This window comes from Dipteris shenzhenensis, chromosome 11 (genome assembly GCF_047967505.1).
Source record: "Dipteris shenzhenensis isolate YYH24624 ecotype China chromosome 11, Dip_SZ_1.0, whole genome shotgun sequence".
In the NCBI taxonomy this organism is placed as follows: domain Eukaryota; kingdom Viridiplantae; phylum Streptophyta; class Polypodiopsida; order Gleicheniales; family Dipteridaceae; genus Dipteris; species Dipteris shenzhenensis.
In genome coordinates this window covers 53,520,126-53,592,214 of record NC_141606.1, presented here as the reverse complement: position 1 = coordinate 53,592,214, position 72,089 = coordinate 53,520,126, and the positions used below count along the sequence as shown (strand labels likewise).

Below are 72,089 nucleotides of genomic sequence, written 5' to 3'. Positions count from 1 at the left end.
TTGGGGATTGAAGTTTGGCAAGAGCCGAAACAAATCTTCATTTCACAACTGAAGTATGTTGGAGAGATACTGAAGGCATTTGGCATGCTGAGTGCAAGACAGTTGGTACCCCTATGGAGGTTGATGTGAAGCTCTCAAACGAGGATTCATCACCACTGGTGGACGAAGCGAAGTATAGAAGGCTTGTGGGCAGTTTGATTTACTTGTGCAACACACGGCCGGGCATCAGCTTTGCGACTGGTGTACTAAGCAGGTTTTCCAATAAGCCCCGGGAGAACCATTGGAGGGCAGGGATGCGAGTGCTGAAATACATCAAGGGCACACTTGATTATGGCATCACATATACCAAGGGCAACATCTTGATCGGATTCTGTGACTCGAATTGGGCAGGAGACGTGGACAGCAAGAGATCAGTGACAGGTTACTATTTCTCACTTGGATCTGGAGCTGTGTCATGGGTCAATAAGAAGCAACCCACAATTGCTCTTTCTTCTACCAAGGCTGAGTACAAATCAGCATGCTTTGCTTCTTGCGAGGCAATGTGGTTGAGGAGGATTCTGGGGGACATGGGTGTAGTGCAGAACAAGCCTACGCAGTTATCATGTGACAATCAGAGTTGCATGGCGATTGCAAAGAACCCTGTGTTCCATGCTCACACAAAACACATTGAGATTCAATATCACTTTGTACGCGAGCTCATCATAGATGGAGAGGTCGACTTGGTGTACTGTCCGACTACAGAGAATGCTGTGGACATCTTCACAAAGGCTCTTGGAAGAGACTTGCTGGAGAGGCATCTTCATCGAGTTGGCATTGGACCGAAAAAGTAAGTTCACTTGCGGCGGGTGGACATTGAGGGGGGGTGTTAGATATCAATGCTCCACTCTCATGTAACTATGCGGGAACTAGCTAACTCTACTTGTAAGCCCCCCATATGAGGAGAAGGCATTTGAGTAGCTCGATTATCTGGTAGGTCCTGGTTTGGACCCCAGATGGGGGTCATGTGTGGCCTGATGGCTGGACGGAGCTGGCACACTGCCAACTAGGCTACATGCAAGTGCGGGAAGGCATCCCATGACTGACTGCATTGAGGGTAGACAGAGCATTTCTCGGGTCAGCCCACTCTCGGGTTGCAGGGCTCGTTTGGAGTCCTAGATGATCTCGGATGGCTGTGGGCCAAACGGAGACCATAGGTTAGTTGCTCTATTTTGCACACCGGTTCTATCGTGTGGTCGGTGGCCTATTTCGAGGCCGACCCCCAGTCGACCGTTTTGGGCGGACTGGGTTGGTCACCCAATTGAGCCCAACCAACTAGACTGGTGGGTATATAAGAGCAAGCCCGTGAAGCCCATTTTATCACTGGCTATAGCAACCCTGATTCCTTAGCATCCAGCCTTCATCCTCTACTGTTTCCAGCTCACCATCAAAGCTTCTTTCACAGGAGTGCACGGTTTGGAGGCAGCGCCATCTATTGTATCAGTTCTATAGTAATCAAATTTTTGATTCTCCATACTATCTGTTTTCTCTCTTGTGTACGAGATCCTGTTATCTGTTGAGCACAGACGTTGTATTGTTTTCTTACACCTTCATCATAAAAAATCCCACAAATATATGTGCATTTTGATGGTGGTGTCGTTATTTGAGTAGTACACAACTATTATGATCGGATTTTGTGGAATACCACCCACCTAATTGACCAATGGAATTAAGGGTGCCGCGAGGGAGTCTTCAAACTTGGGTCACCATAAAGCGACTAGAATTTAAGGGGATGTTGAGATCCATGAACACCAAATGATGCAAAGGGATTTTTTGGGTCAAAAGGCTCACCAAACGGGTTTTTCTGATTGGCGGACTTTTGCCTCTTACTTCTAGCATTGGACCCTTCTGGTGGTAGGTTCATCAGACTCTATTGGAATGGATCACTTCATCGTTGTGCATTGTGGTGCAACAATTCTACAATGGCGGTTAGTTCGGTTTCCTTCGGTTGCCTACTTTGGTGTTGATTGTGGGTACTATACTACTACTATAGACCTTGTCTTCCTCGGAATCATTTGCCGGATCCTTCGCAAAATGGTCTCCAACCCATTTGCCACTTGTGTATGTTTATCCTCCTCTCCCTTAGGTTTCGTGACTGGACTCGTGTCCAAGTCCTTTGACGTGAAGTGATTCATACCATAGTCTGCGGGTAGTGATGGTTGGTTTGCCACTGGCCGCAATTTTGATCAGGGCCACAAATTTCAAATCTCTCCATAGCAGTTCATTGGGGGGAACCGTTTTGTCATTGTTGAGGCATCCACCTCATGGGGTGAGTCGGAAGACAACCTACTATTTATTGTTGAGGAGAAGTCCGGTTGGACATCTGGGCACTGTTGGTGTAGATTATGTCATGATTGTGTATGAGATGCAACGGTGCTTGTGTGAGCAAAGCCTGACATACAGTTGAGGATCAATTGGTGTCCGTTCCCTTTGTATGCCCAATTCAACATGCACTGTTGCCTCGTCCTATTTCGAGCATGCATGGAAGCATCTCCCTACTAGAACATCGACCGATGCATGTAATTGCCTGGAAGAGTCACATGTACTCACATTCCAAGTATCAGTAACTTCATGACAATGTATTACGCAACAAAACGAATATTAATCTATGCACCATTACAATAGCAAGAATATGCAAGCAACATTTTATGATTCCCCTTCATTTTTGGGTTTGCAGTGAAAGGAATCATGGCCTCCAAGTTGAGAGGGAATTCATCCAGCAGAATGTCAATGTTTCAGAGCTCATATCGTAACCTCCAAAATATATTACAATCGCATAATGCTTGCTCTCTCATATCAGAAATACAGATAACAATACATATGAATTCTTGGGGGGGTCACTATGTACAAACCCTGTATATCACGTGCGTTCACTATGTACAAATTCACTATATGCAAATTGAGTATGAATTGAGTATTGGAACAAGATACATTGTATGTCAGGAAGATTACAAAACATATGGAACTGCAGATAGAGATAAATTTCCTTCATGATCTGAAAAGTATATAATACGTGATCTATAAGCAGTTTGAGACTTGAATAGGTACACTCGATAGTTGGTGTTCTTTCATATCTGAAAACAAGTAAGTTTATTTTACTAATGACTCTTAAGGATTATCAGATAGATTAACACTAGATTCTATGCTAAATTTTTATCTAATTATTATAAGTAAATTACCAATCACCGGGCTTGCATTCTTAATAGACTACTAGAGTGCATGGTAATGAGTGATTAGAGGTGATTGGGCTTCATGATTTACTTTTGTGGTAATTACTAACCGATGGTGGTGGCTCTCATCAGCCATGTCTATGTGGTGGCTAAGATTCCACTAGGCTAGCAGTTAATTACTTGCCACTACAGTGGCCCACAATTACTTACCTGCCAGTTACCATCACAAGGCTTGCATGCCCAGTAGAGTATTAGAGTGCATGGTAATGAGTGATTAGAGGTGATTAGTGTTCATGATTTACTTTTATGGTGATTACTACCCAGTGGTGGCTCTCATCGACCATGTTGATCGTGGCTAAGATTCCACTAAGTTGGTAGTTAAATACCATCCACTGTAGTGATGTGCAATCACTCACTTGTTTGTTACCACCACTGGGAGTCTGCTTCATGATTGCCAGTCATGTTGTCATTAATTGCCATTTCCCATCTGCGGTGGTGCCTAAGATTCCACCTCGGTAGCCTGCAATTAATATGGATGGAACATCGGGCCTTCGGGCCTCCAGCCACCACGGTGGCTCAAAATTTATAATCTATAAGATCCATGGCATTTGGAATTTTACTACGTTGCTCTCATCCGCCCCTACTCTACTACTTTGCTTCACACACTCTACTACTTTGCTCCACACACCCTCCTCTAGCTCTCTTCCACTCCTGCTCTACCTTTGCTCTACTTTGCTCCCTCCTCCCTCCTCTAGCTCTCTTCCACCTCTACTCTACTTTGCTCCATACTCCCTCCTCCAACTCTCATCACTCATCTGCTCCCCTCCTTATCCGCTCCATTTCTCACCCACTCATCTTCACCATGCCTATTATTGTAACTACTACCACCCCTCGATGCCACGTGATCCCATGTGTTGCACTCACTTGGACTAGAAATGCTAGCTCTAGTGGACAACCTTCATTCCCACGGTCGATTCCCCCCATATCTGCATGTCACCACCTTGGATGACATGGTCACAGAGGGCATCTATATCACTGTGCTGTATGGGTTTCCCCTAGACATCGACGAAGGCCTCAAGATTTTCATAGTAGAGTACTCTTGTCTTGTTGGGGGGGCATCATCTGAGTCCTGGCAATGTGCATGGTCTTCGGCCTCTCCATTGGCTCCCTAAAAAGTTTTAATGCAACAAGCTAAGCTGGTGGCAATATTGAGTTGTATAGATTTCCTCTTGCTCAACAAGGCTCATAACCACTCATCAATGGTTGGATGTAATATTTTAGCCTCTAAGGCTATAAGCGATCTTTTGGCTTGTTGGATGTAATTTTTGGTCTCTAAGGCTCTCAGCAATTGCTGAGTTTTTACATTTACATAATCTCTTTTGTTCAATTTGAGGCTCCCAATATGCACTATTGTTTACTTTTATATTTGGGTGGTTATAGTTGCTAGATGTAATCTTTTGGCCTCTAAGGCTCTCATCAATTGCTGAGTTTTTATAAATGTAAGATCTTCCATTCAATTTTTGTTTAGTATAAGTTGTTAATTTTTATATAACCTATTATTGGATGTAGATGTAATCTCTTTTGCTTAATTTTCACTTGATGAATTGTAGTTGATTATTTGGATGGCACCACCGAGCCTCCAATCACCGCGGTCACTCAGAATACTTTTGCTCTCATTTAGGATTTACTGCAACAAGGACTAAAGTACCAGTAAAGTAGGACTACAATTTTCTTAGTTTAGGACCAAAATAGCACTAAAATAGCTCCAATAACCCACTGCTGTGGTTGCATGGAGATACATCTTGAAAAATAGAGTTAAACTTTTAAAAATGCAATTGATGATATGGCCCTTGAGGGATCCCATATAGGGGCAAGGGCCATATCAACATGCATTATACAATATCTAGGATTCCACTGGACAGATATGGCATGTTGATATGGCCCTTGCCCCTAAAGGGAACCCCTCAAGTGCCAGCATTTTCCTTGGTTGCACAAGGAAATACATTTTTCTTGGTACACAAATATATAACTCCAACAACCCATGCGGTGGTTGTGATAGATCTCCTTCTATTTGCTAGCATGGTGCTCATCACATAGATCTCCTCCTATAATACATAAACATCGGTAATGGAGCCATAACTCCAAGAACCAACGTGGTGGTTGCTCCAAGCCAACCTTGACTTTTGGGCGATGACAAGTGATCAGGCCATAGATTGCACTGCGATGATGTTTAAAATGATAGATTGCATCTCATTATTAGGCCAAGAACCATCACGGTGGTCTCTCCAAGCTAACCTTGAATTTTCATGATCTGCATGGGTGCGCTGTCTAGTGATAGGTGGCAAAGGTGCAACCAAAGGCTATGTGATGATAGGTGGTCAGGCTGGAGACTTCACTAAGGCGGTGTTCAGAATGATAGATTACATCTCATTATTATGCCAAGAATGAGCACGGTGGTCTCTCCAAGCCAACCTTGAATTTTCATGATCTGGATGGGCACATTGTCCAATGACAGGTGGCAAAGCTATGGCAAAAGGCTGCACGATGATAGATGGCCAGGCTAGAGATAGCGCTGCATGAAACAGTGCAGAGATGCACGATGTGGTATAGAGCTACCGTGTGTTGAGATCTATGGCATTTAGAATAAATATATTGGGTCTCATTATTACGCTAGTGCGGCATCATGATGTCGGGAAAATTTCCAGCAAGAGTGCGGGTCCATGCAGAACTTAAAATCACACTCAAGAGTGCATCCCGTCGCGGGCCCAAAATGGCCTTGAAAATAGTTTCGTGATTGGCTACATCCAAGCTAACATTGACCCTATGTTTTGGGTTGCAATAGTATGTGCTATTAATAACAATTTTGGGGATGCTTGTTGTTGGAAGAGGTCAATGAGGCTAATAACAAGTTAGGCACATTGAAAGCAATATTCACATACTCTTGGTAGGTTGTTTTTCAAAGTGGCCAATTGGATTACATGCTTTGGTAGGTTTTTTCCAAAGTGGCTAATTGGATGACACATAGTTGTATGTGCTCAAGGAACATTGGTTGAGGATAATATGATAAATTCGATGACACCTAACCTTTAATAAATTTCTTCCACTTTTTCTATGAATGAACAGCCCCCACTCAAGGTATATCAAGAGAAAAATAAGAGGAAAGATTTACCTCAAATAACTTATTTGATATTGTTGTGTGCTCGTTGTGGGTAGGGATTTAAAAAGTACATTTTTTTAAATATGTACTTTTCGATTAAAGATCGTGGCCTAATGCCCTAAACGCAAAAACATGCGGTTCCTTAGACCAACTATTGATCGGAAGCATACCGTGAGGTGTATGCTCTTATCGCAGGGGGCCATAACATGAATACCGCACAGTATCTATCCATACCAAGTGGTATCATTTTCCTCACACGGTCCCTCATCTCGCAGATATCTAAATTTAGAAAAAACTAGAAGGAGAACGGGTCCGTCGGAAAGGCAACAGCTAGTGCCCTGGTCCATATGACCAAGATGGCTAGTGGTTCAGAAGCAAATGTGGACCTGAAGGGAGAGCACAGATAGAACTATGTACTGCATTTGCCGACATGTGCTCCCATATAGTACACTTTCCATTGCAAGCATTGACCTTGCACGAGTCGGTGGGCAAGGGAGGAGAAGGGAAGGTATTCGAGATACAGATTATGGGTGTCCCAGGTCTTAGGCCAACAACGTGGTATGCTAGCAAGAGGAGTAATAGAGATGATGCCCATGCTCATCTAACACTAAAGAATGAGCTAGTGATGAGACAATTGTCCATAGAGCTGTCTGTCAAGTATTGGGGTACTCACACACCTAAGAGCTATGGGTTGTCACTTCCTTTTTTAATGGTGGAAGTGTGCACGATATGCTGATGTGTCTCCCACAATGATGTGGGACATATGCACGATGGATTAAGACCACACATCCCAAAGAAGCATGCTTTGACTGGAAATCTCCATTCACTGCGAGCAAGGTTATTTTTTCATCATGGATTGTTAATTGCTGCTGCTATTGCCAGTGGTTTGCAAGCAGTTCATGAACAAAGATATGCACACACCGATCTGCAAGCAACCAACTACATGCTGGCTCCCATGTTTCCCTGGCCACTAGATGGCTCTGAATCTTCAATTTTCAAATTTGATAGCTGGTTCCGTCCAACTTTCCACGCTCACTAAAATTTGGAACAGTTGGATGCCATGGTAGGGTGTACATGACCTGAAGTCCATAGATCCTTCCTATACATAGTCCAAGCTTTGACTAGAGACACACCTAAATGTGGAAGCTCCTTCCTTCTTGGCAAGGCCACCAGATCTTCTGGGTTTTGGTACCATGTCTGAGAAGCTAAATCCTGTACCCATTTGGACACAAGTCCCACAACTACTCAGGAATCCAAATCCATGACCATACCGATGACATGTCTATTCGAGTTGGGATTATTGATTAGGGAAGAAGCCTCCATTGGACCGAAAGTCGATATTCGCAAGACCCGACTTTTGCTCCTCCTAGGGCATTTCCATGGTTAGCACAAGAATTATATGCCAGTATAACTACACGAGAAAATCCCAAGGACGAATGGGCACCGGAGTCAAATTGCTTTGCCATTGGATGGCTATTTTGGCAAATTTTCAACTTTCTCATAGATGCTGCAGATTGTCTGAGTGACAACTCCATGAAGGGCGATGCTGCAATCAAGCTCTTGGTTAATTGTGGGAATGTGCTTTGCAAGATTAATCCAAAGGAGTGACCTTCCATGGAAGCAATTTTAACAAAACTGCATAGTTTCAATGTAAACGTGGATGTGGCAATGCGACCCATTGAGGAAATGAAGACATGTTGAATATAAGCTACATCTTTTTTGAGATTGACCCATATGATAGCACTATGATTGCCAAAGTTTAATGTCTTTGAAAATTGTTAATGTGGGTTTAAAAATGTGACAATTTGTTAGAGTTTGCCATTTTTATTTGTACAATTTAATCGATTGTGGTCAATCCAAAATCTTGTTAGTTAGATAAATTCTTATGTGGTGTGGTTGGCATAAGCATGTAATAATTAAATATTTCAATAACAAGTCACTCACTCGATTTCACATGCTTGTTAGATCTTCTCTTGCTCCCTCACTCACCATGGCATCCACATCGCAACATTCAATGCAAGCTGCATACGCGTCTTGCAAGCGTGAGGGGAAAGCAAGCCATGAAGCACATGATGGACGTGGCTGATGCTACCGTCCTACCGGCACAAAGAGATGAGGTGTGTGCAATTGCCAATGCAAGCATTTTTCATGATCCGAATGGTTGGAATACGATCACATCAATGCAGTGGCCTCTAATGATGACATTGTAGTAGCGGTATGGGATTGCGTTGATGCCACACATGGATGGTGGGCCATCAAGAATTGTCGCCACCTTGCTATGAGGGATAATGCATACTATATTCATTGCATGATCAAGTCTGAAAAACCTCATAGTGGGACCATGCCACTTTACTTTGCAAAGATGTTATATGCAAAGTTTGTGCTGAACACGCTTGCAGATTTTGCTGACAAACTCAAAACACGGGAAAAGGGCAGTGCAACTAAAAGCCACCCCTGTTCCCATCGTTGCAACTCCACCTGCTAACGTGGGAAGCCCAACTTTAGGTAAGTGAAGTACATGCCATTTTGCTACATGTTCATTGTTGTAGTTGTTATATTATACATAGTGTACTCATTAGTCATTGTGTGCTTGTGTAGTTTCTGTGATAAGATCTGAATTATTTATGAATGTGCGTGAAGTTGCAGAAGATGATAGTAGATAGTTATTCCGTTGCTCTAGCTTTAAATAATCTCATTCTCCTCCTCCTAAGGCATAGAGGGCCCACATGCTGAGGGTTCACAAGCTGCAACACAAAGAGCTGCATTAGAAGATCTCACCTTTCTGAGCATCATAGTGTGTAATGCTATGTCTAAGTATCGATGTGTGATGAGCGAGAACAAGTGCCTGTAAGATGAAGTCAATCGCCTAAATATGTATATGCAAATATATAGAATGATTGCATCCCTAGTGACTCCAATGGAGGAATGAAATGACCGCCACTATATATATGCAAATTATTATGTATATGCAAATGTATATAATGGTTGAGTCCTTAAGGCCTCAATGGAGGAATGAAATGACCTACATATACATATATATATATATATATATATATATATATGTAAATCATTATGTTGAATGAGAGAAACAACTCTCATTCTCACGTGCAAAATTACAATTATTGCCAGTTGTTGTGAGTATATATATGGAATAAAAAATTAGCCTTACTATTGCTACATCCTAGTCATGAAATTAGCAACACATTTTTTAAGAAATGTACAATGCATTGAGTAGCATGAAGCAATGCATAAGCAAATGTATATAATGGTTGAGTCCTTAAGGCCTCAATGGAGGAATGAAATGACCTACATATATATATATATATATATATATATATGAAAATCATTATGTTGAATGAGAGAAACAACTCTCATTCTCGTGTGCAAAATTACAATTATTGCCAGTTGTTGAGTATATATATGGAATAAACAATTATTGCTAGTTGTTGTGAGTATATATATGGAGTAAAAAATTAGCCTTACTATTGCTACATCTTAGTTATGAAATTGGCAACACATTTTTTAAGAAATGTACAATGCATTGAGTAACATGATGCAATGCGTAAGCAAATGTATATAATGGTTGAGTCCTTAAGGCCTCAATGGAGGAATGAAATGACCTACATACATTGCCAATTTCATGACTAGGATGTAGCAATAGTAAGGTTAATTTTTTATTCCATATATATACTCACAACAACTGGCAATAATTGTAATTTTGCATGCGAGCGACTCCTAGTCATGAAATTGGCAACACATTTTTTTAAAAATGTACAATGCATTGAGTAGCATGAAGCAATGCGTAATTGATCTTATTTACTTGTGTGCCCGTTTTGTAAATGTATGCATCAAATGATTTTGTTTCTTTTAAAGTTCTTGCAAATAATCCTTCATCACATGAAAAACCCACAAATATGGGCATTTTGATGGTCAAGTGTTATTTGTGTAGTACACAACTATTGAGGCAACACCATAAAACCACCCATTAAACACATCTTTATAGTAGAAAATACTTGAAGGACCTTAAGGAAAATACAAATCGGTTCAAGCAAGGGAAAACCTAAAAATAAACAAAGCAATGTATATCTAGTAAGAGACCTAGAACATATATGATGCAACTAGGTGCATGCATTCAAGGGGCATCCAACATGGGAAAGGCTTGCTATATTGAAGTAATACATAATAAGACACCATGATAGCTCCCTCCATTAAGAGGGAGATTAAAATACATCTGCTTTTTGTATCAAAAGGTTGTTGATTCCTACTATACAAGATCTAGTGTCAATCCATGTGCCCTCCATGTGTTTTCATCTCCTTTTATTTAAAAGGAATGTAAGAGTTTTATAGGATTAGGTGCCAGAGTTATAGGATTAGGTGCCAAATTATGATACTAGCTATATATAGAGCAAAATATTGACACATTTTTTAAAAATAGCCTAGCATTTATCTATTGTGTGCATGCTTTGAATGAAGTCAAAAGTGGAAGAAGGGACCAACAAAACGTATGCTAATGCTTAATAATGACGACCTTAACTATCATGTATCGTAATGAAACATAGAGCTACAATAAAACACCCTTAATGTATTATAGTAATGAAAATGAAAGTCAGATGACGATTAAAATAGCAATATGGAGAGCAACATACTTTACAAATAGCCTAGCATTTATCTATTGTGTGCATGCTTTGAATGAAGTCAGAAGTGGAAGAAGGGACCAACAAAACGTATGCTAATGCTTAATAATGATGACCTTAACTATCATGTATCGTAATGAAACATAGAGCTACAATAAAACACCCTTAATGTATTATAGTAATGAAAATGAAAGTCAGATGAAGATTAAAATAGCAATATGGAGAGCAACATACTTTACTTTTTGCTAAGTAGCCAAGCCGGAGAATAAAATGCATTCATAATACCCTGAAAGATAAAGATATTAAAGAAAAAAAGTAAAATCTATATCTATCCATTTTAATTAGAAAGAAGTTACAAGGACAGTGACCATAAAACCAATGATAGTGTCCTAGAATGGGAAGAACCAATTAGTATAAAATTTACAATGGAAACACTGAAGTCTATAAAATGGCCTAGAATGGGAAGAACCAATTAGCATAAAACTTACAATATAAACACTAAAGTCTAAAAATGAAAAAACACATTACATTTTCTCAAGTACATAAAGCAAATCACAACATTCAAAGTGCACATAATCACATATGTTTTTTGGATACATGGAGTGATGAGTCTATAGGATAAGGCAATAACAACAAATGTGATGAGTCTATAGGATAAGGCAATAACAACAAATTAGGAGGACAGGAAAAGCACTACAAAGTGAACAAATGCTAGATGTATGCCCTACCTACATTAAAACAAGAGTGGAGATAAAGAGTCGACTATAAAGGAAGCTAATGATGAGTCTATAGGACAAGGCAATAACAACACATTAGAAGGATAGGAAAAGCACTACAAAGTGAACAAATGCTAGATGTATGCCCTACCTACATTAAAACAAGAGTGGAGATAAAGAGTCGACTATAAAGGAAGCTAAAGGTGTAAAAAGCTTAAAGATTAGCTTTAATTTCACACAACTTATAAAGGTGAATCGTAATGCTGACAAGCCTTAGTACTTGTCTGACATAAATGTATTTTGCTAAGTTCACACAAAATAGCTAAGAAATGGCCAAATGAGTGCCCATGTGAATTACGTTTTGAATTATGTTTTATCTCATGAAAGGCAGTTGGCTAACGAGAGGTATACCAATGGAAAAACACATTACGTTTTCTCAAGTAAATAGAGCAACTCAAAACGTTCAAAGTGCACATAATCACATGCTACTTTCTGAATACATGGAGTGATAAGTCTATACGATAAGCCCATTACAACACATTGGGAGGAGAGGAAAGGCAATCCTACAGAGTCAAAAATGCTAGATGTATGCCCTACCTGCCTGAAAACAAGAGTGGAGATAAAGAGTCTACTATAAAGGAAGCTAAAAGTTACGAAAGAGAGTGGAAAATAATCACAAAACGAGGTACTACGAGTTAGTTAAGTCCGGATATACATATTGAGCTAATAAACACAAAATCCATCCATACATGGGAAGCTTTGTAAGCTTAAAGCTGAGGTTTTCCATGCTCCTCATTTGCATGGATGGCCGCGGCCTTCTTTGTGATCATTTCTTGCCAGTGACACCTGCTGTAGCGTTCTTTGCAGCCGCGGACTGCGCGCGGGCTGCAAAGCTGCCTTTCGCCACCCCTCCACCTCCGGCCTTCGCCGTCGCCGACTGAATTCTGCTCGCTGCCGTCCCCGACATTGGGGTCTTGTTGCCACTTCCGCCCTTTCCTGACATGGCTTCCGCTCCCCTGATCCAACAACAACCTGCTTACAAAGAGCAAACCGTTCGTACTTCAGTAACCATCGCGTACATAAGAAACGGAGATCCGTCCTACCATCCATAGCACACGCTCCCTACCACACGCATCGCTTGCGTAGATCTTGCTAGAACGGGCCTGACATGAAAAACTACGTTTACACATGTGGAGCAACCATTGTAATACACAGTAAGGCTCGAACTCGATCGCAAACGCTTAACGGAAAGGCTCTGCAAGATAACAGACGCTGGAAGAATGCATCGACTTAAATAGACAGCCGCTGAGCACGAAGCTTCTCCGCAAGTGCAGTGCGCCGCGGGCGTCCTCAGCACTCCTAAGTCAGTGGTAGCAATTACTTTCCTTTCACATCGCAATTACATACAGAAAATATCTGCACGTCGTTGCCTGTCCACTTCCATCATCGTGCGAGGTTGAGATCATACGGAAAGCCATGGATGGAGGGAAATCCCGATGATATTCTCTCGCAAATGCAAGGCGAAGAGAAATATAGCAGTCTTTTCCTGATTTTGCGACAGCTGAATTTATCCTCGGCATCAAACATCTCGTCTCACTTGTCCACTCGGTAGTCCTTTAGCGTCTTTTCCCCCGCGACCTGCCAACCGCCCGGCATCGTAGCCCCCACCTCGCCGGCGACATTATCCTTGAATTATTAAGATATAAATGTATTACAAAATTAAGAGAATTTATTATTTCTTTAATAAACACATTTATAAATCTAAATTTGAGTTGTTTCCTTTTAAGATGACTTATATCTATCTAAAATATTTATTATGATTTCATATAGGATTCAAAATTATGGAGCACTCTAAGGCAATTATGGATCTCGAGCTTAGAGCATTTTCCTATAATGCCATTTGAATTACAATGGGAAAGAGTGTGCCTCAAAGAGTTTCTTCAAGTGGACTTCACATCAAGTGCTTGGGTAAGAGATCTTGGTATTTGTTACAATAGGGAAATAATCTCTTCCTTACACCATCCAAGAAGACAATTTTGATGCTTATTCACCTTCAACACTATGAGATTTGATGCTTATGGAATTTCTTTGATGTGACACATGTGATGATTTTTTCTCTAACACTCGAGTCCTTAGCATTTAATTTTTGTCATAAGAAAGTCAACATTTAAAGCATGTAGAATAAATGAAGGCTACAACTCCAAAAGCACTACAGTAATGAAGGCCACAACTCAAGAAGAAGTCCTTGTTGCTATGTTCATCACTATTACCCTAATGAAGGACATATCTCTAGATGTATAAGTCCCTTCTTACCACTCCAGCAATGCACAAGACGGCAAGTATAGCACCATCACTGTACATCAGAGCCTACTCAACATTATCCTTAATAGTACAATCATTCAAAGGGCCTTCTCACTCCCAAGACAAGGTGCAAAATACTCTACAAGGTTTGCCGATGCTAAATTTCTCAAAGTACAGCCTCTCCTCACTAAGGGCACAATGTGCCATAGGGATGGCATATTGCTTCACACCATCATTAACCCTCACCTCAAGGAAGCAGCACAATTCCTATCTACAATCCTGGGGGTTAAGCGCGACAAGAATCGATCCCTTCCACTCTGCACATTTGTTTTGCTGAGTAGGAAACTAAGGCAAGACTGGATCCAGCACTTAGTCATCTTTTTCACAAAAAAACCGGATGGTTCATCAGGTCAAAAATGTAAAATTCCAAACTTACTGGCTCTGTAATCATAAAAAAAGAGCTATAGGAACGAGAAATGACTCTGCCCCAGTCACCAAAACCTATTGAGGAGTTGGATATTCCCTTCTCACTAGCATGGGATTCGTCACCAACTTCTCCTACTATCACATTGGCAAATGCGGATACCTATTCTGGAGGTCAAAATTTAGGAATTACCCCACGAGATTCTATAGCTCGGTGCACAATTGCAACCAATATATCTCCAACAACATCAGCAGCTAGAGCGTGAGGCAAGTTTGGCACCAGAGCCTGAGGCAAGATTGGCACCAAAGCTTGAGGCTGCATCGACACCAGTATCGCCCATCGACGCCATGCTAGTCCATGAGCCACAAGGGGAGCTAGTGCCAGATCAACAGTATGACTGCTGTACCCAGGTGACTGAAATACCATTGGAATGACCCCCAACAAGCACTACATAATCATCAGGATGGCTACATGGGCACCAATTGCATCAGCAGTATCACCAGTCCTCATCACCATTTGTCATTCTCGATAATCAAGCTCGCCAAATGATCCAAATGTCCAAACTATTCACTAGCTTGGCGAAGGAGGAATATGCAAGAGAATTGGACAGATAGATTGCAGTAGAAATCGAAGACCAATTCCAGGCAATCGCCATAGAGGCCAGGGACTTCGGGTGGAAATAGATGAGAAGGGGGGGGAAAGGGAGGCAGTCAATAGAGCAAGCGAGAAAAAGCGAGCGAGCCCAAAAAAGCGAGCGACAATTAGTTGAAGTGGTTGGAAAATCAAGCAAGCAAAGAAAGAATCTAAGTTTTTTATAAAATAATTGCTTGGAGTACAAAATATTCAAAAAGGTGGTTATGTGTCACAAAATTTATATTCTGATGCACACAAGTTTTTTAGATGGTGCAAAAAGGCATGATATTCATCTAAATCATGCCTTGTCATTTGATTTGATATGTAACATTATGCCATTTATATTTGATAATCAAAAGATGCAGGGATGTTAAAAACTCATCTTTTGGGCCAAAACAATCAAATGTTGACATCTTGCCAAAATATAAGGATGTGAAAATGTCCTCTTTTGGGCCAAAATAGGGAGCGTGTTAAAATGTGAAAATGTCCTCTTTTGGGCCAAAACAGGGAGCGCATTAATGCACTCCTTGTTTTGGCCCAAAAGAGGACATTTTCACATCCCTATATCTTTTGATTTACAAGTCCAAACGGGGTCATGTTACATATCAGATCAAATGGCAAGGTGTACTTTAGACGATTATCATGGCTTTGTGCACCATCTAGTAAAATTTAATGCACCAAAAAATGAATTTGTGGCCAATTTACGGGAGGTAAGAATAAATCATTAGGGAAGGATATTTTTGTAGTAACAAAGAAACATGGGTTTTGTTCCAAGAGTGAACAGAGTTAAGAAACCTAAGCATTTACATATGTATGGAATCTAGACTAATCCATGTAAGGAGTCCTTGGAAAGATAATCTCAATTACTCTAGTGGAAAGAGAGAACTTGATTGCAGTAGGGTTTGTCTTTGATACAAACAATGACTTGGAAGTTAAGCATACAAACTGTCTCATGGATGATGTGAAATTAGTGTTAAGGAGGATTACCAAAAAGCGAGCGAAGAAAAGCGAGCGAGGCCAAATAAGCGAGCGTGGACAAACAACAATGCAAGGTGTTATCTATTTAATAACAACCACATCATATTCATCCAGGACAGCCAATTACCACAATTTATGCTCTAAGAAAGCTTAACCACTCGCCTGCATCTTGGCTAGCATGTTTCCAGAAGTACATGTTCAAATCATGTTTCCTTTGCTATGAAAAAGTAATGATAAAATAAAACATTGAATGCTTTCAATAATGAGAATAGTAACATATTACATTAACTGCTCTTCATGTTGTCAGAAGTCACCTTTTTTCTAAAAGTTATTAACTCCATAGCACAAAAAGCATATGTCATACAAAAAAAAGTTGATAGAAAAATTTGATGCTTCAAAATATCTTCCAACCCTTGGAATGATTGTACAAAATGTGTGATAAATCCACAAGCCTATTTCTGTCCCCTTTACCAGACCCACTACCATCAAGTATTCTTCGCCGGAGAGCATCCAAATTTGGTCCTGTACCCAAGTGTCTTCCATTCATAAAGGCATTGTAGTGGGCACTCTGAAGGACACTCATTGCAAGATCTGCTGCACAAGCATCATACAATGTTATGTGTTTTGCATATCCATGTGCTGCTCTCATGCTAGAATGTTTTGTCTCTGAAAGGTTCACTGTAGGAACAAATCCAGAGTGCTCTTCTTGCTGCAAGAACATTCCCCCCCACTGGTTGACTCTAACATCCCACCAAGCAAGCCACGTATGCAATGTTGGTAGCTCACCCTCCTTCACATGAATTGGGGACCAATACAAATTCAATGTTTGTTTGCATTGGTCTACAGAAGTTGAAGTTGTTGCCTCTCTCCACTTCCGACATAGAAGTTTATGCTCCTCCTGAAATTGCGGCTTAATGCATCGTCTGGTGTGCTCAACCATGCTCATCTCCCAATGGAAAACACAAGTTCTTTCTCTACCATCCATCACATTTTCCGGTCCCCCATTGTAAACAGTGCGGACAGCCAGCCAATTTGCTCCTGCTCCATCTGCCATGAATCCACGGAATTCAGGTTTTTTAAAACCATTCTTCTCCATTGTATTGTTCAGTAGCTCCCAGAATCGAACTTGAGCATGGTTATCCTCCACCTTGAATTCACATATTGCTATAGTTAATAGTTCCCTTATGAATGGGTCATACACATGAGCACCCATTGTTGACCATCCCCTCACTCGATGCACATGGTCAAAATGAACCCATTGTGATCCCAAGCTCCCACCAGGCCGCATGCGATTCACTAGATCAACTCCTGATCCTGGACCAATGGTCGACATTTTGAAGATATGTGGCTGTTGTTCATCTTGCAATTGTTCAGGAAATAGGATACTTTGTAGGTATGGATATTTGCATCTCCTCTTTAAATCAAGTATTGAATCCATTCCACCATCCCCTCCTCTAGCCTCACTTCTTGCGCTCTGCACCACTCTCTGAAGCCTCCTTCTCTGGGTCATTGGTGTAATGGTTTCAAGCACTTCTTCGAACTTTTGATCATCTAGCGGCTCCACAACAACCCCATCCTTTGCTAGCATCATCTCCATCACAAGGTCTTGTGCCACAGACACCTCGATTTTTTTGCAAGAGGAATTTCCATTCAACCTTGCACGCATTGAAATGAGATCATCTACTTGCATTTCCTTTGCTCGACTTCTACCTTTTTCAACTGGATGGTCATGGAAACCCACATGCACTGCACATCTCGTTGTCTTCACTCGTTCATGGGGAAAGCAATAATATATAATAGCACTGCATAGGTAAACACACTCTGGTATTGCATCACAATGCTTGCACACAAGTGACCCCAAGGCTGGATCAATGGGACCAGGTAGAGGAGGTCTCCTAAGCTTTCCTTTCCATTGTGTATCATTTAAAACTCCCATTCGTTCAAGGAAAGGACAATCCAAATTACAACATCTCAAATAACCTGAACATCTACTCATTCTCACAACACCATTGAAGCAGTCTTGCGAACATGTGGAATATTTTGTCCAAACATGACCATCAGTATTCTGTTCCATTCCAGACATTGGTGAACCCTTAGGCATAGGTGGAAGTTCGAAGACAATATATCCATCATAAGTTAGAGGAAGCTCAGTAACTTTCTCCACTCGAACTGCAGATTTGAGCGCAACATGAAGAGAACTATTCAAAGGCATCCTCTCTATCAGTGAAACCACACTATTTAGTTCATGATTCATAAAGTCACCATGAGAACCTCTTTTATAGGGCATGTGAACTCTTAAGGTTGATTGTTGGCTACCACTAATCTTAAACCCTTTCTGACCATCCTCTAAGTTTACCACTGGAAGTACAATGGCAAGCTCATCTATTCCGATTTCTTGATGCAGCTCAATGTCCTCGTTCTCAATGTGAAAGTGTTCCTTAAGCTCCACCAATGAAACCTCCAGGAAAGGAGTGTCAAAACGAATGGTCAATGATTCGTGTTCTCCAAAGCGAATGAAAACTGAGAAAGGCATGATTCAAATGCTAGAGCCAAGATGTAGCACCAGACGACACCAACCAAAGAACAAGAGAAAAGCTAGCTACACAAAGGGTCCGGAAGCAGGGAGGCAAAAGAAGAGATGGCATAGATGTGTTGGAGACCGAAGAGAATGGAGCAAAGAGAAGTGTTGAAAGAGCCACTGAGAGGGATTATGGGAGAGAAGAGAAGAAGCAAGTTCGTCTCTGTAAGTGTCAAATGCAAATGGATGTCACTATTAGCATCCAAGGTGGTCGTTTAACTGCAAGTCTTTATTGAACAAGATGTGTTTATTTGTTTACAATAATGGTAATCTTTGAACAAGATGCCTTCATGCATATAGTAACTTGGATGACGCCTCCATGCATTTCATTCAGTAAGGGTGTACATTTAATATAAATGAATAAAAAGAGAAGTAACTTTCAAATTTATATAATTGAAAGACTAAAATATCAAAAAAAAAATTAAAGATTTATAATTACTATATTTTACTAGTAATAGTTAGAATGAGTAGTATCTTCAAATCCATATCTAAAATGAAAACTATCAAAACGTGTTAGTTTACTTCACATTTACATGAACGAGCAATATTACTATTTCCATCATGAGTCATTACAAGGTGTTCTCCTCACTATTACAAGGCGTTACCCATACCCACGTCTTCTCCTACCGTCTAATAATGACCAGGCCTGCAAAATCTGATAAAATCGTTTCTCTAAAGGCGGGGTGACAGGTCCATTGGAATTCGAGTGGAGTAAACCCCTCGTCTCTCAAGCTTACCTTAAACCCACAACTCCCCTTCCTTAAACCCCTCGTCTCTCAAGCTTACCTCCTCCAGCTCGCCTTCCTCGCCCAAGCTTACCTCCTCCAAGCTTACCTCCTCCAAGCTCGCCTTCCCCAGCTCGCCTTCCTTGCCCAGCTCGCCTTCCTTCCCCAGCTCGCTGTTTAATGCGACCGCCGTTTGCAATGTTCTCGAATTCCTGTTTGTTGAGGAAATGCAACCTGCGCCTCGTATGATGTTTTTCTTTGGATTAGCATGTGGAGTTTATTGCTTTACCATCCCCATGGTCCTCCCTTGTGCTTTACTCTTCATCTCCTGCTCTACGTAATAGCCACCCTTCTACCTTCTTCTCCCTTTCTCCTCCACGCTCTTCCTTGCATATTTCCACTGGCAACATAGCAAGTTAAGAACTGGCCCATCGCGTTGCATCTTCCAATCATCCTTTCGATAGTACATTGACTTGTAGGACCTTCGAAAGCAACTCCTTGTCGCGGGATAAGCCTAACACGATAGTAAGGCACTTCTCCTCATCGCAAAGGTGTCTTCCAAGGACGGAATCCACTTTTTATGATCCCCACGCAATAGGTGCAATGTCAAAATGGGACGTCAGGATACATTACAACATGTCATAATGACGATCATCGCAGTTTGGTCCAGACTCCACAGAGTGCTGGTGCAAAATGCAGGGTAAAGAAGCCATTAAAGACGAATTGTGACGCGCAAAAAGCGACCCAAATACAAATAACTGCACAAAAAACCTCCGCGACAGGTAAAGCTATTGATCTGGGAATGCCCAAGATGCATTGACAAAAAACGAGCGAAATCGGGCTGTGTTGAATCACAATCTATGTAGCATTTTGAAAACAAGATAGAGGATTCCAAAACAAGATTAACCTGGAGGAAGGGCGTATTGGAAAGGGCACCCCTTTCCAATACGCTTTGTTTGAATCCCTTACTCAAATACGCTTTCCCGCTTTGCGCTGTTCTTTGGCATTGCTATAGCAAAGGACAAACTAGCTTTCGTGATGGAACCTGGAATGGATCCACGCTTTGCTGACATGAATTTGGACCCGGTGTTTGCAACGGAACACCCAACTAATACTGATTTGTTTGTGTGCATAGCCTCTTTCTATCCTATGCATGCCCACGCATTCCTTTATGCGACCTTGCAATCAGAAGCGGCTTCTTGAATCGATGAAGACAGGATGGCTCTTGCCAGCATTATGGATACCTTGGAAGGCTCACAGACAGAGACAACATGCAAACTTTGAAGGCACGCTGCTTGCGACACCCTCCACAAAGGTACACAATTTACTGCTGTTTAGAAGCTTTTTGCTTTGGCATATTGCTTTAGCTCTGAGTATTAGCGCATTGTGTGGGCGAAAGAAGATCGAAATACATTTACTTGGAAAAAGCAACGATGAGCAATTGATCCTAGCAGACGCTCATTAGAAGTGCTATACTATGCTCGCTGCAGATAAATATTGGTCCAAGCCGGTCGGCTCGCCTATGTTCTATTCATAACTGGGATTTCGCGTTGATTATCTTTTCTTGCTCCAACTAGTCCCATGATCCTGCGCTGTTTCGGCAAATTTCGCGTTGATTACTTCTCTTTCTGAGATCTTCGCAGGTTTGAAAAACCTTCTTATTCATTTATGTTTCCCAGCGTTCCGTCAGAGTTTCCAAGTACTTGGAACGGAGGAAATAAACTGAGCCCGGAGGCGCTCCTTCATTGCGGCACCTCGGTCAACTTAGTGTGCCAGCTGATTCAGAGATTGCATGAAACCCGGACGCACCTGCAGCAAGACTTGGACGCACCTGCAAAGAAGATAGCACCATTCGCAACAAGTTCTTTCTTGCGTAGTAGCCAGCAGCAGCGAATCCTTGCTGCCGCATGCAGCGCGTGGAGAGGCCACGGTCGCCAATCATATCTGTGGTCTGTTAGAGGCAGAAATGGGGTTGGCGCTCTTCCTCGATCACTTCACGCTCTCCTGCCTTACCACCTTGCCCTCCCTGGATTTTCCCCAGCTCGCCTTTCTTGCCCTCCTCAAGCTCGCCTTCCCCATCATCCGTTCCCTCCTCCAAGCTTACCTCCCCCAGCTCGCCTTCCTTGCCCTCCTCCCTTGGCTCCTCCTTCGCCTCTCCATCGCTCCGCTTCCAGTCTTCCTCGGCGTCACCATCGCTACCCCGTGCCCTCATCGCCCACCCCCCCTCCATCGTCAACCTCCTCGCTTCCTATTTCCCTCCCCAGGCCTCCTTCTTCATCACCTACGTCGCACTCAGGTATTATTTTATGGATCCCCTCTCCGGCTTTGCTCCAAAGTTTCAACGTTTCAACGTGCTCATCATCTACTCCTCACTCGGCCCATAGCTAGAGCCTACAACACAGCTAGCTTTCACCGTTCACGAATCAGCAGCACCTCCAAAAAATACAAGAACTCGATGCCAAAACCATATGTTTTTGAGTCCTGCTTTCGCGCTATACCATATGTTTTTGGTAAGCACTCTGACATCTATTGAATGTATAGTTTCTGTGTGATAGCATTTCGCGTGCCAGGACTACAGCCAAGTTGAAGCACATCCCTACTGTATTTTTCTGTGCCATAAGTCTCTTTTTGCTGCCGTCGGCGTACCTTCCTGCCCTCTCTTGGATGTGGTGGCAGTTGGACTGCTTGCGTTAACGCGCTGCCTCTTTTGCTGCCCCAGGCAGTCCAACTGCCACCACAGCAGTTGAACTCTGGGAAGTGTGGGAAGGCATACACACCATAGCCTGGGGCAGCAAAAGAGGCAGCGCGTTAACGCGCTGCCTCTTTTACTGCCACCACAGCAGTTGAACTATGGGAAGTGTGGGAAGGCATACACACCATAGCCTGGGGTAGCAAAAGAGGCAGCGCGTTAACGCGCTGCCTCTTTTGCTGCCCCAGGCTATGGGATGTACGCCTTTCTGTATAGTCTAATTAGTCTGCATTTTGGTGTCGGATTTTATCTCCTCGGGCTCTTCACGATTTTTGCTTGCTCCATTTTGTTTCGTTACTCCATTTTGCTTGCATTGCTCGGTGGTTGTTGCTAAGGACTCGATGGTGTTCACAGGTTTTTTGTTGACTTGGTTGTGTAGCAGCCCGAGGTATCATTTCATTTTATAGGACTTGCCGTCAAAAATTTGTGCCCATATTCTACAAACCATATATACGAGGCATGTATGTGGTTGCTAGAGTTACCCAGACCCTCTCCCATGTGAGGCATTCAAGTGATATTCAGCTCTTAAACGGATGAAAGAAGTTCACAAAACAAATGAGCGAGTGCAAGTCCAATGTTCAAGTGTAGAGATAAGAGGAAAATTTTTAGAAAACCTTGTAGACCATCGGCATCTAGGTAGCATTTCGAAGACAGTCCTATTTATGCTCTAGAATTGCATGAGAGACCAAAAGAGACAGCGCGTTAACGCGTTGCCTATTTTGGTCCCTCGGGCAGTCCAATAGTCCCCTCCTTGCATAGCGATCAAAAGACCATGTGACCTATCCCTCCAAGAGTCCAATAGCATTCCAAAGACCATAAGACCTGTATACCAAAGCATACTTGGAGACAAAAGATGAAATAGTCGAAGCAACCTCTTGTGAGTATTGATACATGGAGGATTGAGTAGAAAAGCCTTGCTGAAAAGCGTTCATGAGAGACAGCTTGAGATGCCAAAAAGGACAGCACGTTAACGCGCTGTCCTTTTTCGCTTCTCAAGGTGTCTTTTCATGAGGGTAAGGGGTAGGCATAGAAGTGCATATTTGCCACTGCAATTCCATATATCTAAGTGTATAGATACCACTGCAAGTTGAAATACTATGTGCATTGGAGATGAAACTTTTTCTTTTAGGACACAAGTGGGTGAATGTTCCCTAAACTGGAAATCAATTGCATTGGTAGATACATGTATTTTTGTCTAGATATGTAAAATGATATTTATTCATAAGTGCGAGTTTACACACCTTTGCATTCATATATGTCAGCAGTTTGAGATATTTGTTTGAAGCTTTTTCCTTATGAGGTGTACACACTTCATTATCTGTTTGGGGCTTTGCCCTCGTGATATGTATTGCATATGTTTTCATAAACAAACCCTTTATCATATATATATGTGAAAAAGCTCTCATGTTTTTTTGAGCATATGGAAAGATTTGAGAAGACCTTTGAACCTGCCGTAGGTTATACTCTATCTGTTGTTACATGTTGTTTCTTGTTTTTAGTTTTGGTTTTTATTGAAAAGGTTTTGAGAACTATGATTGGAAAAATTCCTTGTTTTTTGTCTTTTCAGGATGACAGGAAAAAAAGGCAGAAAAGTTCAAGTGGCACATTCTACAAAGGTGACAAGAGGAACAAAAGTAGATCACAATGTTGAATCATCAGTAGGTGGAACCGAAGAGCAAGAAAGTGTGGTGGGTCTAGAGGTTGAAGTATCATCAACTCAAAGAGATGAAGGTCCACCAAGAGTGGAGGAGGATGAGTTGGATGATAGTGAAGTTCAGGTGGAAGGAGGAGGTGATGTGATTGGCAAATGTAGGATGTTTGATTCAAACCAGTGTCCTTGCATTCCCTTGTGTAGGTTGATACCTTATGCAAGAGTGAGAGGACTTCATGATGATGTATCTTCACTCAAAAGTACATTTCAAGTGGAGGGCTATCTCCCGGAGAAAGGGTCTTTCATTGTATCTGTCTGCAAGAGTGATGGAGGGGAGATAGTTGTGACAGATGATATGAGGAAGAGTTGGTCTCCCACCTGGAGAGAGGTGGATGAGGAGTTTGAGAAAGATGTGATGTCTAACACTGACTTTCATTTTATGTCGCAAAAGATGTTATTTGTTTGGGAGGGCAATCATAGGACCACTGCATGGATGAGTGTTATCAAGGAAATCTTTCCTACAAACAAGAAAAGACATGTACGAGTGGTATGCACAATAATTGACCCAAGGAAAATTAGTGAGATTGCTCTCTTGGCAGGGCTACAACGAATGAATTCGTAAGTACATGGACTCTTTGAATCTTCTCCACATTTGTGTTTTATGCTACTTTGCATTTATTGATTGGGTTGTGTACTTTACTGTTTGTTTTCTAGCATGAATGAACATGCCATTATCAAACCCAGTCTAAGGGACATACTCATAAATGCACACAACATTTGTGAGTGTGACTCTATGGTGTTTATGAAAACATTGTCTTTGAGTGAGATCAAATCAATAGAGAATTGGAGGGCTCAAGAGAGTAAAGGGAAGAAGCCATGGTTTCCATTGACAAGAGGTTATCTGGCAAGGCTTGTCTTCCAGGTAGAATGTTGCATTTGTATTGATGCTTACTTCTTTATCACTCCTTTGCTTTCTCTAATTGGAACTTATGTATGTAGGTTGAGTACAATACAGAGCTTAAAAAAGCAATGGACAAAATATCTACAAAGCTACCTTTAGATCAAAGGGGAGAGGCAGAAGGAAAGCAGCGTACCATAATTCAAAAGAGAATTGCTGATAGGATGGGAAAGGTGTGAATTGAATTTTCTATACTTTGTTGCATTTATTTTGAAGTTAAGTGACTGACATGTCATCTTTGGATAGGTGTTGAATTGTATAGATCCTGGTCTTGGAGAGGCTTGGTTGGAAAAGTTGTTTGCCTTGCGCTTTGATGGTGCGGACTCTTGCGTGACATTGGAGAAGCTCCAACTCATTGCAAAGTCTGATTTGAGATTAGAAAAAAAAAATATTTTCCTTTCTTTGTTAGAAGCCACTAAACCTATGCGAGACATGTACTTCATGCCTGTGGGCGACCTTGAGTACAGAGGGTGTGTTTCTTCTACCAATACAAATCATCTTTCATGGTGTTTGTTTGTTTCTTGCCAATAACATGACTCTTATTTTTTTATTATAAAATTGCGTCAACTTTTACTGTTTAGGTGGATTAGTAGAGAGATATTTTTGGAGAAGGTGGAGAGACAGTCATTGAAAGTGCTTGAAGATTTGAGGGTGATCACAACAATGGGCATGCCTTTGGATACCCCTAAGGATTACACATTGCAGCAATACATGGAGGATATAAAACTAGAGGGGAGAAAACATATGTTTGTGGTGCTAAGATCAAAGGAAACAAAGATGGAGAGCAAGGGTGGAAAAAAAGGAGATGGACTATCTGAGTTGGACATGGCTGCCCATAGGGTGGTTTATAGGTATGTTGTCAATTCATTCGAAGGTTCATTTTTCATTTGTCTATTTTTGTGCTATTGATTCATGTAATTACACAATCATTGATGGTTGTTCCACTTGATTTTTTGACCTTTTGATGGTTTGGGACATCCAATTTTTTTGGGTTTCTTGGTTGATAGATATCTCTCCCACTTGGCAATAGAGAAAAGGATCTCTGACATTCCAAATTTGTGCAAGAGTTGGGTGGAGATTGGTCATGCTGCATGCATGTATCCACCTGGCATGCACCGTCTCTCTCAATGGGAATTAGCACATTGTCCCTGGTGGATAGATTTTCCTAAAGGACAAGTACTGGTGCGAGAAAGAGACTTGTACAATACTTATGCTTCACAAAAAGCCAATGAAGCAAGTAAGGACAAAGTGGAGGGAAGCTCAAGGAGAGATAAGAAAGAGAAAGAGAAACAAGAACATCCTACAGAAAAAGGTAAGGAAGATACAATATGATTGTTTGTTGATGTTGTCTTCAATTTGTTTTGACATTGCATTAATAAGTTTATGATTGTTCTCTTTCTAGATGAGGGACCATCTAGTCCTATGCGGCATGAAATGGATCACATAGAGAGTGCAGGTAAGGGTGTTGTTGTGTTCTGCATATGTAGTTGTTCCTTTAACACTAGTTTTACTTGTAATTAATTTGCTTTTGCATATAGGTGGAGAATCAATCTCGGGACTTGTGAAGCAATACGTGTTCCATCGATCACAGTCACCTGACATTTCCTTGGCCCGTGGCATCACACCTTTGTTTGCTTGTACAGTTGGAGATTACATTGCAATGGGCAAAGACTTTGCTGACTCTAAAAGAAATGATAAGTATGCTATTTTGCATGAGTTTTTTATTACAGTGGCTAGTCGAGATCAGGACTACAAGAGGATGGGTAAGAAGGTGAAGTGGGCTTCAGATTTTATATTGCTCGATTTTCCATCTGGCTATCCACTTGATGAGAGAGGATCCACTCCTACTTGGAATGTCTTGCTCGAGGACCATGTGCGGCATGGGCTTGCAGTTGCATCAGCTTCTTTGTCTGATAGTGGTTGGTTGGCATGCATATGTCCTTTGGCAGGTAAGGCACAATACCACAATTGACATTTCACATTTTTTGTTTCCATTCTACTAGTTTTAAATAAAATTAATTGCTTGTAGGACAATGTATTGGTTGGATGGAACGGTTTGCATATGTTCAGGGCTTGGAGGTTGTCAGACGTGTGATCATTCATGACAAGTTTCCATATGGATTTTGTAGAGAACATGATAAAAGTGTTAAGGTAAGCTACCATTCCATGCATTCTATGTTTGCATTCCATGATAAAAGTGTCTTTGCCAAATGTCTCCTCGTTAGTCCTATGCATGCTATGTTTGGAAGGATAAGTCCTATGCATGCTATCTTTGCCATCTTTCATGCTATAATGCTTGCTAGTTGAAGTCAATATACTATATATGTTTTTCTCCATGTGGTTTCCAGATGCAATCTTCAGTATTAGCTCTAATACGTAGAGCAAAGAAGAATCCAATAGTTTTTTGGGAGGAGAGCTTTCCACTTTTCCAACAGCTTTTGATTGATCCACGTGAAGATGTCTAGACTCATTACATACCTCCCTCTGCAAGGACAATCATGCCGATGTCTTCTCAGCTAGCACGAGGTGGACTAGAGAGGAGTAGTTTTTTTGTAGGTTGCATTATGTCTCTTCTCTGTGTTCCTGGAGGGCTGGTTCTAGAGATGGGTTGTGGTACAGCCCCTCTTATGCGTGCTTGTCAGGCCATTGGCAGGCCTTGTTTTTCATTTGATTCAGACAACAGTATTATGGATAGCATTGTTGAGCCACTTGTGGCAGATCATTCTGGAAAACGGATCAGGTCAGAGCATGATGGAGAGGGGGAAGAAGAGAGAGTGGAACCTGTCACAAACCCCTTTGATGAGTAGTATGCTACTGGCCCTGAGTTTTTTTGTTATATATTTTGAATGCTAAAATTGAGGACTTTGAAAGTGTTATTTAGCATCTTTATAATATGGTAGATAGTGAACATTTACGGGTGCCTTTGAATCAAGAAAGTACAAATTTTGATGCTTTGGATAGTGTTTGTAAGGCCTTGATCTAGCAATTGATTTTTTTTGCTTTTTGTTGGTAGCGAATTGTCTTTTGTATAACACATAAGGATGGCAAGACTTTCTTCTTATTGGAAATTATTTTCATTGTTCCACTTTGACTTACTTTCCTTTGAAATGTATGTTTTGTTGTAGTTTGTTGCCATGCTATGCAGAAAAAATGGCAAGATTCATGACAGCCGACAAGAGATATGATGAGTGGCAATTAGATAAACCACATGCGCGCAACTACTTTCTTGATGATGAATGTCAGGGGGATTAGAACATGGTTTAAAACACCATTTTGTTCATAGACTGATAATTGTTGTGGTGAACCATGGATACATTTGGAAAGTTTTGGTCTAGTGCATTTTGCGGGTGAAGTGGTATTTCAATAGTCATCTATGTTATGAGTTTGGTAATTAGTTTATGTTCTTCAAGTGAAAGATAGGGTGGATTGTAAGTTTGATTATTGGTATGCTTATTATGACAACATCTTGCTATAGTAAGTTCGGTTTCAAATTTGTTCTCATCGGAGGAATTGTAAAAAAACTCGCTCGCTTCATTGGGCCCGCTCACTTTTTCTCGCTCGCTCTATTGACTACCTCAGTGTTAAGGGCTTTAAAATTATATGCATGTTTAACCTTCTGGCATTGAGGGAACATATGCACTTTTGAATAAGTTATTATATTTTTCTACTAAAATGGGGGATTTATAAATCTTTTATTGTTTTTTATCGCTCGCTTTTTTTGGCTTGCTCTCTTTTTGTCACTCGCTTTTTGGTAATCCTCGGGAAAAGGGGGGCGTGGAATGGAGGGGGGTTGGGAATAGAGGGGGGGGTGGGAATGGAGGGGGAAGAGGGGGAGGGTGGGGGGGTGGTGGAGGGGGGGGGGGTTGGAACGGATGAGGTGTGTGTGTGTGGAATGGAGGAAGGGTAAGTCAAAACATCAAGCGGCTACTTTCGAGCGAGTCCAAAGTTCGAGCGATGCTTATGAGGAACTTTGTCTAAACCTCTAGGAGCAATAAATTTTTACTAAAAATGGTTGAATCTACATGACACTATTACAGATTGTTTTTAATTATTTTTTGTATGATTCTTGGCAACTTACAAAGATTAAACTTACTATCGGATAAATCATAAATCCATGCAAGTCAGCAATCATGCAAGTTAGCAATTATTCAATAGATACAAAAGGGGAAATGTTACAATGTCTACACCTCAAGGCGATCACTCAGAATTATGTAAGGTAGACATTGTTTCCATGTATGTAACTCCATAAAATAAAGAAACCCCTGCAATGTGAGGTTTCTTTATTTTATGGAGTTACATACATGGAAACAATAGTCCCACCGATGATATAGAAGATCCTCCTAGAAAAATCCCTCACAAACAGCTATTTGTAGCTCATTGATTTTTATGCTACCGACATGATTTGATCCATTTTGTACACAAAATGATCACATGAATAAAATGTTTAAACTATGGAACTAATAAATTATTGATCACCTTATGACCATGATGATTTTAACTAAATATGGATCACCTTCATATGTCCTTGACCATGTATGCACCTCTAGGATGGAGGGAGGAAACCAAGGACCCAAACTCTATATGAGAAAAATCTATGGTCATTAATTAAATATAGAGTTTGATAAGGTCCAACTCCCATGAAACAAAGATAAGTATAAAATTTCTAAATATCTAGAGTTTTGACACTTTAACATGATAAATGTATTCATTCATATCATTCCCATCGTTTTGACTACAAACATGACCATATTTGGAGTCCGATTGACCAAGTTATGGCCCAAATAAAATTGGCAAGAGGAGCCTCCCAAGAGGCCGTGATATCGCGACCTCTAGGGAGTTCCCTCCTCCCATTATTATTTTTCCTTGAAAATGGAAATTACACAAGAAAACACATACTTTGACCCCTTTCTTCCACCCCTCCTTCATTGACCCTTGAAAAACATTGCCAAACATTTTTAGAAATTGTTGTTTATCTACTATAAAACAATTGATTACTCAATATATCATAGGTAGGACAACCACCGTAAAAGTAAGCAATGCATGCTACTTTTTGAACATAAATCATCACATTAGAATGTCAAAATTTATGAAATTCCTCGCTCGAACCATCGCCTCACTCGAATTCTAGTAATCCTCTAGAATGGAGGGGGGGGAAGGGGGGGGGTGGAATGGAGGGGGGATGGAAGGGGAATAGAGGAGTGGTGGAGGAGGGTGTAGGGTGGTGGAAGGGGGGGTGGAATGGAGGGGCGAATGGAGGGGGGCGGGGGTGTGTGGAATGGAGGGGGGGGTGGGGAGGGGGTGTGTGTGTGGAATGGAGGGGGGGGGTGGAATGGAGAGGGTGTGTGTGTGTGGAATGGAGGGGGGGGAAGGGGGGGGATGGAATGGAGGGGGTGATGGAGGGGAGTGGAGGTGGGTGGTGGAGAGGGAGATGGAGGGGGGTGGAGGGGGGGAAGGAAACTTGATGGATGGAAATCGAGAGGGAGGAAGAGATGATCACCTTAACGCTCTCCAAGTCTTTCTTGATGTAACAGGATTGTTGATGGTGAATGGACGGTGGATGGATGGCTAGGTTATCGCTCTAATGAGAAGGGCTCAAAATAACTCACCGTGTGAGGATGGGAGTAGGGTGGTGGTCGATGGAGAGGGAGGAGTGTTGCGAAGGGCTCGGAATGGGGAAGAGGATGGAGGCAAGATGTGAAAGAAGAAGAATGAGGGTGTGGAGTGGGTTTTTATAGGAAATGGGTGTAGGTTTAGTGTTAAACCCTAAACTCTTCCTGAGTCATAACTTTTCGTAGTTAGCTCGGATCACTGTTTTGTAAAAAGGTGAAATGATCAAAATTGCAAGCTCTACGCATTCATGTCCACTACCTAGCCTGATTTGTTTATCAAGTGGATTCTTTTTAAGAAATAAAGAAAATTTCTTAAGGTAGTAACCCAAGGTTAATGCTTGGGGTTGATATGTTTGGCTAGAGTTGGAAAAAATTTAACTCTCCTTGCCCTTGAGTGTTATGTTCATGAAAAATAGTAGTAGTTTGTTTTTCTTTACACATACTTGCATATGTTTACTCGTTACTTGAGACGCTAGTCTTCCCAACAGCAGCACCAAATGTTGGCTCTTTCCCACGGATTCTATAGGAAGAGCAGAGTATTCTCAGTATGCAGGGTTCCAAGGCTTTTTGTCACCTACAGATATATCGGTGTTGTTGTTTGTAGCATACATGTCGCTTACGACCATGAGCCGTATTATGGTGAGAGATGTAGGCTTAAGTGTGGTAAGCAAACATAGTGCATGCATGTGTGAAAGGAACATGCATCATCATGGTTGAGGTAATTTGCCTTCATTGGGGGTTGCAGGGTTTAGGAGGACTTTAAGGGTTAGAGGGAGGTTCATTCCAAGGTTTAGAAGGAGGTTCCAAAGTTTAGAAGAGGTTCCAGAGTTTAGAAGAGCTTCAAGGGTTAGAAGGAGGATCCAAGGTTCAGGGTAGAGTACATGGTGGAGAACTCGTCTACCTTGTAGTTGATGTAGGTTAAGAGTTGAGGAACTAAGGGTTTAGGGGGATCATAGGAGTGGGAGAGGAAGAAGATGTAAGAGCATGGGGGGAAAGGAGAGAGAGAGAAGAGGGAGGAAGAGGAGGGAGGAGGAGAAGGGAGGAGGAGGAGGAGGAGGAGGAGGAGGAGGGAGGAAGGACAGTATTCAAAATTTTTGGACTTGTGTAAAGTCCAATTTGAGAAATGGACTAAAAAACAGTCCAAAAATTTGGAATATACTAGTGATGTTGTTTTTTGAACTAGATTTGACAACTCAAAACAAAAGAATTAGTGATTAAGTACATACCTCTTATGATGCATATCTTACTAAGGATAGATAGTATACTCTTCTACTGCTTAATATGATCATGAAAATCTTGCTATTAAAGTATTTGCGAGTACATTGAGCTACTATTACCTAAGAACATTGTGACACCAAAAATTGATATTTTTTATTTGGCATTGGTATTGTTTTCTTCTATATTTGATAAGAGTTTGAGTATCAAGTGATAGCCTAGCAGTTCTCACTTATTTCTATTTTCTAAGATATTGTATGGGATTGAGAGGATGAGTGGAATGGATCATTGTAAATACCATGTGCATGAATGATAAATACCTTGGTATGGGGTGAGAGTTACATGGGGTTTTTAGAAAATAGGAAGAGTGAGTCATATAAAGAGGTGGGCTCATGTCCATGTGTTCCAATTATATAAGAGGCCACATGCCAAGCATGTGGAAGGCATGTGGAGGAGTGTGAAGTTAAGAGGAATCCTTCTAGAATTCCTATGTGGAATAAGGAGGATGTGGACATATGGAAAAGAGAGGGTCCCTATGGGCTCCATGTGGGAAGACTCTTGACTTTCTCAATATTTTAAGAGTCGAGCATCTTTTGATGGGACACATGGCAAGAGTAGCCAAAAAGGACATGGATGGTGACAAATGGGCTTATGTGATTGATGGGGAAAGGAACCTACAGGCAACAATTGTAAATGGGTGAAGGAGGGTGACAAAATCTCTATAAAAGGAGCCCTCCTCTCCCTTATTCAACATCTCTTCCACCATTAGGCCTCATGTTGTTGTAGCTCTAGTCTCCTCAAGCATCTTCCATGAGCCTTCTCTCCCTCTTGTAGATATTCTCTTATGTAGACTCTTGAGTCCATCTCTTTCTAGTTCATTCTCTTTCTATGAGTAGTCTTGGAGCTTCCTCGATCGATATATATCAGTTCATGTCATGTTGAGCTGCAAGATCTTCTTTCAACAATGTATCACTCTTCTCTTTAGCATAGACTGGCTTGCTGAGATTATGGCCTCTGCGGATCCTTTCCTTCTCCCTATGCTTGAGTACAACATCACTTGGGATGTTACCATCTTCATTCTCATATAAGGGAGGATAGTATGGTGTGATCTCTTGGTATAAAAGCTTCTTTTTAATGTCCCTTTTCTAGTGATGAATATCTCTATCATTCAATTTGAAAGCAGCAGGAAGTAAAGAGGTGCGTGAAGTTTATTACCCCTAACTTCATGTCACATCTTTTGGTGGAGATGTTAGGTATGTTTGGTATTGGATTCATCCCACCTTACTAAACAGTCTCAGGTGTACTTGATTGCATGTTATGCCTAGTATAGGCATGTGTTTTCTTATGTGATAAAGAAGATGCCTGGAAGAACTCCATTAGAAGAGATTACAGCTCGTTTAAGAGAACTAGAAGATTGTGAAGGTGATGCTTAAGCTATTCGCATAGTCATCATGATCATATCCTTTATGTTTGCACTCTTGAATATGTTGGTGAATCGACAACACCATCAGCAGGCACAATGATAGATTGGGGATTGTTTCATGCACTGGCAGCTTGGTGTGAAGAAGAGTTGAGTCTTTGGGTACTTTTTGACTATAATAGTGGAGTGGTGATTGTCAATGCTTTCAACTTCTTTTGCTATGCAAATGATGAAGAGTACAATATCTTGAAGCTGTTATGTGCACTTGTGAGAAGGGTGATTCTTGAATGCATGTATACATAATGTTGTCATGGTACTGGTTGGTCACTTATTTTTGAAGATTTTATTGAGGATCACATTGTGGAGGGTTTTCAACAAGTGCTTATGTGCATAATAAGTTGGTCTTGGTATACTAAGGCTCTGTGGGATCTTGTTTGGGATATTACTTGGATCTTGGTGTTTCCTTTTTGTATTTCATCATGGTGAAGATTCTAATGTTTTAAGGTACCCAAGGGGAAGACCCAGAGTCTTCTCTTCAGGATTTTGTTTGAGGATGTCGGCTTTCTGGATGGTCCATGAAGGATTAGGTGGAGATTTTGCATGATTTTCTTGAAGGTGTAGCCTTGATTTGGCATGAGGTCTTGCCGGACTCTACCAAGAAGGATTGGGACCAAGTGGTGGCTGCAATGAAGCAGAGATTTGGGGTAGTGGAGTCACCAAATGCTTTGATGTTGCAGTTGGACCGGTTCTATAAAGGAGAGGGTGAGATGGTCTCTACGTTGGCAATCCGACATGAAACTTTATGGACAAAGCATGAAAGGGCAGCTTTGCGAGTTGTGGCATTTGCATCATCGGCCCCTCAAAGTCTCATAGGGATGGAGCACTTAAAGATGAGCAAATTTGTTATGGCTTTGGAGCCTCGTCTTTGTTCAAAAGTAATGAGTAAAGATCCAAAAACATACGTGGAGGCACTTAGCATTGCGACCAAGAAAGAAGCTTTTCTAAAGATTGAATCCTCTTTTGTGTCTTCAACAGCTTCAACTTCTAAGGTGGAGGTAATGGGCACTCCTCGGGTACCAAAGTCCTCTGAGTTAGATCATAATATCTCCCAATTGATGGCAGAGTTTGCTGATTTGAAATTGCATGTGGTTAATGCACGACAACCTAGAGCACCAAAGAGTGAAGATAGGCCTTAAGATAAGAGTGGGGTCACTTGCTATGAATGTAATGAAAAAGGTTACTATCACTCCAAGTGTCCTAGATTGAGAAAGAAAGAAGAAAAACAAGTATCCTTGTTAGAAGCTTCTTCAGGGGATGAGGAAAGAGAGGTAATGATGGCTAAACGGGGGCATGGTAAAGCAAAAGAAGAAGAAGAAAGCAAGGAAGAAGTAGATGAGGAACATTAGGAAGAGGAACACCGTAGTAAGAAAAAGAAGGCATCTAGAAGGAGAATTAGCTAGTCAGACTTTCCTTTAGGACAAGGCATTGGAAGCAATGACTTGTTGTATGACCTTAAAGAAAAGGAAGCTCATATCACCTTTGGTCAATTACTTGCTTTGTCTCCAAAACTATGGAAAGAATGGGGAAAGCTAGCAAGCACAAGAGTGTCAAAGAAGAAAAAGAAGAAAAGTGCCATTCATGTTGTTCAAAAGGTAGATATAGATGTTGGTGATGATGTATCTATGGTTGATGTGATCATTGATGGTCAAGTGATTTTTAATGTGTACATTGATGGAGGTGCATCGATTAATGTCATGAGTGAGAAGACCATGATAGATGCTGATTTAAAATACTCTCATACTACCTCTCCTTATCGCATCAAATTGCCTGCTAACAACACTAGGGTAAAGACCTTGGGAGTTGTGAAAAATCTAGAAGTGGATGTATGTGGAATTTCTATGCCGACTACTTTTCAGGTGATCCCTACCAAGCCATATGCACGTGCCTATCCATTGATTTTGGGAAGGCCTTGGCTATGCAAGGTGAAGGTTGTTCAAAAGTGGGATACTAGAGAATTGATTTTGCTAGGAAATGATAAGAAGGCGCACTACAACATTAGAATCTACAAAAAAGAAGTGTCAAGGAGGAGTCTTCAACATTAGAGAGTTCGAGCTCTGACTTAACCGATGAAGAAGAAGAGACAGGGCGTAGCTCCGAAGAGTCGAGCTTAGAGGGTGAGGGTGGAAGGAGTGGCCTTTAGTCTTTGTCTTGGTGCTGATCGGGACGAGTCAGGAAGGAACAAGGTGGTGGTGCAAGAAGATCCTGTAGAGACACTTCATGTGGAGGATGTGGAGCACACTAAATGAAACAATGCAATGAAGAGCTTCTTGGTGATTATCTATCAGGTAGTGAGAAGCTCCAGTACTTGGATATGTTAGATGATTTTCCATATCTCTTTGCAATAAGCAGTTGTGGAGCACAAGATTAAGTTAAAGCCATAAAACAAGCCAGTTGTGCAACACTTAAGGTGATTGGGGGTGATCCAAGCTGAGGCACTAAAGAAAGAGGTAACACAACTACTTGAGGCGAGATTCATCTTTCCTCTTGATGATTCAGAATGGATATCTCCTATAATTGTCACACCAAAGAAAGGAAATAAGTGGTGGGTTTGTGTGGACTTTCGTCCTTTGAATGCATGCACTAAGAGGGATCATTTTCCTTTGCCATTCCAAGATGAAATATTAGACCAAGTGGCAGGGCATGAGATGTATTCTCTATGTGATGGGTATTCTGGGTACTTTCAAATTCGTATTTGGGAGGAAGATCAAAAGAAAACATCATTTGTCACACCTTGGGGAGTTTTTGCTTACAGAGTGATGCCTTTTGGATTATGCACCAGCTACATTTCAAAGGTTCATGAGTCAAGTGCTCGAGCCTTACTTGAGAAAGTTCATAAGGGTGTTTTTGGATGATTTTTGCATTTATTATCAGTGCATAGATCACATGGAGAAGTTAAAGATGGCCTTAGATAGGATTGATGAAGCAAAAAGGTGTCTAAATCCTAGCAAGTGTCATTTGGCTCAAACAAAAGTAGTCTTGTTGGGGCATATTATGTCTGAAGAAGGCCTGCAAATGGATCCTGACAAGGTTCAAGCAATCATGGCATTGCCAAGTCCTGAGAGTGTCATTGGTGTTCGCAGAATTCTAGGAAAAAGCAAGCATTATCAACGCTTTTGTGATGATTTCACAGAGATAGTGCATCCCATGAACTGGTTGATAAGAAAAGGAGTTTCTTTCCAATGGGGTGTGAGGCAACAAGAGTCTTTTCAGCAACTTAAGGAGGCCATGAGTAAGGGCCCAATATTGAAGCCCCTTGATTAGTCTCAAGACTTTTATGTAAATCCAAGTGTATCTTTGCATTCGTTGGTGTTGTATTGCTACAAAAAGGAGAGGTAGGTAGTATTATGCCAGCCGACAGCTTACAGAGGTGGAAACAAGGTATGAAGAAATGGAGCAACAAGCCCTCTCTTTGGTGTTTTCACTTTTTCTTCCTTACCTCTCAGTCTGTATTAGCATATCTAGTTCGCAAGCGTAATCCTGGGGGAGATTTACAAAATGGTTGTCAGAGCTTCAAGAGTCCTTTTTCTCTTTTGTCACTGAAAATACCACTAGGTCCACTATGGCAGATTTGCTCATAGCATGGCAGGATCTAAGAGAAGAAAAGAAATATAAGGAGGACATTAATGATGAAAGGGAGACACCACCAATAGCTTTTATCTTGTATTTTGATGGGGCTTTTAGTCCTTCATGCCAACAAGGAGCCGAGGGGATAGTCAGGATGAATTCTGAAGGTCAAGAGGTGTGGGCAAGAGGACAAGAGCTTCTAGGTATCACAACTAACAATGCAGCTGAGTATAATGCTTTGATTTGGAGGGTTGTCTTCAAAGTCAAGTTAAAGAATTGGAAGTAAGAGGAGATTCTCGGCTTATTATAAAGCAAATGCAAGGGCATTACAAGACAAAAAGTCCTCATTTGAAGGAGCTTAATCAAAAGGCTATGGCACTATCTAGTCAATTTGATTTTTACAAGTTTGTTCATATAAATAATAAATAAAATCAAAGGGCAGATGAGTTAGCTACTCAAGCCATTGTAGTACAGACCAGGGGGTGGTTTCTTTGGTAGACACTGAATGGCTAAAACTGCAAGATGTTCATCAATATGTGGAAGAAGGCATGTTTCCTCAAGGATTAACTCCACAATAGCAGCAGAGATTAGTAAGGAAGGCTTGTCCCTATACTATTGTTGATAACATTCTTTATAAATTGGGAAAAGATAAGGTGCTCCATCGAGTGGTCCATCCCATGGAGACAAGGAGAATCCTAGAAATGTGTCATGAATGCTCTAGTCATTTTGCTTCAGCAAGCACAGCTAGGAGAATTCTTAATGCGGGTTACTTTTGGCCATGCCTCCATAAGAATGTATATGAATGGTGTCGAAGTTGTCAAGTATGCCAAAAGTTTGGAAGGCGACAGTAGATTCCTGGGCCCTTGAAGCCTATTCCAGCATATGGACCATTTGAGAGGTGGGGGTTGGACTTTTGGGACCACTCCCTCACATTATTTATTAATGGCCACAGATTATGCGATTCAGTGGGTAGAGGCCAAGGCCATGGTCAATAGCAAGGCAAGCACAGTTGCAAAATTTCTCTTTGATCAAATTTGTTCACGCTTTAGTTGTCCTTTGGAAATTCTCATTGATGGAGGAACCTCTTTTAGAAATGAACTAATTGAAGATGTGGTGCATAAGCTAAAGATAAATCATAGCATGTCCATGCCATACTATCCCCACTGTAATGGCTTGGCTGAGAAAACAAATGGATTGTTGTGCAATTCAATGGGAAAGCTTTTCGACACCAAGAAAAGGCATTGGGATAGGCACTTGGTAGAAGTTTTATGGGCTTAGAGAACCACAAAGGTGCAAGGCCCGTTTTGACACCAAATTACGCAAGAAGAAAGAGCAGAAGGAGATTTGGTCATCAAATTTGATAGCCATCTGAACAAGCGGCTAGACAAAAAGTTTATCGGCCAATAAGAGGGACCATATCAAGTCAAAAAGAAGTTCATGAATGGAACCTATCAGCTTGAGGATGTCTGAACGCACCAATGAGTATCACCTTAAATTCTTCTATGCTCGACCACCTTGAGGGCCAGTAGACCCTCTCTATCACTAGAGAGGATCTGTTGGGGGGGGAAAGATGTGACGCCAAAAATTGATATTTTTAATTTAGCATTGGTATTGTTTTCTTCTATGTTTGATAAAAGTTTGAGTATCAAGTGATAGCCTAGCGGCTCTCACTTATTTCTGTTTTCTAAGATATTGTATGGGATTGAGAGGATGAGTGGAATGGATCATTGTAAATACCATGTGTATGATAAATACCTTGGTATGGGGTGAGAGTTATTTATGTATGGGATATTATCGGGTTTTAGAAAATAGGAAGATTGAGTCATATAAAGAGGTGGGCTCATGTCCATGTGTTCCAATAATATAAGAGAGGCCGCATGCCAAGCATGTGGAAGGCATGTGGAGGAGTGTGGAGTCAAGAGGAATCCTTCTAGAATTCCTATGTGGAATAAGGAGGATGTGGACATATGGAAAAGAGAGGGTCCCTATGGGCTCCATGTGGGGAGACTCTTGACTTTCTCAATATTTTAAGAGTCTTGAATGTCTTTTGATGGGACACATGGTAAGAGTAGCCAAAAGGAACATGGATGGTGACATACAGGCTTATGTGATTGATGGTCAACATCTCTTCCACCATTAGGCCTCATGTTGTTGTAGCTCTAGTCTCCTCAAGCCTCTTCCATGAGCCTTCTCTCCCTCTTATAGATATTCTCTTATGTAGACTCTTGAGTCCATCTCTCTCTATGTAGACTCTTGAGTCCATCTCTCTCTAGTTCATTCTCTCTCTATGAGTAGTCTTGGAGCTTCCACTCCCTCTTGTACATATGAAACCTCTTCTTCTCCCTTGTGTTTATAGTATTTTGAGTTGCATTGGAGTGGAGTCTGACTCTATTGGTAATGAAGGCCACTTCAGGTTCTCTCTTTTGAGTGTCTCTTCCCTTTTTCCATTGTTTTCTCTTCCAAAGTGCTCAAAAGTGTTGTCTATTTGGCCGCTCATTGTGCATACATGGTTTATCTATTTCTTAAGTCACAAAGGGAGCTCTTTCTTTCCTCTTAGGTGACCTCTATGGGACTTGGATCGTTGATGAAGTCTAATCATGGAGGTAGTATTCTCCCAAGTTGGCACCAGTAGAAGGAGTAGGTGTTTTTCATGACAGTTTGACCCCTTGTCAATATTTTGCTCATAACTTTTCGCTTGATGGTCCGATTTGGATGAAACTTATATTAGCATGAAGCTCTCTTTAAGGAGCATCATCCTATGTCTTCAATTATTATATAAAAAGTTAAACAAAAAATCTACGACTCTCTGTTTTCAAATAGTTTTTACCCCCACCCAGTAAACTGCCCATATCTTTCTGATTGCTTCTCTGTTTCTTACGAAATTATATTAGAGAAAAGACTATTTCAAGATGCATCTTGATATGGTTTGAATATTTAATATCATTTCTCTACTAAAAGTTATAGGCCTCTGTGTCTAATGACAGTTTTGCAGAGTATTTTGAACTAATTGTAAAGGTATCTATGCAGGAGGTACAATGTTTCCCCGGAACCTATCCATCCAACCCAATCAGCCCCTTCAAACTCTTGGATATATATTAGTTCATGTCATGTTGAGCTACAAGAACTTCTTTCAACAACGTATCACTCTTCTCTTTGGCACAGACCGGCTTGCTGAGATTATGGCCTCCGTTGATCCTTTCCTTCTCCCTATACTTGAGTACAACATCACTTGGGATGTTACCATCTTCATTCTCATATAAGGGAGGATAGTATGGTGTGGTCTCTTGGTATAAAAGCTTCTTTTTAATGTCCATTTTCCACTGATGAATATCTCTATCACTCAGTTCAAAAGCAATAGGAAGTGAAGAGGTGCGTGAAGTTTATTACCTCCAACTTCATGTCACAACATCAATACATCACCAATTCTCTTTGAAAGGTGGTGTACACGTATTGGCCTTCATTAAAAAACTTTTTAATGTTTACATTGAGCTACTATTACCTAAGAGCATCAATACATCACCAATTCTCTTTGAAAGGTGGTGTACATATTGACCTATGTTTATGTACTAAGAACATCAATGCATAATCAAATCTCTTACAAAGGTGTTCTACATAAACATCTTCATAACTTCTCATATGAATTGAGCTACTATCACCTAAGAACATCAATAGATGACCAATTCTCTTAGAAAGGTGGTGTAAATAAACACCTTTAAGTGGTGTGCACACACACATTTATGACCATTTCCTTTAGAAAGGTGGTGTACATAAACCCCTTAGAAAGGTTGTGTACATAAGTCCTGTTATGTGTAAGTGGTGTACATATACACCTCACTTGGTATTAAAAAACACCCTAAACTATAAAAATACATTGACATAAAGTTTAAAATACACCATTAAGTATAAAATGAAACTCATAAACAATCTTTATACATAATAATGAGAGTAAAGAAATAAAAAAAGTAGTTAACTTTTTATTAGATATTTGCTTTACATAGAAGTTTAGAACTTGCAAAGTTCAAACCTTGTGATTACAAAGCCGTTAGCCATCATGTTCCTCAGTACCAATGTCCTCAATTCCAGGCCCTTGACTACCAGGGTCTTGACTAATAGGTTGCTCTAAGATAGTACCAATGTCCTTGATGCACCCTTGACTACCAAGGTCCTGACTAATAGGCTGCTCTAAGACTGGAGTCTCAGTAGCAGGGTCCTGGCTAGTATCATCCTGCCTAGTAGTTTGCTCTTTGGTTCCAAGCACCTAACTAGTAGGCTGCTCTAGAGTCTCATGACAATGTTCCTAGTGAGTAGGGTCCTGGCTACTAGGTTCCTGACTAGTAGGCTGCTTTGGAGTCTATAAGGTTATGGTTGAAGAACCATGTATGCCTCCTGGTAACTCCTCCTGGTCATGCTTTGCCTCGTTCATACCTTCTTTGGGTAAGGCTTCCTTGCTTGATCCACTTGCATGTCCTTTACCCAAGATCAAGGGTGCCTTCCTTACTTTTAATTTGAAGAGAAGTGCTTCCACCTCTTTAGCCTTACCTTTTCCTATGACATGCTGTACTACTACTTTTTACTGCCACGAGCCTTCCCGTATGATGAGTGGAACTTCCTTGACCCTAGTTGACAATTGATCACCCTTATTCTTTGTGCGGATTTCTTCTTGGTGTAAGTCATCGATGTAGAGCTTTCATCCTCATCATCACCTGAGCTAGAATCATCACCCTCAGACTCTAGTACCCTCTTCTTCAACATTTTCCTCAGTAACCTTTTCTTCGACATTTTCCTCACTACCCTCTTCTTCGACATTTTCCTCTTCAAAGAAGGTAGTGCAATTGTAATATGTGTCAAAGAGTTGAATCTGATGGGAGGTATCAATGACATTTACATTTCTACCTTGGCGTAGCAATTTCTTAGCAGTGAAATCTATTCGATACAATGCTACTTCCCACCCATCATTCAACAAATTTTTTGTCATCTCTAGTATCACATCAGGATCCATTGGCTTTCTATGATCCACCATTGTTGCATCAAGCTTAAGCTTATTGTCCTTAAAGTAATGAAGCTCGAGAGTCCTTAGAGGAATTTTGATTAGATTGCCACCACCCCTGAATAAGAAACACATCAAGAAAGGCTGCAAGACTTGAATGATAGTGCCTTCCAAGATAGTCATATGATTGCATAGGACTATACCATGGTATACTTTTGAAAGTCAATACCCAAATGGAGATGTCAAACTCACATACAAGCCATCCCTTTGTGATTCTATCACGAACAGGACTAACATTGATCTTTTCTCATAGGACCTTCTATGATAAACCGTACAAGTTTAACTATCTGTGATGCTACAAGGTCTTGCAATTCATCTATGAAAAATACACATGGCTTCTCCCAAGCATCACTGCTCATTGTTATGAAATGCTCTATATCAATGCCATTGATCTGTGCAAAATTTGTATCATTCTTTGAAAGGAAGATATCATAGGAGAAGCTGAATGGAGAACCATCATCTAAACCACCAATTGCTCTACCTTGGGCAGTGGACTGCAAGGCCTTTTTCTTGATGTCCATATATTCTGTCTCAACAACCTTTGGCATTTTAGCTCTTAAATCCTTTGTTGGTGTGGCATCTACATCCATTGAAGCCAACCACTTTCTCGCTTATCAAGGAGTTGACCTAGGCTAAGTGCTTTCTTTTTATCCACATCAATTGACTTGCCAGTTAACTCATCATCAGATTTCAAAAAAAAAATAGTGCCAAGAGAGCAGTCTCACTTTGAATCATTCGGGTGACCACTTCATCCAAGTTGCTATGCTTGCTCTTCTTTCCAAAGAAGCAGTCATCGCTGAGGATCTTCTTGCATACTTCTTGCGTTATTGCATCTGGAACAAACCTTAATGCTCTCCACTAAACAATAGACATCGGTTTCATTATTTCTTTCCTCTGAGTTGCAGTGTGCTCTGGTGCCTCAAAGGATATCTTTCCTATTTCATATGCTTGGCAAACATCCACCATGCTCTGAAACACTGAGTCCTCACGAAAGACAATGCAAGTAACATCGTTGTATCTTGCAACGGCAGTGTTCAGATCCTTGGGCCTCAACCTTATTACTTGGTATGCCTTGCGTATTTCTTACAACACCTTTCAAGCATCTATAGAACCGAGTCCTCTCTGCCATGTACTCAAATGTAGATCTCTTGCCCTTCACTGTTTGTGGCATTCCATAGCCCACCCATAACTCCCTTGCCTTTATCAGAATCTTGGAAAGTGAAGAGCTTCTTTTCAACCTAAATGGAGTAGAATTTAGCCTTTCTGATTCTAGAATGTACTTCGAGTCATCGTTAAATATGCATACATGACAAATGACCCATTGACACTTTTCTATCCACTCAATGTGTGGCAAGTTTCCTTTTCTTCCCTCATCAAGGGCGATCCTGCAAGCTTCACAAAAGTGTTGCTCCTCAATGGGCTCAAATCTGCATCTTTCCAAGAATCTATTCTTTGCTAGCATGTATCTTTTCTTGATGTCAGTCCCATATCGGCTTTGGTACAAGGCCTCTCGATGAACAAAGTCACTCCTTCTAAAGTTCTCAAAAGCATCAAGAAAGTCCACGCGCTTTTGAAATGTGACATCAGGCAATGTAGGATTATCTTCTTGAAGTCTCTTCAATGCCATAGGATGAAGAGTGATATTAGTGGCAACTGGAGTTTTTGTTTTCCTCGTATCTTCATACAATTTGTGTGCAAATGTCTTATTTAGCTTTCTTTGATTTGTGAACAATGAAGCTAGATCAATAAGCATTGTGGCCACGCTAAATTGAGAAAATTCCCAAATATACCCCTCATCCTCTGGAGGATGTAAGTTTGCCACACTTATAGAAAAGTCTGTGAGACTTGTATCTTCTTCTTGCGGATCCTCTTGATCATTACTATCCAAATTTATTTCCCTTGGTTTTAAATAACCTGCACTTGAACGATTTGCACGTGGAGTAGGAGTTATTTTGGCTCTCTTTCTGGGAATAGTTGTGGAACTTGAATATGCTCCACGATCACTCCTTCTTATTCCTGTAGTTATAGCAGTCGATGGTGTAGGTACACTTGGAGATACTGTAGTTACTGCCATAAATACTATAGTTACTCTTGCTAGAGATACCATAGTTATCGCCATAGATATTGGCGGTACAACTTGAGGGCTACATGTTATAGATGGCGTACTTATTGCTGCTACAGGTACAACACCACCACTTGGAAATGCATCGCACATTTTCTTCAATGCTTCCAAGGCACTAAGTAATTCTTGAGATCCTTCAATTGAATCTGGTAAGGGCTTCAAGAAGTGCTTGTGCGTAACTCATAACTTGCAGACCACATCGTCATTCTTCCCTTTGCACACAACCTCTATCAAATTGTTTTCTTTAATATTGATGGTTGAGACCATGCCACCATTTCTTACTCCCTCTGGAGAATGTTTCACGCTTGACACATTCTCGGTAGTGATAAGCAAAAAACACTTTGATTTGTGCTCTAGAAAATACCAAGCATGTTCAAGATAAATTTGAAAGACACCTTGGAACCAAAACTCGAAGCCATAGTCTTCTGCAAAGTAATCAAAAATAAAAAATGAGAATTACAATGATTTTCAAACTCAAAATATTTAAAAAATTACTAATTAAATATTTAAATATTGAAAATTAAAAATTAATTAAAATTTCAAAAGTTAAAAAATATTTTTATATTTCTAGGTATAATTTTTTTATCTAATATTTTTTTACATAAATAATTTAATTCAAAATATTTTATAAACATACATAAAAGAATTTAATTAAAAATTTCTAAAATTGTATTAAAAATTTTTAACTGTATTTATTTTAAAAAAATTTAATTTTATCAAAAAAAATTTTAATTTTGTTTTATTTAAAGTTTTTTTTTGGGAGCCCTTTCAGGCCCCCAACTCTCCTTAAGGGGAGGGGATTAAACCCCCCCTGAACCTGTTGTGTGCGCAACAGGTTTAAGGGGGGTTAATCCCCCTCCCTTGGGGCTTAGGGCTTAGGGGAGGGTGATTACTCCCCGGCCCCCCCGAACCTGTTGCATGCACAACAGGTTCAGGGTGTTGAGAGAGAAGAAGAAGAGACGATAGACACACCAAATAGACTCCCAAATATTGATTCATATTGATCACTAGTTACACATATATAGGTGAGACCTAGTTCAAGTTAGGGCAAGCTATATATAGCTCTAACACTGCCACTCAAACAAAGGTCTATAGCTACGCATGAAAAAACCATTGGGAAGCATAAGGGAAAAACTTGAGCTCCTATATACAAGTATACAAGTTGATCATTTGTACAATTATTTACAAGTATGTAATGCAGATGTGCATTTATATACAAAAGGTCACCCATAGGTGTGTTAATCTTGGAAGAGAGAAGCTGCAAGAACTCCAAGTTCTGATTGTAGCACTGTGAAGCATGCCTCACTAAGTCCTTTAGTGAGAATATCAGCAATCATCTAAGAAGTGGGACAATGTTCAATCATTATCATCCCTTTCTTCACTTCATGTCTGACATAATGGTAATGAATAGCAATATGTTTAGACTTGTTATGCTAAAAATAGTCTTTAGCCAGACTTATGGCACTTTGAATATCACATGTGAGAGGAAAACTGGATGATGGAGGATGACCAATATCTGCAAGCAATTGTTGCAGCCAAACCAATTCTCGAGCTGCTAAAGAAGCCGCTACATACTTAGATTCTGTGGTAGAAACAACAACACAATGTTGCTTCTTACTTGCCCAAGAGACCAAGCAACCATTGATAAAGAAGCAATTACCGCTTGTACACCACATAGAGAAGTGAGAGCTTGCCCAATCTGCATCTGTTTATCCCAAAAGATCAAGAGACATCACAGAAGATGATTTTGTATGACGTCTATAAACTAATCCAAAATCAGAAGTGCCTTTCAAATACTTTAGAACACGTTTTGCTGCAGACCAATGTTGCATTGAGGGAGCAGCTAGATATTGACCTAGAAAATTGGTAGTAAAAAGAATATCTAGTCGAATGTTCAAACCGACGAACTATAGGCAATCAACAAGATTGGCATAGGGTTGATGTGAAACCTCACAACATCATGAGTCAATCCAGTATTTTTGACGGAACTCACAAGATAAGGAGTGGTCGTAGAGTGAGCATTTGTCAAGCCAAACTTTTGAACTGCATCTTGAATGAATTTTGTTTATTGAAGTAGCAGAATTCCCTTGTGACGAAATCACTGAACTTGAATACTAAGACATGAATGAATGTCATCAAGATTAACCATATCAAATGCTGAGAATAAGATTTTCTTGACATGTTGCAAGAAATCGAGATTGTTGGAAACCTATAGTGTCATCCACATAAAGAGCAAGAATGACAAAAAGAGCACCATCACATTTGGCATATAACTTGGGGTCAGAGAAACAAGAGTTGAAACCTTGAGATGTTAGAAACTGATCAATTTTCATGTACCAAGAATGGGAAGCTTGTTTTAGACCATAAAGAGCACGATGAAGGCGACAAACAAGATGGTCCTGACCGGGAAGTATGAACCCTTTTGGTTGCTCCATATAAATCTCCTCTTTAAGATATCCATTAAGAAAAGCAGTTTTCACATCCATTTGATGAATCTCCAAATCAAATTGAGTAGCAAAAGCCAAGAGTACCCGAATACTTATGCTACGAACAACGGGTGAAAAAGTATCATGATAATCAACTCCTGCAATTTGTGAGTATCCTTTTGTAACTAGACGAGCTTTAAACTTGTCAAAAGAACCATCAACTTTGGTTTTGGTTTTATAAACCCACTTACATTTGATAGGAGTGTGACCAGGAGGTAGTCTAGTAAGAACCCATGTACCTTTAAAGATCAAAGAATCATATTCAACTTCCATTGCCTCTTGCCATTGACTCTTTTATGCAGAAGAGATAGCTTCTGTATAAGTAGTAGGGTCTTCATGAGCAACCATTGCATGATCAATGATTTCAAAGTCATCAACACAATCATGAGTAGAACCATGTTCAAAATTAATAGGCAGATCAACATAAATATCAACACTATCATCAGAGGCCTGTGTATGTTTAGGATGCAAATCAAGATTGTCAACACATTGCTTTGCAGATGGAGAAGCAGTGATGCCATTAGATGAACGAGTAGTAATGACATCAGACGTGGAATCATTATCAAATAGAAAAGGAAAGGCAGAAAGTAAGGACTCAGTGTCCTCTAAATCCTCGGTAGACCATGTCCCTCTTATTAACTGCTCATTGAATATGGAATCATGATTGATTATCACCTTCTTAGAAGAGGGATCATAGAATTTATAACGTTTAGAATCCGAAGAATATCCAATGACTATGACCTTTTTGCCAAGAAGATCTAGCTTTTTCCATGTCTCTTTTGGTACATGAATATACGCACTGCAACCATTCAAAAATGTGATACAGAAGGAGTCTCCCCTGTCCAAGCTGTGATTGGTATCTGACTAGAAGGTGCAGTTGTAGAAAGATGATTTTGCACAAAGATGGCTGTTAGAAGTGCTTCTACCCAAAAGCTTCGAGAAAATCCAGAATGAAGGAGCATGCATCGCATAGCATTAAGAGAAGTGCGATTCTTACGCTCTACATGAGCATTTTGTTAAGGAGAGTATGGAACAGTATATTCACGATGAATGCCACACTCAATGCAATAATCATTAAAAAGATTAGAAATATATTCTCCACCGTTGTCCCTACGAAGGGTCTTGATCTGAAAACCAATATGAAGTTCCGCAACAGTTTTATATTGCTTAAATACTGATAAGGCCTTTGACTTATGTCGCAGGAGAAATGCAGTTGTATATCTTGACCAATCATCAATGAAAGTGATAAAATACCTGTAGAAAGACTTGGATGGAGGAAAAGGTCCACATATATCAATGTGAACAAGATCCAATAAAGCATATGAATGAGTTGAAGTAGATGCATGAAAGGGTTTTTGATGATGCTTTTCAAGAGCGCAATATTCATAGAGGCCCATGTGAGGACGAGCTAGGAGATTCATACCATCCACAAGATCATGACAATTTATAGCAACAAGTAGCTTGGCAAAATCCGAATGAACAAAATGATGATGCCATAGCTTGCAGTCCAGATCACCAAGGTTGTAACCACATTAGCAATATCATCATTTAAGAAAAGTTGAAAGAGGTTACCATTCCGAGGAGCAACGGCTATGGTATGTCCATCTTTTTCAATCTGACACTATGTGTGGTCAAAGCCAATAAAGAGACCAAGATCAACAAGTCATGCAACAGAAAGAAAATTTCTTTGAAGATCTGGAACATGGAGAACACCTCGCAAGACTCTTGTTGAAGAAAAAGTACCAAGATATAAATCACCAACACCCATGACTTGACAAGTAGTGTCATCAGCAAGATAAACCAATTTCTTATGAGGAAGAGCATGATAATTATGTAACCATTGAGATTGATATATCATATTACAAGTAGCACTAGAATCAACAATAAAAGTGGAACCATCTTGAACATGAAGTATCCTTTTTGGAGAGACATCAAAATAGATATGATTTGCCTCTTGATGCATATGGGCATCTTGTTATTGAGCAGCATATGCTTGAGTACGTTTACGATCATAACACCTCTTGTAACATCGAAAGGATGGATGATTTCTGCCACAATATTCGCAAGGAGAATTATTGGATAAGCGGGGTTGCTTAGTGGTAACACCATGTTCCTCATCATATTGCCGAGCCCAACAATCAGAGATAACATGACCATGCTTATCACAATAAGAACAATGTTTCTTAGGATGGACGCTTGTGAGAGCAACACAAGCTGTCTTTGAATCTGCATCATCCATTGTCATCATGAAAGATCATGAGGATCTTTACGATGCTCATGTCGATGAGCGTACTCAATCAAAGAAATACATGTTTGATCAAAATCAATCTCATTTTTGCTGAAAAGAATGGTAACAATATTATCATATAATGGATCCTGCGATGTGTCGAGAAGATAGGTCACCAATTGATTTCATGGAACAGGTGCACCAGTAGCAACAAGTTGATTGACGATATTCTTGAATGAGTCAATATGAGTTGTCATAGGAGCTCTAACTTTGTATGGAGTGCTCAAAAGATTACGAAGATAAAGAATCTCTATGACAGACTTCTTCTCAAAAGTAGCAACGAGATATTCCCATATTGCATAAGAAGAAGGAAGGGCAAATACATCCAGCATAAGAGAATCATGTAGACCAGATAAAATATACCGATGAGCTGCTTTATCTCACGAGAACGCCAATCAGCAGAGTCAGATCTCCATTGCTCAAAGAGAGGGTGTTGAGTCACAAGAGCATGATTCGCAGTTGCATCAACAGGTTGGGATGGATAAACGAGATCACCAAGAACAATATTTGAAAGATTATCACCTTCAAGTATCAATAACATCTTCACTTTCCAACTAGGAAAACCTTGTCCTTGAAATAGAGAAACAAATCATTGGCCTGAAGGAAAGCTGTTGACGATTATAGACGTTGCCATCATACTTCGAGAGAATACGTTTGTTACAGCTCATGTCAATGATCGCTCTGAAAATATAGAACTTGAGATATGCCCCAAAAAAAAGGATAGAACGTGGGATGGGAGTATACTAGAAATAGCATACATGCCAAGAAAACGCTTTGAGCTTGTTGATTATGAAACCACGATATTTTTGGAGAAAAGCAGAACTTGTCGATCACAAAACAAAGATATTTTTAGCAAAAAGCACTACGATCGTGCCAATCATGAAACCAATACATTTATCACGAAGCCACGAGATTCTTGGCGAAAAGTAGTACGAGCGTACCGATCATGAAACCAAGAAAAAAGTAGTCGACATGAAAACTGATCTAACTTTTCGCTCCGAAGTTTGATTAGGGCATCTAAGTGCTCAGAACGAAGAGCACGACAAGAGCTACGCTATGCAATTGGATCTACAATCCATTTACCACCGACAAATTTCTCAAATTTGCACCAAAAGACCTCCAAAAAAACCACATCAAGTTAGACATGTCAAAATCGACAAGAGAAAATAAGCAATGAGATACTGAAAGCGCTATGTAATCAAATAAACAACTAATACTTCTTGTCTTTCTTCATTATAGTGAGCATACAATAGCAACACCTTTGTAGCTCTGATACCATGTTGAGAGAGAAGAAGAAGAGACGATAGACACACCAAATAGACTCCCAAAGACTCATTCATATTGATCACTAGTTACACATATATAGGTGAGACTTAGTTCAAGTTAGGACAAGCTATATATAGCTCTAACATAGGGGGAGGTAATCACCCTCCCACCTTGGCTCTTGACTTGCCTCTTGTCTCCCCCTCGCCTCGCTATGCGAGCCTCCCCCTCGCCTCACCGTGCGAGCCTCCCCGCCTCCTCTGCGCATCCCCTCTCCCTCGCTCTGTGCATCCCCTCTCCCTCGCTCTGTGCATCCCCTCTCCCCCGCCTCGCCTCCCAGCATTGCCCTCGCCAACCCCTCCCCCTGGGCCTTACTCCCCCTCCCTCGGGCCTCGCCAGCACCGCCCCTCCCTTGCCAGCGCTGCCTTGCCTCCAAGCCCTTGCTTCTGTAAAAACAAAAGGTCGCTCGAATTTGTCGCCGAAAGGGGAAGGGGAGGGAGGGAGAGGATTTGTCGCCGAAAGGGGAAGGGGAGGGAGGGAGAGGAGGATGGGATGGAGGAAGGGTGAGAGGGAGATTAGAAGGAACAGGGAGAAGGAAGAGGGAGAGGGGATGGGAAGCAGGAGGAGAGGGGAAGGGAGGGGAGGGGGGAAGGGAGGGAGTACCTGGGTGGGGAGGTGTTGGAAAAGCTCGAGAAAAGTTATAAGAGAGAATGAGGAGAAGTAGAGCTTTATAGGAAATGGGTAGCTTTTAGGTCAAGTCAACTTTTTTTAGTTTTTAAGGTTTTTTTAGTTCTTTTAGGTTCACTATCAATAGAACATTCTTCATTCTCTCTTTCATTAAAAGTTCATTTTTTCACACTCCACATTAACCTATTGCAAGATTCTCAAAATTTTCAAAAAGTTGCAAGAGGTGAGTTCATTTCCAACCTATTGTGTACGGAAGAACTTCTAAGAATTAAGTTTTTGAAAATTTTTTTTTTTGGAAATCCGATTCTTTTCTCAAAAACCTGTTTTCTCAAATTTTTTTGATAAAACTAAAACTCTCTCAACCTATTGCGTACGCAACAACTTCAAAAAACCATCTTTTGCATTAAATCTTTTTTTCCATAAATTTTCCTCTTTACCTCAAACTCTCACAATCTATTGTCACAAATTTCTCTCAAACTTAAACTCTCCCAGCCTATTGGGCATGCAATAATTTTTTAAAAATAAATAAATTAGAAAACAATCTATTATAAATTTCTCTTTCAATGCCTAAACGACTCAAACCTCCCTACCTATTGCGTACAAAACAACTTTAAAACAAAATTTAACCATAAATCTCTCCAAAAACTCTTCTCACGAGACTTTATTAATATGAGAAATCCATTTATAATATTTTTACTCCATAATATAATAAATTTTTATTAACTAATGTTAAAATATAATTTTGCTAAAAATATATATTGTTAGTCTATAAATTACTATAAATATTATATAATTATTATATAAATATATATGATTAATATTATATGTTATAACATTTAAAATTATATACTTTACATACTAATAACCTTAAAAATTCAAAAATATAGTTAGTAAAAAAAATACATTAATTAAAAAAATATAACAATGAAAATATTTTTGAAAGGGAGGTCTTCTAGCATATGTGCTTTATATAATACTTATTCTTCAAACAATGAAGAATTAGTGAATGTATTTATAGGCTAGTTGTTAATATGAAAAATCTCTAAAATATTCTTCTTGCTATTAACTAGATATTAAATTTTAGTTTTAATAAAATATACATTATTAACCTAAAAAACTAAAATAAATATAATATAATTATTGTGTAAATTTAAATTATAAATATAAATTATTAATAACATTGAAATTATGTATATTATATACTAATAGCCTTTAAAAATTAAAAAGCTAGTCAATCAAAGAATTGAATTAATTCAAAAATAAGGAAATATTAAATTTTACACAGGTGCTTTTAGCATGTATGCTTTTCTTCCATGTGTATAATACTTGTTAGTGAAAGAATCAAGAATTAGAGAATGTATTTGTAAGATAGGTATTTAAAACCATAGAATCTGGAAGAGGTTTAGCATACTTGCTTATCTTCGTTTACAGTATGTAATACTTTGCAAAAGCCTTAAACTTTGTTTAAGGCTTTGCACAAAACTACAGTATTATTGAATCCATTGGGATATCATTTTTCTACTTTAGCAACCACCAAATATCCATGGTATGAATCCATGATATGGAATACATATTTCTTCTGAATATTTCTAATCACATACTTCTTCATTTCTTCTGATACACCATGCAGCATGAATGTGAGAAAATATGAATCGGTGTGAGCTTTTAGCCTATGTGCTTGTCCCTAATCAGTAGGATACTCTGACTAGGTCTTATAATTACTTAAAGTAAATCCTTTGCAAAGGATCATACCTAGTATTGGATATAAATAAAACACTTTGGAAAGCATATAATATATACTCTATATATATCTAAACTAAATACTTTGGAATGCATATTTTATATAGTCTATATAGCTTAAATCTTACACCCTAAATCTTAAATCCTAAAGTTCCCTAAATCTTAGGTTATACAGTCTAAGCTCTTAAACTTATATAATAGTTCTAATCCCTAAATCCTAAACCCTAAACCTTAAACCCTAACCCCTAAACCTTAAATTCTAAAACCTAATTTCTAGATCCTAAACCCTAGATTCTAGACTCCAAGCTCACGACCTTATATACTAAACCTTAAATCCTTAACCCTAAAATCTAAACCCTAAACCCTAAATCCTAAATCCTAGAATAATAATCATAAACCCTAAACCCTAAATGCTAAATCCTAAGTCAACCCTAAACCCTAGACCCTAAATCCTAAACCCTAAATCCTAAACCCTAAACTCTAAAACCATAATCATAAACCCAAAACCCTAAACAGTAAATCTTAAACCTTAAGCCCTAAATCCTTAACCCTAGATACTAAATCCTAAACCCGAAACCCTAACCCTAAACTACAACCAAAATTTAATGATTTTTTGCAATTTGTACAATAGGTTTGATATATCCCCCAACCTGTTGCAAGTGGAAGAGGTTAATGGTACACCCAACCTATTGCAAAAATCAAGGAATTTTCTTAATTTGTGCAATAGGTTGGATATATCCCCCAACCTGTTTTCGATATACCCCCCAACCTGTTGCACAAATCAAGAAAATTATTGATTTGTGCAACAGGTTGGGGTGATTCCCAACCTGTTGCTCAAGCAAAATATTGGGAGATATATCCAATCTGTTGCACAAATCAAGAAGTTTCTTGACTTGTGGAATAGGTTGGATATATCCCCCAACCTGTTGCTCAAGCAGCAGGTTGGGGGTGCAACAGGTTGGGGGGTATCTCCAACCTGTTATAAAAATCAAGAAAATTCCTTGATTTTTGCAAAAGGTTGGGTGCACCCTTAACCCGTTGCACGTGCAACAGGTTGGGGGATATATCAAACATATTGCACAAATAAAAAAATTCATTAAATTTTGGATCTATTTTAGGGTTAGGGTTTAGGGTTTAGTATTTAGGGTTAAGGATTTAGGATTTAGGATTTAGGGTTTAGGATTTAGAGTTTAGGATTTAGGGTTTAGGGTTTAGGATTTAGTGTTTAGGAGTTTAGGATTTAGGGTTTAGGGTTTAGGGATTAAATGTTTAAAGTTTAGGATTTCCGGTGGTTAAGTTGTTTTAGTATTAATTGTTTAAAGTTTAGGATCTAGGCTTTAGGTTCAATGCCTTCTTTGCTAGTTTTGATATAAAAGTTATTAAGTAATAATAAGCTTAATGAGTATTTATTGTGTCTTTTTTTGAGTTGCTAATCTATTTTTGTACATAAAATAGGTATTCACCCTAACGTGTGTCATATAAGAAGAATGATGTGGTGTTATATAAGAAGAATGAAGTGGTGGCTTTTGGACAAATTCATAGTCTTGATCCTATGAACATGTGTCATTTCCAATGTTGTGGTGAGAGAAGATGTGTAGTGATAATCACCAATGTTATAAATCCTGAAGTACATTTAAAATATCCACATGGAGACTTTGAAAGATTGCAAGATATCTTACAATGTGACATATTTGATATGCAAGCACACAGAATGCTCTGGGACTAAGACGAAATTATTCCAAAGACATACTTTCAAGATATCAAGAATACTTATTTTCAGGGGGAAAAAGTAGAGATGTTATCTTGCTCCGGAGAAGTTTTAGAAATTGGCAACTTTAAGGGCTATGCTTAGAGTTTTCTCTGTATAGAGGAGATAATTAAGTTGACTAGTGCAGGTGTCATTCAAAATGTAATGGATCTAAGTACTTCACATCTAGACATCCATAATACTATATCTCATCTACAAGTTCATAGTACTTGTAAATGGGGGTTAAGTTTCTTGAAATCAAGTTTACCCAAGACAGTTTCCTTCAATGTCATGGAAGATACAATAGTATATTATCAGAAGAAAAGGACTATAACACAAATGGGATCCAAATTGATAAGAAGCTATAGTAGTGATGCTCACAGGTATTCAAGATGTTATGGTAACAAATGTTGATGCAGAAAAGGTTTCTTGTGTTACAAGTGACTCAAATATACTCACTGGTATAGAAGACTTGTCTTGTATTGCAAGTGACTCGAATAGGCTCACTGGTATAGAAGACTTGTCCTATTTTACAAGTGACTCGAACAGGCTCACTGGTATAGAAGACTTGTTCTGTGTTGCAAGTGACTCGAATAGACTCACTGGTATAGAAGACTTGTCTTGTGTTGCAAGTGACTCAAACATGCTTACTGATATAGAAGACTTGTCTTTTGTTGAGAATAATAAGATGGGACCACAAAGAAAAATACATGCAATGATCAATGGGATAAGTGATGCAATAACAAGAATTAATGATATTAGTGACAATGATCATGATGCTACCACTCGAATGCAGGGCAAAGGGGGTAGAGAATCTGAGACTTGTCACGTTGTTCGTAATATTGTTGCTAGCCTCATCTTCAACAAACAATGCTAGATGGATGTGTTGAATGTCAACAACATCTTCCTTCGGGAATGACAAAGAAGGTCATCCTAGAAACTGTCAATAAAACTTTACAAGACAGAGACGAGAGCATGATTTCATGGTCAGCCTTGTATAAAATTTGGTGTAGATATTTTTGCCATGTCAAAACACCATCAAAGCAAAGGATGTCAAAATGTAAGACATGTGATGAATTAAAAAATACCATTGAACATAGTAAATGTGAGCAGTAGCAGTAGCAAGGAAGATATATTAAATGGCGATGAATCCATTTACGTCATGTGCAGGATGCTCACAAGTTGTATGCTTCTTCGAGAGAGGAAGCTATTTCACATGTCGATAAGTCCATGTGCATCACCATTGATGGCATCGACCAGAATACAATAACTTTGCCACGATATAGACGTATCCCACCGGCATTGGAGGGCAGACGTGGACGAAACACACTTGTGTGGAGTATTAGTACATGGATACCGAATCTTTTGTGATGTATGGATTGATAGTTTGCATGACCATGATAGTGACTAGGTTGTTACATCAATCATGAAAGGAATAAGAGATGTTTGCGGATGTTTACCTAACACGTTGCGAATACAAGCTGATAATTGTTGGAGAGAGAACAAGAACAAATATATATTTGCTTTATGCTCTATGCTGGTTGGTTTGAAAATATTTGAAGAAGTGGAAGATGGCTTTCTTCTTGTGGGCCATACACATGAAGACATAGATCAAATCTTCAGTGTTATCTCTGGTGAGTTGAAGTCAATGAATGTTTTGATAATGGAGGATATGCTATTTCAAATTGGCAAAAAATTGGAGGGTCTCGTAAGGAAGAATCAGAAGTGGCTATCTTAGAGAGGATGGTCGACTGGAGAGCATTCATAGAGCCACATTTACAAGTAGGAGATGATGCCGTAATAGGACACACAAATCCATACTACTTTCAGTTTCACATGCATAACAATATCCCAGTGATGCAATGGAAGCGCTACTCAGTAGATGGAGATCATTTATGGAGTGAGTCATATGCTTTATTGCAACGAATAATTCCATTGGAGGAAACTAGATTTGTTTTTGCAAAAAATATGTCACTTGACATAGATGAAATGAAAGGCTTGAAAGCCTTCATTAAACATCTTCAAAGTATGATGTAGAAATATCCTGAGCAATCAACTAAGAATTTGGAGACAATTAAATCAACTAAAGCACTTATCCAATTTTTAGAAAGATAAGAAAACTTAATGAGCATTGAATACTGTGAATCCTTTTAGCCGGAACAAGCTAGGTCACCAAGTTTTCCTTTGGATATAAATATGTCAGTAGATATAGAGGAAGCAGAGGAATGCCTTTTACCTCAAAAATATTGTGGCAGGAAGGGAGACAAACCATTACCAGAGTTTATACCATCTAATGAGATTGAAGAGGGTCTATTTGTTGCAATTTGGGCATCTGATCCAGGTTCAAAGTTGGATGACCAAGGTGACACAATTTGGGTTGCAAAGGTTACTAAGATAGAAAGGGATGACAAGGGAACTCTTATAACATTCACAGCTTTATGGTATGAACCAAAGCCATTGAAAAATCTCTCGAGAAGATATAAAATAAGAGGGATGCTTGCAAAAGAAATGTGAATGGTTTGCAAATAATGAGGGATTAACAGAGGTGGAAGTCAGTAGCATTATTCATTGCTAGAAATCGAGGACACGAAGTTTTAATAAGAAGCATGGATACAATGTTGAAAAATGTATCACAATGATCCAAGTCGTGTCTATATTAAACATCATTTGATAAGACTTGACCCATCAAGTGCAAATAAATTACATGAATCTGATGACTCTGAATGAGAATATTCAAATGCATAAGATAATATTTTGATGCTTTTTTCCATACAAAAGGCGTATCTATACATCACCAATAAGATAATGTATTGTATGCTTTGTTTTTTAAAAAAAGGGTGTATCTATACACCACTTATATATTGAATTCAACAAACTCTTTTTTTTAAAAAAAATGGTATATCTATACACCACCAATAAGATAATGTATTGTATGCTTTGTTTAAAAAAAAAAGGGTGTATCTTATATATTGAATTCAACAAACTCTTTTTTTTCAAAAAAATGGTGTATCTATACACCACTTATATGTTGAATTCAACAAACTCTTTTCATATGGTGTCATATTTTCACTTTATCAGCATAGTGTTAAAATTGAACTAGAGTTAGGAGACTACTATTATTATTATAGTTATTGGATGGGGGCATCATGCATAAGTTTGGGAATTATAGCTTCATTGAGCCATATTTTTTTATATTAGAGGTCACCACTTGACATTTTAGCTTAATAAGGCCATATTTGTATATAAGGGACCCATTTACTACTCTAAAAAACCCAATTTTTGAGCTCACTAAATGAAGTTGAGTGGAGAGGATATGCTCCAAAAAAAAGTCCAAACCAGGAGAGAAAGTCCAAAAATTTTGAATAGTGTGTTTACCCTAGAATGGGAAGAACCAAGTAGTATAAAATTTACAATGGAAACACTGAAGTCTATAAAAATGGAAAAACACATTACATTTTCTCAAGTAAATAAAGCAAATCACAACATTCAAAGTGAACATAATCACATATGCTTTTTGGATACATGGAGTGATGAGTCTACATGATAAGGTAATAACAACACATTGGGAGGATAGGAAAGGCACTACAAAGTGAACAAATACTAGATGTATGCCCTACCTACATTAAAACAAGAGTGGAGATAAAGAGTCGACTATAAAGGAAGCTAAAGATGTAAAGCTTGAAAATTAGCTTTAATTTCACACAACTTATGAAGGTGAATGGTAATGCTGACAAGCCTTAGTACTTATCTGACGTAAATGTATTTTGCTAAGTTCACACAAAATAACTATGAAATGGCCAAATGAGTGCTCATGTGAATTACCTTTTGAATTATGTTTTATCTCATGAACGGCAGTTGGCTGATGAAAGGTATACCAATGGAAAAACACATTACATTTTCTCAAGTAAATATAGCAACTCACAACGTTCAAAGTGCACATAATCACATGCTGCTTTTTGAATATATGGAGTGATAAGTCTATACGATATGCCCATTACTGTTAGATATCAATGCTCCAGTCTCATGTAACTACGCAGGAACCAGCTAACTCTACTTGTAAGCCCCCCATATGAGGAGAAGGCATTTGAGTAGCTCGATTATCCGATAGGTCCTGGTTTGGATACCAGATGGAGGCCATGTGTGGCCTAATGGCTGGACGGCTTCAGATAGAGTTAGCACACCGCCAACTATGCTATATGCAAGTGCGGGAAGGCATCCCTTGACTGACCGCACTGAGGGTAGACGGAGCATTTCTCGGAGCAGCCCATTCTCGGGTTGCGGGGCCCGTTTGGAGCCTTAGATGATCTCGGATGGCTCTAGGCTGAATGGTGTCCATAGGTCAGTTGCTCTATTTTGCACACCGGTCCTATCGTATGTTCGGTGGCCTATTTCGGGACCGATCGACCATTTGGGTGGACTGGGTCGGTCACCCAATTGAGCCTAACCGACTACATCTGGTGGCTATATAAGAGCAAGCCTATGAAGCCCATTTTATCACTGGCTACAGCAACCTTGATTCTTTAGCATCCAGCCTGTGTCTTCTACTGTTTTCAGCATGCCATCGAAGCTTCTTTCACAGGAGCACACGGTTGGGAGGCAATGCCATCTATTGTATCAGTTCTACAGTAATCAAAATTTTGATTCTCCATACTATCTTGTTTTCTCTCTTGCATACGAGATCCTGTTATCTGTTGATCACAGACGTTGTATTATTTTCTTACAATTACAACACATCGGGAGGAAAGGAAAGGCAATCCTACAAAGTCAGAAATGCTAGATGTATGCCCTACCTACTTGAAAAGAAGAGTGGAGATAAAGAGTCTACTATAAAGGAAGCTAAAAGGAAAAATTAGCTTTAATTTCACACAACTTATGAAGGTGAATGGTAATGCTAACAAGACTGGGTGCTTGTGTGTTAAGTAGCTCTAAAATGGCCAAATCACTACTCATGTGAATTTTCCTTATGAATGGCAGTTCGCGAATGAGAGGTAAGAGATAGAAGACTACAAAGTTTCCTTTCATTATTTGTAGAGAATCCCCAAAGATTTGCAAACTTAACAAAATTTTCAACACCTTGCAAGTGTAAGAAGTATGTCACCTACATTTATGTAGAGGAAACATGTATGATATAAATTTAAGGATTGAGGGCAACATCATTGGGCACACAAAGATTGTTTGCATGTGAAGGATTAGAGACGTCATTGTCCCTTAAAAGGGTTTAAGGTAACATCGATAAGGTCTTTATTATATGCAAATGTGGAAAAGAAATCTCTAATTCCAAGAAGAAGTAAACGCAGTGCATTCTCTCTTTCTTTTTTTAAAAGAAGTAAAATTAGCAAATTCTTTTTTTCCTTTTTTTTAAAAAGTAAAGGAACTTATACTAGGGTCCTAGAACACTCACAGAAGCATAAAGCCACATAAAGACTCCCAAAAGTTACGAAAGAGAGTGGAAAATAATCACAGAAGGAGGTAATACAAGTTGATATACATATTGAGCTAATGAACACAAAATCCATCCATGCTCCTCATTTGCATGGATGGCCGCGGCCTTCTTTGTGATCCCTACCACACGGAGATCCATCCTACCATCCATAGCACACGCTCCCTACCACACGCATCGCTTGCGTAGATCTTGCTAGAACGGGCCTGACATGGAAAACTACGTTTACACATGTGGAGCGACCATTGTAATACACAGTACTCACAAAGAAAGGCTCGAACTCGATCGCACACGCTTAACGGAAAGGCTCTGCAAGATAACAGACGCTGGAAGAATGCAGCGACTTAAATAGACAGCCCCTGAGCACGAAGCTTCTCGGCAAGTGCAGTGCACCGCGGGCGTCCTCAGCACTCCTAAGTCAGTGGTGCAATTACATACAGAAAATATCTGAAGGTCGTTGCCTGTCCCTTTCCATCATAGTGCGAGGTTGAGATCATACGGAAAGCCATGGATGGAGGGAAATCCTGATGATATTCTCTCGCAAATGCAAGCTTTTCCTGATTTTGCGTACGACAGCTGAATTTATCCTCGGCATCAAACATCTCGTCTCACTTGTCCACTCGGTAGTCCTTTAGCGTCTTTTCCTTCGCTAATCGAGAGAGTGACCTTGTCTTTAATTTGCTCGACATTTCCTAAGAAAAACTCTCCGCAACTTTATTGTTACAAATTTGCATAAGGTCGTCGTGAACTTAGTTTTTTTGAATTTCTAGATGTTTATGTTGTTGATGTGTGAAATGTTGTTCCATTGGTGCGATTTTACACATGTGAAATGGACTCACATAGATGGCTTAGCAAGCAAGGAATTTCTATTATATGACATGTCAAAAAAATCTCCAAAATAACTAGATTTAGGATAAACTAACTAGAGTGGATAATACATTTATATATATATATTTTGTGTATTCTATGTGTTAGTGGGGCTTCTTTAATAGATGTGAAGTAACTTTTACCTTGTCAAAAACATGTCAACAAAGTCAAAAGTAATATATGTGAAGAGACACAAGACTAAAAAAATATATTATTTACGCCGATTATTGGCTCCCACATGAGCTGGATGTTTTGTGTTATAAAAAAAGGAAGCAAGATATAAATGTAAAAATTATTATGTGCTCTCTAGTCTCAATATATGTGTATCTCATTTAGCTCAAGAAATCCCTCAGCACTACCATAAGACTACTTGCTTAATACATCCCTTGCAAGACGTATAAAGTGACAACGTATGGAGAATAGTTAACAATAAGACACATTCAACTTGTTGGAGACTTATAGTGTTGTTTATGTAGAGTTATACAACATCAAGACTAATACAACATGAGCTTGTTACATGCTCGTTACATGGTCAAGTAAATCATGCATATACCAATAGGGTAGGAGTGAATTGAAGATTTCGTATCATATTCTCTTTGGTGAGAGTTGGAATATTATTGATCTTAGGATATCATGATGTATACTGTAGAGTGGTGTATGGATAAAGGATAACAAAGGAGGTAAGGGGGATCAACGAAAAACCCTAATTATATGTATATATATAAAAAATATTAATAGATCTACATTTGGAGGATTTGTGTGGTTTTTGCTCCTCTCTTGCTCCTCTTTTGCTCCTAGAGTGTCCTCTCCCCTCTCATCACACATTCTTACATGGCATTAATGATAATTTTGTATATGTAATGATAATGTTGTCCTATATACTTCTGATGTGATTGCTCCCTCCTATATGTTGTCACAATCTTTGTCCCTATATTCTGGTCACATGACAATCCTCGCCTACTGTCTTGAGGCATCATTCTTATGGAAGATCGAAGAACTCCTCCCTCTCTAGGAAACAGGTGCTCAAGGAGAGGCACTAGTATTCTTGAATCAATAATGTATTTGAATAAAAATATATATCTATAATTCTAAATTTCTATTGTACAAGTTATGTTTTTAAAACATTTTAATATAGTATGTATGTATGTATATAAGTTTTTATATTAGCAACAAGTAATATAAAATTTAAACATATTAAACTACATAGTTACATTATCCCTGAATTATTAAGATATAAATGTATCACAAAATTAAGAGATTTTATTATTTCCTTAATAAACACATTTATAAATCTAAATTTGAGTTGTTTTCTTTTAAGATAACTTATATCTATCTAAAACATTTATTATGATTTCATATAGGATTCAAAATTATGGAGCACTCTAAGGAAATTATGGATCTCGAGTTTAGAGCATTTTACTATAATGCCACTTGAATTACAATGGGAAAGAGTGTGCCTCAAAGACCTTCTTCAAGTGGACTTCATATAAAGTGCTTGGGTAAGAGATCTTGGTATTTTTTACAATAGGGAAATAATCTCTTCCTGTGGTGATGTCAAAGAAAGATTTTGAAAAAAATGAGGAGGAGTGGGATGCATGATTCTCAAAGAAAAGTATGACTACAAACCTTGTAGTGAGAATAATGGTGGAAGAAAACAATACTTTAGTTATTTTTTTCACAAAGACTCAAATATTTAGCTAGCGGTACTTGACTTCTTCTATCAACAATAAGAGATGCTAAATACTTTGTGATGTTGCCTCTAAAACCATTGCAATTTCCAAAACTATGAAATGCATTGGGGGCTCTTGCACATCCTCAACAAAGACTGGTTTTGGTAAGAAAAAGACCATTTCATGGAGGAGTGCATCAATATAGAGATGAAGCATTATGCAATGGAGAGTATTTGGTCACACAAAAAATCCCCTGGTAGTCAATGCACTATTGACACTAGTGTTGTGAAAAGCAGATAACAGCTTTACCCATAGCTAAGGAAAAGGCATGGGCATAAGAGTTGATCAAAGTGAATGATTATAGGCACGGTTGATTTTTTCATGTTACTTTTGTTAAGAAGTGAAACTTTTTTATTGCCATCGAATGTTTATAGGCCCTAATAAAAATAAAAATTTTAAAAAATTTACCAATATTTGAAACTTTTATCCGAAACTTTTAAAAATTTCATGAGTATTTAGATATTTTACTTAGAAATTCAAAAGAAAATTTACAACATCATACAAAGTTTGTTCAATATGATGAAAGTAAAAGAATTAGCTTGAAATATTTTTGCGAAGATTTAATATTGATATAAAAGTATAGCTTCGATAAAAACATCCATGAATATGGGTCACATGATGTTACTTCATCCATGAAAAAAGAAACCCCACAACAAATGTTGACATGTGTAGAGAATCTGGTCAGTGAGCCATAGATGAGGATATCAACAAAACTCAATGAAGGATTTCAATTCAAAATACTGATAACTTTGAAATTTGGAAAGCTTGTTCATTACAAAGGAGTTTTCTATGAGCACTTCCTAGTGGATGATTCAATATGGGACAAGTTGTGCATTGTTCTTCATCAATGAAATACAAAGAAGTGATAGTTCAAGAATCATTGATAGAATGCTATGTACCCCTATTTGTAGAGTGGGAATGTGTGATATTGTCATTTTTTTAAAAATAAAAAAGACAAAGAATCCATGCTTCTCACTTTAGAATGACAATATGTGAAAGAATTCAAGCTTTATTTTAGTGTCTATGTAACAAAGAGAAGTAAGAGAGAATGCAACTTGAAGGTCCAATCTCTTGATCCTTTATTTATGTGTATGTTGAGTCCAATGGCATAACATACTTAGAGGGAATTCTAAGAGATTGTATCTAATGTTGGAACAACAAGAAGTCCCTAAATGCATCCATTGTAGACCAACCTTCTACAAGTCCAAGGCATAAGTGGTGGTCTTTTGATTATTATGATGGAATATTTGAAGTGGATTAATTTGAAGTGCAAGCTCATCTAACCATAAGATATGATAATGGATGTAAAGTCTCAAATATTCCAGTCATGGAAGTCAAAGATGATAACGAGGATGATAATGAAGAGATGGCTGCCTATGAGGAGATGAAGGCGAGTGAGGATGAGGGAGAGGACATTGATGTCTAATATGATAGTGATGGCTAATAGGGTTACATAAAAAGATCATGACAATATGTACCAATATGAAATCCCTCTCTTAAATTTTACTATTTCTTCAATAAAGCATTTAAATTAAGCAGAATTAATATAAATTTATAAATATCATGAGCTTTCCTAGTTCTTTATTGGACCTGGTGGTGGCGGTGGACTCAAGAGGAATAAATTGTTGCACTTGGACAAGTGAAAAAAGAGATTCCATCTTAGACTGCTCCATTACAAGTGGTATGCATTTATTCATCACTAAAGTAGAATAGAATCCGATATTACAATGAATTTAGATCTATGGTGAATGTTTCTTAATGCTTCTTTAGAAGAGCATATATGAAGTCCACTTGGGAGCCTTTGTATAGACATGGGTTCTAAATTGTTTTGACTTATCCTATGCCATGAATTTTCTCATTATAGTACACTATCTTAGATTAAATAAAAAATATTTGTTCTCATGTAATCTTCTTGTCTTAGGAAATTCTTCCTTTTGAGTACGACGTCAAACATCATGCAGCTGCCTTACACAACAACAACGATGGACATTCGTAGTTGAGAATGGCATCAAATGTGATGGACAACCTTTGACAGTGGGCAGGGAACTCAATCTGGTGGTGAGCTCCAGCACAGTGACACATGCTCTCAGTGTGTTAGAGCTCATCATCACCAAGTTGAGTTCTCCTTCTCCAGTGCTAAAGGATGTGCTCAATTATGAGAGGCTCATCACCAAGTTGAGTTCTCTCCCAGTGCCTGATGAAACAATGACGACCAAAATTTGTAGCTGACAATGGTATCAAATGCAACGGACTTGAAATTCGTTCTACAATCCCCCCCTATTACACCATCTAGGAAGACAATTTTGATGCTTATTCACCTTCAACACTTTGAGATTTGATGCTTATGGAATTTCTTTGATGTGACATATGTGATGATTTTTTAAGACTCGAATCTTTAGCATTTGAATTTTTTTGTCATAAGAAAGTCAACATTTAAAGCATGTAGAATAAATGAAGGCCACAACTCCAAAAGCACTGCAGCAAATGAAGGCCACAGCTCAAGAAGAAGTCTTTGTTGTTGCTATGTTCATCACTATTACCCTAGTGAAGGAAATATCTCTAGAAGTATAAGTCCCTTGTTACCACTCCATCAATGCACTAGATGGCAAGTACGGCACCATCACTGTACATCAGAGCCTACTCAACATTATCCTCAATAGTACAATCATTCAAAGGGCCTTCTCAATCCCAACACAAGGTGCCAAATACCCTACAAGGCCTGCCGATGCTAAATTTCTTGAAGTATAGCATCTCCTCGCTAAGGGAACAATGTGCCATAGGGACAGCATATTGCTTCACACCATTATTAACCCTCGCCTCAAGGAAGAAGCACAATTCATATCTACATTCCTGGGGGTTAAATGAGGCAAGAATTGATCCCTTCCACTCCGCACATTTGTTTTGCTGAGTAGGAAACTAAAGCAAGACTGGATCCAGCACGTGGTCATCTTTTTCACAAAAAAACCGGATGGCTCATCAGGCCAAAAATATAAAATTTCAAACTTATTGGCTGCAATCATAAAAAAAGAGCTACAGGAATGAGAAATGACTCTGCCCCAGTCACCAAAACCTATTGAGGAGTTGGACATTCCCTTCTCACCAGCATGGAGATGGCTCCAACTTCTCCTTCTATCACATTGCAAATGCAGATACCTATTCTGGAGGTCGAAATTGAGGAATTGCCCCATGAGATGCTACAGCTCGGTGCACAATTGCAACTTACATATCTCCAACAACATCAGTAGCTAGAGCCTGAGGCAAGTTTGGCACCAGAGTTTGAGGCAAGATTGGCACTAGAGCCTGAGGCTACATTGATACCAGTATCCCATTGATGCCATGCCAGTCCATGAGCCACAAGGGGAGCTAGTGCCAGATCAACAGTATGATTTCTGTACCTAGGTGACTGAAATACCATTGGAACGACCCCCAACAAGCACTATAGAATCATCAGGATGACTACATGGGCAATAATTGTATCAGCAGTATGCTAGTCCTCATCACCGTCTGTCATTCTCCATAATCAAGCTCACCAAATGATCCAAATATCGGAACTGTTCACTAGCTTGGCCAAGGAGGACTATGCAAGAGAATTGGACAGGCAGTAGAAATCGAAGACCAATTCCAGGCAATTGCCGTAGAGGTCAGGCACTTCGGGTGCACATAGATGAGAAGGGGGGGGGGGAAAGGGGGGCATGGAATGGAGGGGGGAGGAGAGGGGGAGAAAGGGGCGGGGTAGGAATGGAGGGGGAAGAGGGGGAGGGTGGGGTGGTGGTGGAGGGGGGCGGGTGGAATGGAGGGGGGGGTATGGAATGGATGGGGGGAATGGGGGGGGGTGGAATGGGGGGGGGTGGAATGGAGGGGAGGATGGAAGGGGAATGGAGGGGGGGATGGAAGGGGAATGGAGAGGAGTGGTGGAGGAGGGTGCATGGTGTTGAAGGGTGGGGAAGTGGAGGGGGGCGAGGGGATGTGCAATGGAGCAGGGGGTGGGGAGGGTGGGGGTGTGGAATGGAAGGGGGTTTGAATGCAGGGGGTGTGTGTGTGGAATGGAGGGGGGGATGGAGGGGAGTGGAGGTGGGGGGTGGAGAGGGAGATGGAGGGGGGGAAGGAAACTTGACAGATGGAAATCGAGAGGGAGGAAGAGATGATCACCTTAATACTCTCCAAGTATTTCTTGATGTAATAGGATTGTTGATGGCAAATGGACGGTGGCTGGTGGATGGCTAGGTTATCGCTGCAAGAAGGGCCCGAAATAACTGACCATGTGAGGATGGGAGTAGGGTGGTGGTCAATGGAGGGAGGAGTGTCTTGCGTAGGGCTCAGAATGGGGAAGAGGATGGAGGAAAGATGTGAAAGAAGAAGAATGAGGAGGTGGAGTGGGTTTTAATAGGAAATGGGTGTAGGATTAGGGTTAAACCCTAAACTCTTCTTGAGTCATAACTTTTAATAGTTAGCTCGGATCACTCTTCTATAAAAAGGTGAAATGATCAAAATTGCAACCTGTATGCATTCGTGTCCACTACCTAGCCTGATTTGTTTATCAAGTGGCTTCTTTTTAAGAAATAAAGAAAATTTCTAAAGGTAGTAACCTAAGGTTGATGCTTGGGGTTGATATGTTTGGCTAGAGTTGGAAAAAATTAAATTCTGCTTGCCCTTGAGTGTTATGTTCATGAAATTTAGTAGTAGTTTGTTTTTTTTACACATACTTGTGTATGTTTGCTCATTACTTGAGATGTTAGTCTCCCGACAGTAGCACCAAATGTTGGCTCTTTCCCACGGCTTCTATAGGAAGAGCAGGAGGGTTCCAAGACTTTTTATCACCTACATATATATCGGTGTTGTCATTTGTAGTATACATGTAGCTAAGGACCACGAGTCGTATTATGGTGAGAGATGTAGGCTTAAGTGTGGTAAGCAAACATAGTGCATGCATGTGTGAAAGGAACGTGCATCATCATGGTTGAGGTAATGAAGGATTTTGCCTTCATTGGGGGTTGCAGGGTTTAGGAGGAATTTAAGGGTTAGAGGGAGGTTCAAGGTTTAGGAGGTTCCAAGGTTTAGAAGGAGGTTCCATAGTTTAGAAAAGGTTCCAGAGTTTAGAAGAGGTTCAAGGGTTAAAAGGAGGATCCAAGGTTCAGGGTAGAGTACATGGTGGAGAACTCGTCTACCTCGTAGTTCATGGAGGTTAAGGGTTGAGGAACTAAGGGTTTAGGGGGAGCATAGGAGTGGGAGAGGAAGAAGATGTAAGAGCATGGGGGAAAGGAGAGAGAGAAGAGGGAGGAAGAGGAGGGAGGAGGAGGAGGGAGGAGGAGAAGGTAGGAGGAAGGAGGAGGAGGAGGGAGGAGGAGGGAGGAAACATGCTATTCAAAATTTTTGGACTTGTGTAAAGTCCAATTTGAGAAATGGACTAAAAAACAGTCCAAAAATTTAGAATATAGTAGTAATGTTGTTTTTTGAACTAGATTTGACAAGTCAAAAAAAAAGATTTAGTGATTAAGTACATACTTATTATGATGCATATCTTACTAAAGGATAGATAGTATACTCTTCTACTCCTTAATATGATCATGAAAATCTTGCTATTAAGGTAGTTGCGAGTACATTCAGCTACTATTACATAAGAACATCAATACATCACCAATTCTCTTTGAAAGGTGGTGTACATATTGACCTACATTTACGTACTAAGAATATCAATGCATAACCAAATCTCTTACAAAGATGGTCTACATAAACATCTTCATAACTTCTCATATGAATTGAGTTACTATCACCTAAGAACATCAATAGATGGCCAATTCTCTTAGAAAGGTGGTGTAAATAGACACCTTTATGTATAAGTGGTGTGCACACACACCTTTATGACCATTTCTTTTAGAAAGGTGGTGTACATAAACCCCTTAAAAAGGTAGTGTACATAAATGCTTTTATGTGTAAGTGGTGTACACTTGGCCGTATGCATTCATGTCCACTACCTAGCCTAATTTGTTTATTAAGTGGCTTCTTTTTAAGAAATAAAGAAAATTTCTTAAGGTAGTAACCCAAGGTTGATGCTTGGGGTTGATATGTTTGGCTAGAATTGGAAAAAATTTAACTCTCCTTGCCCTTGAGTGCTAGGTTCGTGAAATTTAGTAGTAGTTTGTTTTTTTTTACACATACTTGCGTATGTTTACTGTTACTTGAGATGCTAGTCTCCCCGCCAACGGCAGCGCCAAATGCTGGCTATTTCCCATGGGTTCCATAGGAAGAGTAGGGTATTCTCATCAGTATGCAGAGTTACAAGCGTTTTTGTCACCTATATATATATCGGTGTTGTCGTTTGTAGTATACATGTAGCTTAGGACGACGAATCGTATTACGGTGAGAGATGTAGGCTTAAGTGTGGTAAGCAAACATAGTGCATGCATGTGTGAAAGGAACGTGCATCATCATGGTTGAGGTAATGAAGGCTTTTGCCTTCATTAGGGGTTGTAGGGTTTAGGAGGACTTTAAGGGTTAGAGGGATGTTCATGGTTTAGGAGGTTCCAAGGTTTAGAAGGAGGTTCCATAGTTTAGAAGAGGTTCCAAAGTCTAGAAGAGGTTCAAGGGTTAGAAGGAGGATCCAAGGTTCAAGGTAGAGTACATGGTGGAGAACTCTTCTCCCTCGTAGTTCATGGAGGTTAAGGGTTGAGGAACTAAGGGTTTAGGGGGGGCATAGGAGTAGGAGAGGAAGAAGATGTAAGAGCATGGGGGGAAAGGAGAGAGAGAAGAGAGAGGAAGAGGAGGGAGGAGAAGGAGGGAGGAGGAGAAGGGAGGAGGAAGGAGGAGGAGGAGGGAGGAAACACAATATTTAAAATTTTTGGACTTGTGTAAAGTCCAATTTGATAAATGGACTAAAAAATAGTCAAAAATTTTAGAATATACTAGTAATGTTGTTTTTTGAACTAGATTTGACAAGTCAAAACAAAAGATTTAGTGATTAAGTACATACTTCTTATGATGCATATCTTACTAAGGATAGATAGTATACTTTTCTACTCCTTAATATGATCATGAAAATCTTGCTATTAAAGTATTTGCGAGTACATTAAGCTACTATTACCTAAGAACATCAATACATCACCAATTCTCTTTGAAAGGTGGTGTACATGTATTGGCCTTTATTCAAAAACTTTTCAATGTTTACATTGAGCTACTATTTCCTAAGAACATCAATACATCATCAATTCTCTTTGAAAGGTGGCGTACATATTGAGGTACGTTTACGTACTAAGAACATCAATGCATAATTAAATCTTTTACAAAGATAGTCTACATAAACATCTTCATAACTTCTCATATGAATTAAGTTACTATCACCTAAGAACATCAATAGATGACCAATTCTCTTAGAAAGGTAGTGTAAATAAACAACTTTATGTATAAGTGGTGTGCACACACACCTTTTGACCATTTCTTTTAGAAAGGTGGTGTACATATACCCCTTAGAAAGGTAGTGTACATAAATCCTTTTATGTGTAAGTGGTGTACACATACACCTCACTTGGTATTAAAAAACACCCTTAACTATAAAAATACATTGACATAAAGTTTATAATACACCATTAAGTATAAAATGGAACTCATAAACAATCTTTATACACAATAATGAGAGTAAAGAAATAAAAAAAGTAGTTAACTTTTTATTAGGCATTCGCTCTACATAGTTCAAAACTTGCAAAGTTCAAGACTTGTGATTACAAAGCCGTGAGTCATCATGTTCCTCAGTACCAATGTCCTCAATGCCAAGCCCTTGACTACCAGGGTCCTGACTGATAGGATGCTCTAAGACAATAGCAATGTCCTCAATGCGCCCTTGACTACCAAGGTCCTGACTAATAGGCTGCTCTAAGACTGGAGTCTCAGTAGCAGGGTCGTGGCTAGTAGTTTGTTGTTCAGTTCCAAGCACATGACTAGTAGGCTACTCTAGAGTCTCATGACCAAGTTCCTGTGGTGAGTAGGTTCCTGGCTAATAGGCTACTCTAAGACTGGAGTCTCAGTAGTAGGGTCCTGGCTTAGGATCGTTTTGCCTAGTAGTCTGCTCTTCAGTTCCAAACACTTGACTAACTAGTAGGCTACTCTAGAGTCTCATGACCAAGTTCTTATTGGTGAGTAGGGTCCTAGCTACTAGGTTCCTGACTAGTAGGCTACTCTGGAGTCTATAAGGTCATGGTTGAAGAACCATCTATGCCTCTTGGTAACTCTTCCTGGTCATGCTTTGCCTCGTCCATACCTTCTTTGGGTAAGGCTTCCTTGCTTGATCCACTTGCATGTCCTTCACCCAAGATCACGGGTGCCTTCCTCACTTTTAATTTTAAGGGAAGTGCTTCCACCTCTTTAGCCTTACCTTTTCCTACGACGTGCTGTACTACTACGTGCTGCCGTGGGCCTTCTCGTATGATGACTGGAACCTCCTTAACTCTAGTTGACAATTGATCACCCTTATTCTTTGTGCGGATTTCTTCTTGGTGTAAGTCATCAGATGCAGAGCTTTCATCCTCATCATCACCTGATTTAGAATCATCACCCTCAGACTCACTATCCTCTTCTTTGACATTTTCTTCACTACCCTCTTCTTCGATATTTTCCTTACTACCCTCTTCTTCGACATTTTCCTCTTCAAAGAAGGTAGTGCAACCGTAATATGTGTGAAAGAACTCAATCTGATGGGGGGTATCAATGACATTTACATTTCTACCTTGGCATAGCAATTTCTCAGCAGTGAAACCCATTCGATACAATGCTACTTTCCACCCATCATTCAGTAAATTATTTGTCATCTTTAGTATCACATTAGGATCCATCAGCTTTCTGTAATCCACCATTGCTAGGTACTAAGTAATTCTTGGGATCCTTTAATTGAATCTGGTAAGGGCTTCAAAAAGTGCTTGTGCGTAACTCGTGACTTGTAGACCACATCGTCATTCTTTCCTTTGCACACAACCTCTATCAAATTGTTTTCTGTAATATTGATTGTTGAGACCATGCCACCATTTCTTACTACCTCTGGAGAATATTTCACGCTTGACACATTCTCAGTAGTGATCACTAAAAAACACTTTGATTTGTGCTCCAGAAAATACCAAGCATGTTCAAGATAAATTTGAAAGACACCTTGGAACCAAAACTCGAAGCCATAGTTTTCTACAAAGCAATCAAAAATTAAAAATGAGAATTACAATGATTTTCAAACTCAAAATATTTAAAAAATTGCTAATTAAATATTTAAAAATTACAAATTAATTAAATTTTCTAAAGTTAAAATATATTAGAAAAAAATATTTTTATATTTCTAGGTACTTTTTATTAATCTAATATTTTCTTACATAAATAATTTAATTCAGAATATTTTATAAACATAGATAAAAGAATTTAATTTAATTTTTCTAAAATTTTGTTTAATTTTTTTAAAATTTTATTTTCATTATTTAAATGTAATTATTTATTTATTTTTAAATTTTATTTTAATTTTTTTTGGGAGCGATTTCGGGCCCCTGACTCTCCTTAAGGGGAGGGGATTAAACCCCCCCTGAACCTGTTGCACACACAATAGGTTCAGGGGGGGTTAATCCCCCTCCCTTGGGGCTTAGGGCTTAGGGGAGGGTGATTACCCCCTCCCCCCTTGAACTTGTTGTGCATGCAATAGGTTTAGGCGGGGGTAATTACCCTCTCGCCTCCCCCTCGCCTCGCCTTGCGAGGCTCCCCCATCTCCTCTACGCATCCCCTCTCCCTCGCTCTACGCATGTCCTCTCCCCCGTCTCACTCACCTCGCCTCCTAGCGTCGCCCTCGCCAACCCCTCCCCTCGGGATTTGCTTCCCCTCCCTTAAGCATCGCTAGTGCCACCCAAGCCACTGCGCCTCCCTCGCTTGTGCCACCTCGCCTCGCCTTGCCTCTAAGCCCCTACTTCTGCAAAAACAAAAGGTCGCTCAGATTTGTCGCCCGGAAGGGGAAGGGGAGGGAGGGAGAGGAGGACGGGCTGGAGAAAGGGTGAGAGGGAGAATAGAAGGAACAAGGAGAAGGAAGAGGGAGAGGGGATTGGAAGCGGGAGGAGAGGGGAAGGGAGGGGAGGGGGGAAGGGA

The 72,089-nt window shown here is 39.7% G+C and overlaps 2 protein-coding genes across 2 annotated transcripts; one reads left to right on the top strand and one right to left on the bottom strand.

Annotated features, from left to right (window-relative positions):
• Window positions 1-12,383: 12,383 nt before the first annotated feature.
• LOC147897171 (uncharacterized) lies at window positions 12,384-59,999 on the bottom strand. The gene is made up of 3 exons (XM_087381223.1): window positions 59,897-59,999; window positions 59,663-59,810; window positions 12,384-12,745 (listed from the first exon to the last, which is right to left on the bottom strand). Exons 1-3 carry the CDS (start codon window positions 59,997-59,999, stop codon window positions 12,481-12,483), a joined length of 516 nt encoding a protein of 171 aa, XP_087237349.1. The 3' UTR covers window positions 12,384-12,480.
• On the top strand, window positions 24,282-26,682 carry LOC147897172 (uncharacterized). Its single transcript, XM_087381875.1, has 7 exons — window positions 24,282-24,370; window positions 24,752-24,883; window positions 24,957-25,180; window positions 25,292-25,456; window positions 25,718-26,022; window positions 26,113-26,166; window positions 26,249-26,682. The coding sequence occupies exons 2-7, from the start codon at window positions 24,782-24,784 to the stop codon at window positions 26,680-26,682; spliced, it is 1,284 nt and encodes a 427-aa protein (XP_087238001.1). The 5' UTR covers window positions 24,282-24,370; window positions 24,752-24,781.
• Window positions 60,000-72,089: the final 12,090 nt, after the last annotated feature.

What these genes read in the sequence shown, in the direction of transcription:
- LOC147897172 (XM_087381875.1), top strand. Translation starts at nt 24,782, where the DNA reads ATGGACAAAATATCTACAAAGCTACCTTTAGATCAAAGGGGAGAGGCA. An exon ending in TTGCTGATAGGATGGGAAAG is followed by an intron (nt 24,884 to 24,956) that starts GTGTGAATTGAA and finishes ATCTTTGGATAG; the next exon opens with GTGTTGAATTGTATAGATCC. An exon ending in GGCGACCTTGAGTACAGAGG is followed by an intron (nt 25,181 to 25,291) that starts GTGTGTTTCTTC and finishes TTTACTGTTTAG; the next exon opens with GTGGATTAGTAGAGAGATAT.
- LOC147897171 (XM_087381223.1), bottom strand. Translation starts at nt 59,999, where the DNA reads ATGTTTGATGCCGAGGATAAATTCAGCTGTCGTACGCAAAATCAGGAA. An exon ending in CCCTCCATCCATGGCTTTCC is followed by an intron (nt 59,811 to 59,896) that starts GTATGATCTCAA and finishes CCACTGACTTAG; the next exon opens with GAGTGCTGAGGACGCCCGCG. An exon ending in TCGAGTTCGAGCCTTTCTTT is followed by an intron (nt 12,746 to 59,662) that starts GTGAGTACTGTG and finishes CTTTGTAAGCAG; the next exon opens with GTTGTTGTTGGATCAGGGGA.